Genomic DNA, 72,089 nt, shown 5'->3' on the forward strand with positions numbered 1-72,089 from the left:
GCGAAATAATTCCTGCCATAGAAATGGACGCACGTATACAGGAGTATCTGTAGAAGGTGGTACGGATTCTTAGATCTGCTTTTCCAGTAAACACCAGTGCTGCACAGAGTGAATCTCAACGCTTTGTCATGGATAGGAGGAAATGGTCTTTTACTTGTCCACATCTGAGAGACCGAGGGCTGGCTGCTGTGCTGAGATGGCGTTGAGTACAGTGTCCCTGCAGAGTTGCACTTTTGGTCATATACCAAATGAGTTCAAAAAGGACAGATGCTGGTGGAAAGGGGAACAGTTGTGTTGGAAAGGGGAAAAAAGTTTTTGTCCGTGGGTTTGTTGGTTAAGCAAAAGTAACATTTGCTGAAGAAACACCATCTGTTACAGTGGGACTGGCAGATTTGGATAAAGTGGTATATACTATGTTACCGCTATATAACGAAAATTAATAAGAAAAGAAAGAGAAAGGTATATATCCCCATCAGCAGTCAGTGTCCACCGTGCTCCCAGATGGAAAAGGAGAGGTTGGCAACTGGAAGGTTAGGTGGAGGATACATATCTGTGTGGCTATGAAACTAATAGTTGCCTGAACCGAGTTAGACGCCATTCGGATCTTGAGACTGGGAGCCCTGTTAGCGTCACAGGGTCCACATGCCCACCCAGCCCAGGAACTCCCTGTTAACATCACAGGGGCCATTCAGTACGCTGACCGTGTGCATTAGGGCCACACCTGTGGACAGTAGGCGCATCAGCAGGCCTGTTAATGCCACTGGGCTGCACAAGCAGGACTTGTAGGACAGGAGCTGGTCTTAACCATTCTGCGTTACCAACTGTGGTGGCGGCCTGCATCGACGCCCTATCCCTGCCTACCTCTGGCCTAAAGCCGCAATGGGTTCAACACATGGAGGTGTGCTCTTTCGGAGCATAATAGAACATCAGAGAGCAATAGAGAAGGGTGTTCAATTGCCGCGCCAACAGATCACTCATTCAGATGATGAAGACCAATGTCACTTTATTTTCATATAGGTCTACGTGTTTCTGGAGCACCTGCTCCCTTCCTCAGGACCGTCAGGTTAAAAATAACATCAAATCTAGCATAATAGAAGACTGCGCACCTCCTTGTTGGCTCCAGCCCGTTTTATAACCTTGATCCGCCCCAAACCAGGGTGGACCACAATGCACCTCCTGGAGACAAAAGCAGAGTGACACGTCATGAGTGGCATAACTAGCGTCCTATTTGGAACCGCAACTTCAATAATGACCTCATGGCTGCCACGACACAAACACCTCACCAGTCATCGTCTGACCATCAATAATGAGGTGACAAGTCATAGGGGCGGGCCTCTGCAAGCCATTTGGGAGTGGCCTGCCCACATCGTCAGGACACCTGATGCCCTGTGGTCTATATGGGCCCCCCCACATCAGGGGCAGGGCCAAAGAGTTCATTACCGGACCTAGTCTCTGATGCAGTAAGTGCCTGAGCATGCTCAGTTGCATGAAATACAGTCTCTGAAAAAAGACTATCAGCTTTAGCATGGTGTCTAGGCACAAAACAGGACTTAGACCCAGCACGGAGTGCAAGTACCTGTGCAAAGAGGCTTTACTCACTAAGTGTGGGAGCATGCGCTGTATCCCGAAATGAAGACTTAGCCTCAGGAATGGCACAGTCAGGCTGAGAATACTCACTAGGCGAAACACTGTAGTTAGGCTGCAGCTGGGGTAAATCGGCACACGCATGCGCACTAGCTGCCTCTCCACACTTACACGTGGAGGAGAAATTGCTCTTCGGGTGTGGACTTGGAGATGCTGTCTATGAACAGAAGGAAAAGCTAAAGAAAGCCTCACTTTCTATCCCTCCGAATTATCAAATGCAGCAATGAGTTTGCTATAACATTAGCGTAGCAAAATGTGCATGAGGGTGTCATGCAGAGGTGCTAGAAATAGCTTTGCACCAGTGGGACACTAATGGAAGTCCAACAGGCAGTTCTATGATGCCACTAAATGGCAGTATTTTTTGCTATCAATATAGCTTATTAAAAACAGAGCAGGAGGGTGTAATGCAGAGGTGCTGTAAATAGCTTGGCACCTGTGGGGCACAAATGGAGTCCGAGTCCAACAGCCACTTTTTGTATGCCACTAAGTTGCAGCATTTTTTGCTATTATTATAGCTTTTAAAAACAGAGCAGGAGGGTGTAATGCAGAGGTGCTGTAATTAGCTTGGCATCTGTGGGGCACAAATGGAGTCCAACAGCCACTTTTTGTATGCCACTAAGTTGCAGCAGTTTTTGCTAGTATAATAGCTTAGTAACAATGAGTTGGAGTGTGCAATGCAGGCAGACGTGCTGCAAATATCTTTGCACTAGTGGGACTATACAGAAGTCCAATAGCCACGTTTAGGATGCCACTAAGTTCACTCAGTGTTTGCTAGTATAATGGCTTAGTAACAATGAGTTGGAGTGTGCAAAGGGCAGGAGGGTACAGTGGCAGGGTTGTGGGGCTCTGGGTAGAGGAAAGGAAGCCTGGCTTTCTATCCCTCCTAATGGGGAAATGCAGCGAGGAAATCCCTGACCTTAGCTACACAGACGCTGTCATCTGGTGTAGCTGTTAAACTCTGTTTTCACGGACCTGTCACCTATGGCTCTGACCCTGCCGGTATGAGCCCTTAAAAGGACTGATAGAAAGTGCTATCCCTATGCTGTACAGCGCTGTGTATGGAGCATACACAGCAGTATCGGCGATAGGAGCGGCGTCAGTGATAACTGACACCAAGGACGCAGAAGGCAGATAATGGCGTGCTGGAGGAAAATGTCCGGTTTTATAATGCAGGGACATGTGACATGGACATCCTATCACACATGCCGTTGCTTCTCTGGCTAAAAGTCCACTTAGCTGTGTGTGTGTCTGGGATTGGCTGACATGCTGGCCCGCCCCACTACACGCGCGCGCTTAGGGAAGAAAGACAAGGAAGAAAAAAAAAAATGGCGATCGCCATTATCCATACAGCAGTGATCTGAAGGCGCTGTTCCCGCACACTATACACTGAAATGTCATAATAGTGTGAGTCACAGAGTGACTTACACTATTACAGCAGAAACCAAGCTAGGAATTAGCTTGTCTTTTTGCTGCTAGAACCGTTCTCGAACGTAACTAGAACTATCAAGCTTTAGCAAAAAGCTCGAGTTCTAGTTCGATCTAGAACAGCCCCCAAAATCACTCGAGCCGCGAACTGGAGAACCTCGAACCGCGCTCAACTCTAGTTCTGACCAGTGTCACTTTGTGTGAAATAACTCTGGAACGCTTCTACATATCCCAGTGATTCGGACAATGCATTTTTGTGACAGATTGTGCTTTATGTTAGTAATTAGAGTTGAGCGAGTACTTCACTATTCGTACTCTCTATACTCATAACGAGTATTGTCTAATACTCGCGGATTTGTTCCGAATAGCGTGTGCAATGCAAGTCAATGGGGAAAAACTCGCAATGTAACACGTAACCCGAATTCCGCACTGTAAACTACTCGCACAAATAATACAGCATTCGGGTTACTCATTACATTACGAATTTTTCCCCATTGACTTGCATTGCACACGCTATTCAGAATGAATATGCGGGTATTAGACAGTACTCGTTATGAGAATATTGAGTACGAATAGTTAGCTACTCGCTCAACTCTATAAGTAATAAGTTTAGGTCAATATATTTTGTGTTTATGAAAATATCAGACATTTTGAAAAATTGGCATAACCCTTTGTGGGGGTGTGCAGAGCCCTGTGTGGGGGTGTGCAGAGCCCTGTGTAGGGGGGCGGGCAGAGCCCTGTGTGGGGGGGGTGCAGAGTGCTATGCGAGGTGGTGCAGAGCTCTATGTGAGGGGTGCAGAGCCCTGTGGGTGCAGAGCCCTGTGTGGGCGGGTGCAGAGCCCTGTGTGGGCGGGTTGGTGCAGAACGATGTGTAGGGGGTTGCAGAATGATGTATGGGGAGGTGCAGAGCCCTGTGTTGGGGGGCGTGCAGAGCCCTGTGTTGGGGGGTGTGCAGAGCCCTGTGTTGGGGGGTGTGCAGAGCCCTGTGTTGGGGGATGTGCAGAGCCCTGTGTTGGGGGATGTGCAGAGCCCTGTGTACGGGGGTGTGCAGAGCCCTGTGTGGGGGGTCAGAGACCTGTGAGGGGGAGTGCAGAGCCCTGTGTGGGGGGGTGCAGAGCCCTGTGTGGGGGGTGCCGAGTGCTATTGTGAGGTGGTGCAGAGCTCTATGTGAGGGGTGCAGAGCCCTGGGGGGTGCAGAGCCCTGTGTAGGGGGGTGCAGAACGATGTGTGGGGAGGTGCAGAGCGATGTGTGGGGTGCAGAGCGTTATGTGGGGGGGGTGCAGAGCGCTATGTGGGGGGGGAGTGCAGAGCTCTATGTGAGGGGGTGCAGAGTGCAATGTGGGGGGTTGCAAAGTGATGTTTAGGGGGGTGCAGAGCGATGTGTGGGGCCAACAGAGTGCTATGTGTGCGGTGCAGAGTGCCATGTGGGGGGGTGCAGAGCCCTATGTGTGGGGTGCAGAACCCTATGTGGGGGGTGCAGAGCGCTATGTGGGGAGTGTAGAGCGCTATGTCGGGGGTGCAGAGCGCTATGTGGGAGGTCCAGAGCACTGTGTGGGGTGTGCAGAATCCTATGTGTGGCTGTTACTTCCAATTCTGTAGTGATGAGAGGTCAGTACTGGGCAGAATACTGACAGTCAATGAGTGTGCAGAGGGCGGGCAGAGGGCGGGTCTGGAAAGTGAGGCTGGGCGGTGCCAGCTCTGACTGTGAGGTTTGGCATAGGAAGATGTCATGTTAGGTTGAGCTGAATGTAAACAAAGAGCTGCAGAGAATAAAGGGATAATTCAAGAGGAACAAAAGTTAGAAAAACAAAAAAATATAATGTAGGGGTGTTTTATATGACAATACAGCACAGATTAGCTTAAACAAAATGTTTGCGTTTATGTCGGACAACTCCTTTCAAGGAAACCTGTCACATTATCTTCCCCTACTAAAAAGCCACCATTTTGGTAAAAGCTTTTGTTTTTTCATTGGATGGTTGCCTGACGACTGTTTTCAAGTCATTCATCCTCCCCCACAATATGGTCTAAAGTAATTTTTGCCTCTTTTTGAGTTGAGCGTATATTTGCATTTACAGAGGATATACAATCAGAAAAACTAAATATGCACCAAAAACCTATGTATTGTCTATTTGTGTTGCATACCTATTATGTTATATATCTAGTAAATTGTCTACAGAATCTGTTCAATCAAAAGGGTCTGCTTTACAATCTTTGTATCTGGATTTTAGCATTGTGGATAGAATTATCTATTTATTGTAATAGTTTCTGAATTTTTTGCAGATGACCAATACTTCAGCGCATGACGTGATGTTGAATCCTCAATAAATAATGACAGCCTAATGTTTATGACTCATTTCAGTTGGTTCTTTTTATCTACTTTTAGATCTCGAGTGTAGTATGATGCAGTTTTAGGTCAAATTTATGCAGAAATATGGAAAAGTCAGAAGCAGCGATGAGCAGAGCCGTGGAAGGTTGGTTCGGTGGATCCTGGACTTGACCTGAACCTGCATGGAAGTCACTAATTGGGCAGTTTGGGTCTCTTTCCACATGCAGTCACCCATACACTGATCACTTATGGGGCCTGGTGGGAGAGGTTTTTCCATTTTATTTATTTTAGGGGGGGTGCACACTACATCCGATCATCCTGTTGTTACCCCCAGTGTGAGCTGATCAATTACTGCAAGCGGCTCGCCCTGGCCTGAGCACCGAGCGTACCCGAGCACAGCGATGCTCATGTGAGTGGTTTGCATACGTAAAGCACCCGAACTCTGAACTTTTTTTTTTAAGTAAAATTTGTGTTTGATCCGAAAACCGAATTTTGGATTCGCTCATCCCTATTCAGAAGGATATAAAAAAATGTAACGCGCAACAGTAGACATGACCAAAATGAGGAAATTTTCAAAAAAAAGGAGGACTTATGCAATGCCGCATGTGATCAATTCTTATGAGTAGAAAAGGTCATAGATTGAACAGAGTTATGGAAAAGCAAACGCAAAGGTTTGAATAAAGGGCATAGAAGCACAATTGCCTGTGCGAAACATACGTTGTCCAGTAGTTACACCGTATCCCTCTCTCTATGTTCCATTTATCCTGGATGAAATAAAGAAATAGAAATCAAGCAACTGGGTGAGTGTCAACCTTTTTTCATACTCTGCTATGTGAATAAAGCCAGATACACACTGCATTCAGCAGGGCTTTAAAGAGTTATTCCCATTGAACCTTAATCCTCCCGGCAGCATTCTGGTTTCAGTCATGGATGCAGCACTGGTGTGGGTTTAGTCACCATTCTCTGCATGGAGAGTGGAGGCTCTAACTGCGTCCCCTCGCACTGACTGACAGCTTAGTCTAATGCAGAGCTGCTGTCAGTCAGTATTGGGGCATGGTTACAGCTGCAGCTCTCCATACACAGAGCGGTGACTGAAGTTATGCTGGCACCTCCCCTATGACTGACACTGGAATGCTGCTGGGGGTGGGTTGAACTTTTTTGTCCAGGCAGCAGGTTTCAAGGTGCAGGTGCTAGGCAGGTTTATGTTATTAACCTGCATATTAACCCTATATCTGCAGGTTAATACCGTAGAATTTTTCCTTTTAAAGGGCACCAGAGTTTTACTACCCCATCTAAGAGCAGCATGATGTAGGTACAGACTCTCTGATTCCAGCGATCATGCTTTGCTATGATTACGAAGCCATTTGGGTTCAAAACACATAGGCTATGTCTTTTCTTCATTTTTTTTTATTTTGATTCACCTATGTGATATTATTAATGATGAATAAAGTATATTTTTATCCTCTCTCTACATTTTGGAGCTGGATCTTCCGTTACCTGTTTGCCTCTATTGTCTTTGTTTCTTGTTGTCCAATGTGACCTGCCAATTACAGAACCTATCTCATTATGTGTGCCCATAACAAAACCAATATAAATTCGGTAATAATACAAGAAACCAATAGTTACCAACATCACCTTATCAAGAGTTAAGGATCCTGCCTTGAGAATCTTGCTAATGTAAACCGTGTCCACCACCTTTTATCTATGTTTCATACCACTCCTGATAGGAATGCAGAGCATTTGTACTAGGAAAGTGCCCATTATAATTGTTCCAAACCGTGATTGTTGCCCCCTCTGTACCCGCAGCACCATCTCGCCTTTCTTGATTGATTTGGATGACATCATCCACACAGGGAACAAGATGTACAATGTAAAGGTACAACAGTTTTATACATCAATCAAGGCAGCAGAGGTTGCAATTTCGGGCACAGAGGAGGCACCAAGCATGGTCTGGACATACTCATTGGACTGCCGATTAGGATATGGCATGGGACAATTCTAAAAATGCGGTTTCCTAGGTATGGGGGGCAGTTGGGCTCATATGAAGGGTTATAAAGAATGTTAAAAGGTGGTGGATATAGTTTTTATTGGGGAATCTGGTGACAGGTTCCCTTTAAGTGGCAACAAAACTTTGAGAAACAAAAGAAATGTAATTATATGCTCTCGCTGGTCTTCAAAGACGGCTTCTAAGATGGGTTTAGCCAGTTTAAACACCTCCAGGCTAATGAAATAATCTCCTTCAATCAAGACTAATTAGAACCATTTAATTAAACATATTAAACTAATGGAGATTGAAGCAGTCATTTGAAATTCTGAATATCCGTGCTATGAATACAAACACGCAAGCTGGAATACCATAGAGCGTAAACCATTGCAGCCCTGGTACACACAAGTCTATATAATATGACAGTTTAGTAGTGTAACCCGTGCACCCACCAGCACCCAGCTATGTATTTCATAGACCCCTGATGTTTCCTGGAAGGACACTCAAAAAAAATCAAGGAACTTACAATCCACAAATTCTAGATGGATCAATGCGATTATGGTCGTGTAAGATTGGATGCAGTCGCAAGACCAAAATTTCCACAGCTCTACTGAACCAAGAGTCCACGGGATTGTGACATGTCTGCAGGGCGGTTGTGTGTCTGCATCGTGAACGGGCGCACGTTTGTGTGTGATTTGGCCCAATTCTACTTGACGCCATGGACTAAGTCTGATGTTGTAGGCGGCCATTTCTCCATGTAGGAAAGCATTCACGTGAATTGAGAACTCATCCAAATTGGGATTTTTAACTCTTTTTAGCAGGAAGTTTGAAGATATTAAAAGTTATAGGTTGCTCTCTACTGTCTCCCATGATGAAAAATGCAGGAGATCTTATCAGAAAGCTTCCAAGAAGTTGCTAGTAAAGTCAAAGCTTTAGGAGATGCTTTGTCACAGAGTAAAGTAACACCACAGGGTAAAAGCTGGGTATCCCAAAATGGTTTTTATTTGCTGTGGGGTATGTCCATATGCTAAAAAAAACAAATTAAAAAAAAACAAAAAACTTTCTCAATGTTAATACTTTGTCTAAGGGTATGTACACTTGTTAAAGAGAACCAACCACCAGAATGTTGCTATATGAGGTGCAGGCAGAGCCATACTGGCACTAGGATGCTGATTCCAGACATACGTGTTAGGCCGGTGTCACACTTGCGATTGCCTCACGTGTATCTCGCGCGAGTTTCGCGGTGCATCTCTCGTCACAGACTCGCACTCTGCTCACAGGAACAGGTCGGTTGCATGCATCTCTATGCAGCTGAGATGCTCCTGTGATGAGAGTGAGAGTCTGTGACGGGTGATGCACCGCGAAAGTTGCGCGAGATACACGCGAGGCAATCGCAAGTGTGACACCGGCCTTATAGAATGATCGGATGCTTTGTTGATTAAATATTTTTAATCAAAGTTGCAGAAATGCCCTGCACTTTAATTGACTCGTGCAACATGGGTGGGTCTTTGTGTGTCGAATCCTCGTGTTTATTCCTCCTCCTCCGGCGTCCTCTATGGCGTGCCCCTTTTTCTTTATTTGAATATCACACAGTACCACCACTGCTGTTGTTGGCAGAGCGTTGGCGCCGGATAATGATGAGTGAGTTTTGAAATACTCAGATTCGCGATACTCGGAACATGTATTGTCTAATATTTGCGTATACGTTCCGAATAGCGTGTGCAATGCAAGTCAATGGGGAAAACTCGCAATGTAATGAGTAACCGGAATGCCGTACTATTTGCTACTCACTCGAATAGTACGGCATTTGGGTTAAGGCCGCTTTACACGCTGCGATATCGGTACCGATATCGCTAGCGTGGGTACCCGCCCCCATCTATTGTGCGACACTGGCAAATCGCTGCCCGTGCCGCACAACATCGCCCAGACCCATCACACTACTTACCTGCCCGGCGACGTTGCTGTGACCAGCGAACCACCTCCTTTCTAAGGGGGCGGTTTGTTCAGCGTCACAGCTGCGTCACTGAACCACCGCCCAATAGAAGTGGAGGGGCGGAGATGAGTGGGACGTAACATCCCGCCCACCTCCTTCCTTCCGCATAGCGGCCGGGAGGCAGGTAAGGAGAGCTTCCTCGTTCCTGCGGTGTCACACGGAGCGATGTGTGCTGCCGCAGGAACGAGGAACAACCTCGTTACTGCTGCAGTAACGATTTTTAAGAATGGACCCCCATGTCACCGATGAGCGATTTTGCACGTTTTTGCAACAATGCAAAATCGCTCATAGGTGTCACACGCAACAGCATCGCTAATGCGGCCGGATGTGCGTCACCAATTCCGTGACCCCAACGAGTTCGCATTAGCGATGTTGTAGCGTGTAAAGCCCCCTTTACTCATTACATTGCGAGTATTCCCCATCGACTTGCTCTGCACACACTATTCGGAATGCATACGCGAGTATTAGACAATACTCGTTATGAATATCGCAAATCCGAGTATTTTGAAACTCGCTCATCATTAGCGCCGGTGTATGTGTATGCAAGTACAGCGATCTCTGGCACCATTTTATTGAACACACTGTGGTGAAGATTATGAGAAGCATCAGCGCGTGCGCAAATTATTTATTCATTTATTTTTTTAACATCTACGCACGCGCCGATGCCTCTCAGCCTTCACCGCAGTGTGTTCAATAAAATGGCGCCGTAGATTGTGGTACACGCATACGCAGACTCCAGCACCATTTTAATGAAGACCTAATTACTGTGGCAATGTGCATGCGCTGCCAACAACAGCAATGGCGGCGCGATATTAAAATAAAGAAAAAGAGGCAAGCCCTGAGGAATGCCAGAACCTGACCCACAAAGACCCGCCCATGTTGTACACATCAAAGTGCAGTGAATTTCTGCAACTTTGATTAAAGATATTTAATCAACCAAGCATCCGATCCTTCTATAACAGGTATGCCTGGATTTAGCATCCTAGTGCCTGTATGGCACTGCCTTTACTTCATATAGCAAAATCCTGCTGGTTGGTCCTCTTTAAGTACTGTATTTGTTGAAGACATTTCTGCATAAAAAAACAAACATTTCTTTTAGCAGAAAAATAGCTGCATAAAAAAAAGCCCATTTCCGATACATTTTTTTCAATTCATTAGACTGGGTGAAAAACGCTGAAAAAACACTAAAAAGAATTGAGATGCCAAAGTCACCATGTAGTACAGTGTATGTGAAGAGAAGAAGAAGAAAAAAAAAAAAATCGCTCTCATTCTCACCCAGAAAAATGGGACAATTTTTTCTTGTTATTCTTGTATAATTTTTTGCTCAGCAGCTATTAATCTTTTACAGGACCAGTTACGGTTTCCCATCTTTTAGAACTAATGTAGCCATTAATATCGGATTCCATACTGATGGTCCATTTGGCACCTTTTTTTTTTCTCGCTCTGTTCCAATTTTGTAGACAAATCACAGAATGCGGAATACAGCTGAGAAAAAACGCACATCTGCACTGCCCTACTGAAGAACAATGGTCCCAAAGTAATCCCTTTTTTTATCGGATTGCACTCGTCGTATTGATACGCTCCGAGCTCGTGTGATCAATCCATATTGTGAATTTTTAATTCAAGCTCCAATTGCAGTTGAAATATTTTCATTTACATTTTTTCATCTGTAATGGTTTGTTGGTTTTGCAACATTTCCATTATTGGTGAATATTATCTACGGTAGTTCATGAAAAAGAGCCATTTTAGTTTTTGCCCCAAGATATTGCAATATCCTAAGCAGCATATCTGTACCAAAATCAGCAGCAGACATTCCTGTGGATTCTGGCACAACTGCTGTCGACATTTTTGGCTGCAATTCCTCCCAGTGTGAAGATTCACACATCTGGTATTTCAGTCCATGTGCACAAGGGATGGCACGGTGGCTCAGTGGTTAGCACGGCATGGTGGCTCAGTGGTTAGCACGGCAGTCTTGCAGAGCTGGGGTCCGGGGTTCAAATTCCACCAAGGACACCATCTGCAAGGAGTTTGTATGTTCTCCCCGTGTTTGTTGGTTTCTTCCAGGTTCTCCAGTTTCATCCCACACTCCAAAGAGATACTGATAAGGAATTTAGATTGTGAGCCCCAATGGGGACAGTGATGCTGAGGTATGTAAAGCGCTGTGGAATTAATGATGCTATATGTGAGTAAAATAAATATATATATACACTCAGACCTTTTAATAGTAAATGGCACCACTCACATGACAAAGTTCCATCTGCTGAACACCTTTACTGTAGAAGATGCAGTAACAGGAATCTGTCAACCATTTTTTTGCCACCTAATCTTAGAGCAGTAGCGTAGGGGCAGAAATCCTGATTCAAGCAATGTGTCACTTACTGGACTGCTAAGCGTAGTTTTGATAAAATCTCAGTTTAATCAGCAGTAGATTATCATTAGAGGACTACTTGGCGTGCTGCAGGTAGTCCAGCATATTTATGAACGCTGTATAACTGCTAGATCCGCAGCAGAGAAAACAGTGATTTTAACAGAATGACAGCAAACAGCTCAGTAAATGACATCACTGGAATCAGGGTCTCTGTCTCTACATCATGCTGCTCTAAGCTGGGGTAATAAAAACCTGGTGACAGATTCCCTTTATGCTTTGTTATGGGATAATTAATTTTATTTGCTTTTTACGAGGTTGTCTAAGGAAATTTAAAAGCTTCACACATGGGGCTTCTAAAATAAATTTATACTCACTATTGTACTCATTTTATACTCATTCTTTACGCTTTACCATTACAACTCCGCCTTGTGGATCCCTGCGGACCTCCTGTTTACAGCGGCTGCAGATGTCAAAGTCACCATTGCCTTGGATTTAACATCTGCCGCCAAGGTAAACATACGACCGGTGGGCGATACAGCTGGAATGGTGAGGAGAGAAAAAAAATCTATATGCATTGCTGTCTGTGTGCAGCTTTTAATCTTGGACAACGCCTTAGCTTGAATTGTGCAAATGTCATCTGAGCTACGGAGACTGACATCCGCAAGTGCATGGCTCCTTTTCTAATCAATAGGATCTGCGGAGTCCCTCAACTGAGCTACTTTTTGGTGAGAAGAAATTTTCACACTTTCAAAACACGGATCCGGTCACCTATAAAAATCCCATTTACCTGCAGATATTGGGAACTCCTGTTTGGAATGCTTTTGGAGCAGATGCTACAGGGAAAATGTAATTCTGTTCTCCCTGAAGCCGCTCCCTTCCAGTCATTGTACTTGTATAGCTCTTAGTCACGGAGCTATAATCATTCCACTCTCTGTGTGTTTGCAAAACAGGCTCTCAGACAAGGGGCACTGTGCAGTGTGTCGGGCTTACTGCGTGCTCACCACGTAGTGCTAAATGTGGGCTCACCATGAAGTGTGTCGGGTTTATTGGGCGCTCACCGCATAGTGTGTTGGGCACTCACCACGTAGTGTGTCGGGCTTATTGGGTGCTCACCGCATAGTGTGTTGGGCATTCACCACGTAGTGTGTCGGGCTTATTGGGCGCTCACCGTGTAGTGTCGTCGTGATGTGTCAGTCGTGAACGATCTAACACAAAGATCCGGCTTCCTACTGTGACTGACAGGAGCTGGATCACTAATGTGAGCCACTAAAATCTCTAAACGGCTCTTTTCGCCACTGAAACCCCACCCACCCGCGGCTAAATTCTGCCTACTTAACAATCTAACTGGTCACTTGTAAATGGGCGGGGTTTTGCCGAGGGTAGGCGGGGATTTGGCGGCGTTACTATAATCTTAAATATGTGTTCACCTGGGGTGAACTCATTTAATAAGGAGCCGAGAACGATCTGAAAGATCCGGCTCTTTTTGGTGAGCGGAGCCATGGGAACTGGATCACCAAAAAGAGCCGGACTGCCCATCACCAGTGTCGGGCTTACTGGGCGCTCACCACGTAGTGTGTCGGGCTTACTGGGCACTCACCATGTAGTGTGCCGGGCTTATGGGGCGCTCATCGCATAGTGTGTCGGGCTTACTGGGTGCTCACCGCGTAGTGCGAAATGTGGGCTCACCGCGTAGTGTGTTGGGCGCTCACCGCGTAGTGTGTTGGGCGCTCACCGCGTAGTGTGTTGGGCGCTCACCGCGTAGTGTGTTGGGCGCTCACCGCGTAGTGTGTTGGGCGCTCACCGCGTAGTGTGTTGGGCGCTCACCGCGTAGTGTGTTGGGCGCTCACCGCGTAGTGTGTTGGGTTTAATGGGCGCTCACCCAGTAGTGTTTCAGGCTTATTGGGCGCTCACCGGGTAGTGTGTTGGGCTTACTGGGTGCTCACCGCGTAGTGCTAAATGTGGGCTAACCACGTAGTGTGTCGGGCTTATTGGGCACTCACCGGGTAGTGTGTTGGGCTTACTGGGTGCTCACCGCGTAGTGCTAAATGTGGGCTAACCACGTAGTGTGTCAGGTTTATTGGGCGCTCACCGGGTAGTGTGTAGGGCTTACTGGGTGCTCAACGCGTAGTGCTAAATGTTGGCTAACCGCGTAGTATTTCGGGCTTATTGGGCGCTCATCAGGTAGTGTGTCGGGCTTACTGGGTGCTGACCGCGTAGTGCTATATGTGGGCTCACCATGTAGTGTGTCGAGTTTATTGGGCGTTCACCGCAGTGTGTCAGGCTTACCGCGTGCTCACCGCCTAGCGCGTCGGGCTTACCGCGCGCTCACCATCTAGCGTGTAGCATGCATATGGGGGTTGGGAGACATACCCATTTGTAGTAAGGTCTTGTTCAAACAAGGGTGTAATTCACTCTGTGTACACAACAAACTACAAATAATGGTCCTCATAGCAAATAAAAAAAAAAAAAAAAAAAACTTCACAAATCAAGTTTTATGGAACCAAATAGTGTATGAAAAAGAGCAGCTCCTTCATCGGTCAGTAAATAGAGACAATCACATCGGCATTCAGGGGACGTGGCTGGTCCGTTTTTAACTACGGACATTAGAACTAAGCAGAAGAGACTCCTTATGTCATAAGAATAACAAAAGTCAGGAAGGCATCACTAATGTGTACCTACAATGTGTGCGTATAAATATATATATATATATGTATATATATATATATTATATATATACACATATACACATATATATACACATACATACACAGTATATATACAGGGTAGTCCAAAAGTAGGTGGACAGTATGTGTAATAGGGTTATCAAACATGGTATAAAGCGAAACTGACTCAGTTGCCCTTAGCAACCAATCAGTTTCCACCTATCATTTTTCAAAGTCTGAAGAATGAAAAGTGGAATCTGATTGGTTGCTAAGGGCAACTGAGTCAGTTTCGCTTTATACCATGTGTGATAACCCTATTACACATACTGTCCACCTACTTTTGGTTTGGACCACCCTGTATATTAGTACAAAAGCAGTACCCCTCCACACCGCACCGGGGCATAATAGAAACCACTACTATACGGCTGTATCTAAAGGAACTTGTAGCCTCACACAACAATCCATTGTCAATGGAAACAGTTTTATTCTTTACAATTCGTCATCACATATGAAAATGTGGTCAAAAATATTTCATGAACTGGATATGGAACAACTGTGATGTAAAGCAGCCGAATCGTCATCACTGCACCCTCTACTTATGTTAGACAACACAAAAATTAGATTCCGGACTATGGATAAAGAAACACCAGGAGCCTTCAAAACGGAAACAGACCGAAACATGAACAAATCAAAAGTATATAAAAAGAACGTAACCATGGAGGATTAGACTGAAGACAGAGTCCTGAACAGAGTCCCGGGAGCCTACAGCGTCCATGCTGTTGGGCTATGTCCATTCAATGTTTTAGCCTATGGTCAGAGGGTCCGTCAGGGCAGAAATCTGAAGCCTTGAGAAAAGGGCGTCCGGGTGTTGCACTGGGGTGACCTGCGTCTTGGAATCTGCCTCAAATAGGCAAATACAGATCAACATTGTGCCAGTGACTCCGTCTGCATCATTGCAGTTGATGGCCCCATCAGAGCAAACATCCGATGGCCAATTTCCAGGGATTCAGGCGTAAGCCCTGACGAAACCACTGACCGAAGGCTAAACCGTGCTATGAACAGTCCTGGCATTACCAGTGTGCACAGCATCATCGGCCATTGCTTACAGAGATAAGGAAAATAAGTTCTATCAATTGGAAACTGAACAAATTTTAGGGAATTACTTTCTCCTTTGCCGATAAATATTGAAGCCACCGGATATACGACATGGGTCCATTATAGTGGAACTCTACGAGAGCCAGGACTGCAGGGTCAGGGTAGAGCTTTGTGCAGTCCCTCGAGAGGCTTAAACTAATCTCTCAACTTGCACCATAAATCAGCTGGAAACCCCCCCATCATCCAAAAAGATCCTCCGTGCCGAATACTCGTCCCAGGAACAGATGACAAGCCACAGTCCACCGTTTGATAACACTTTCGTCTGACTGGAGGTTGGAGGATAGCCCTTAAAAACTGAACATGAAACACAATGAATGGAGTCAATACTATGCCACTAGGACTGCAGCCAGGGGTGGCGGAGGCAGTGCGCTGCATTCGCCCGCTTCTCAGGGACTAACTCCAACATAGGCAGCAGGAAGTCCGCAAAGCCTGAGGCTTCCTCCTCAGACCACTCATATTTCTCCTTCAGGACATCGGCTAGACCCCACGGCTTCAGCTTCGATATATGTTTCAGGTCGCCTTTTTTGGTGAAGAATTCTTTGGAGTACTTGCCAGCAGCAATGAGCTTACGAGGAATGTGACCCAGGAGCTCGATGATCAGTGCAATGTGGTCTTCATCGCGGGAGTATTCCTCGCCAGAGTCAGGTTCAAATAAGTAATCTCCTGTGGCCAACTCAAACGCCATGCAGGCCGTGCTCCAGATATCTGCAGGGGTGCTGTATCCTGCCCCAAGCAGGACTTCCAGGGACCGATACTGCCTGGTCTGAATGTCCTCGGTGAAGTGTTTGTGCACCCAGCAGGCATTGCCCAGGTCAGCAACCTTCACTCGGATTTTGTCAGCATTTTGGGGCTCAAGGGGGTTGATGAGGAAGTCAGCAGCGGTCAATTTTTCATCAGCCATTAATGTAGCTTCATCTTTCAGTGCAGGTTCTTTCTGCTCCTTATCAGCTTCTTCCTGGTGGATCTCTTTGATGGTTTCTCCTTTCTGCTGATTGATCTCCTCCATGGCTTCTTCTTTCTGCGGAATAATCATCTCCAACTTTTCTTTCTGCTGCTTGATGTGCTTAAACTCTTCTTTCTGCTGATGGATCGCCTCCATGGCTTCTCCTTTCTGCTGATGGATCGCCTCCATGGCTTCTCCTTTCTGCTGATGGACCTCCTTCATATCTTCTCCTTTCTGTTGATGGATCTCCTCCATGGCTTCTCCTTTCTGCTGATGGACCTCCTTCATATCTTCTCCTTTCTGTTGATGGACCTCCTCCATGGCTTCTTTCTGCTGATGGACCTCCGCAGGGTCACTCTGCCTGGGTGTTGGGCATGAATCACCGTCCAGGGAAGTTGGACTATAAGCATTAGAATCCTCATGGTCTTGGGTCTGAGCACCATCTTCTTCTTCTACTTCCATGCCTGCGATCTCTTGCACCCGCTTCTCCAGCAGCTCGGCTTGGCGCTTCTGTTTCTTCTTGAGCTTTCTCTTCTTGTTCTTTGTCAGTTTGGTGGAGGCTTTGGGTGGTGGAGCCGTACTCACCACAGATCCGGAGGGCGGAGGGGCCCCGGAGCGGAGCCATTGTGTGGCGTCACAGGCCAGCCTGCGGATGTAGGCGTCGTCCACACACAGCAGGATGTTCTCCGGCTTCAGGTCGGTGTGGATGATCTTGCACTTGGAGTGCATGTAGTCCAGGCCCTGCAGCACTTGCCGGACGATGCTCCGCACACACTGTAGGGGCATGCCCTGGTAGTTGGACTTGATGATCCACTTCAGGAGGTGGTGGCCCAGCACCTCGAACACCATGCACACGTGGGAGCCATTGGCCCCGGAGATCTTGAAGTCGTCCAGTAGCTGGACCACCCTGTCCCGGCCGCTGTTGGCGGGGTCCGTGTCTCTGACGGATCTCAGCAGGCGGATCTCGTCTTGCGCAGTCTCCGTGTAGTGCTCCGCGCTCTTCACCACCTTCAGAGCCACAAACTGCTTCACCTGCAGGTCCCAGCACAGCCACACTGTGGAGAAGTGGCCCCAGCCCAGCTTCCGGATCACGTGATAGCGATTATTGAACAGGTCGCCAATCTGCACCCGATGGTAGCCCCCCTTACAGTAATCGTAGGGGTCCTCCTGCTCCTCGTCATCACTGCCCAGGATCTCCTCCTCCTCGTCCTCCGCGGGGTCCTCTGCGGGCGGATCTGGCGCACAGCTGCGCTGCTGGCCGCCATCGGCCGCTTTCCGGAGAGGTTTCTTTGCTTTTGCCCGTTTCTTACGAGCCTGCAGCGCCAGCACCTTCCGCTCCATGTTCTCCGCCGGTCAGCGAAACAGACATGCGCGAAGACCTCTGCCCTCTGTAACTTTTTCTCCCCTCCCGCCTAACTCCCGCGCAGCTCTCAGAACACGCCCACTGCCAGTGACGTCATTAGCGTAATCCCACCTCCGCTATCAGTCACCGACCATACTCGCTCACTCCCCGCCCACTTCAATAAGAGCTGCCCTCAGGACACACCCGCTGCCATGTACTCAGCCAATCCAGGAGAGGTCAGACCCCCAGATCACGCCCATCACTTGTTGACTCTCCGCCCACGTCTTTATGAGGATACGCCCCTCTACTCAGCGTCACTGGACTGAAGCTCCGCCTACCGCTTGACAGCGCGAGATCCTGCTTCCGAATGCGATTGGTGGGTGAAATCCTCCACTGTGTCACGTGCGTAGTAGGCGTGTCTCTTTCTGAAACACCGGAAGCAGTTCGCAGTAGCAACCAATCAACTACTACGGAAATTCCTTGTAACCGGAAGCTAATGGCTGCGGCCGTGGGAAGCATGGACCGGAGGGTGACTGTCTGTGGCGGGGACGGGGAGGAGAGCTGTGAATGTACGGGCGCCTTCACACGTGCGAGTAAAAAACGCAGGTGTTTCACGGTCTGTGGTAAAGATGTGTGTGTTCTACATCTTCCAACCCTGTGCTATCAGTGTGACATGCAGATAGCACACGGACAGCATGAGCTACTATACTTACCTGTGTCCGACGCTGCTGTTGCTTCCGGGTCCGCGGTGAGTGCAATAAATATGCAGTGAGCATAATATGACGAGGGGGGGCAACAGCGGAGACAGCAGCGCTGGAGACAGGTAAAGATAACGTGTCACGTAAAAATAAAGATATCTCTGGTACATGTCGCACGGATCACATCAGTGTGTGGTCCATGTGACATCCGTGCTGCCAGCAGAAAAACTGACATGTCGCCGTGTTCTCCATACAGACCCATGGTCCTTGTGAAAACACTGATGTGTGCGCAAACCCATTGATTTTAATGGGTCTACGTGTCTCTGGCATGTGTGACACCTGACAGACAAATCAATGGGTTTGCGCACACATCTGTGTTTTCACAAGGACCATGTGTCTGTGTGTGCCACACGGCGACATTTCCATTTTCAGCCGGCAGCATGGATGTCACATGGACCACACACTGATGTGATCCGTGTGACAAATTATTATTATTATTATTATTATTATTTATTTATAGAGCACCATTGATTCCATGGTGCTGTACATGAGAAGGGGGTTACATACAAAATACATGTACAAGTTACAGTAGACAGACTAGTACAGAGGGAAGAGGGCCCTGCCCTTGCGGGCTTACATTCTATAGGATTATGGGGAGGAGACAGTAGGTGGGGTGTAGGTGGGGCAGCAGCTCCGCACGGTGGTGGGGCGGCAGCTCCGCACGGTGGTGGGGCGGCAGCTCCGCACGGTGGTGGGGCGGCAGCTCCGCACGGTGGTGGGGCGGCAGCTCCGCACGGTGGTGGGGCAGTGAGGTCATTCAAGGTTATAGGCATTTCTGAACAGATGAGTCTTTAGGTTCCGTTTGAAGTTTGCAAGTGTAGTAGATAATCTGACGTGTTGAGGCAGTGAGTTCCAGAAGACTGGGGATGTTCGGGAGAAGTCTTGGAGACGGTTGCACGAGGAGCGAATGAGAGAGGAGGATAGAAGGAGATCTTGGGAGGACCGGAGATTACGTTTTGGAGTGTAGCGAGAGATTAGTTCAGAGATATATGGAGGAGACAATTTGTGGATGGCTTTGTAAGTCAGTATTAGTAGTTTGAATTGGATACGATGGAAGATTGCCTGAGATAACACGTGTCACATAAAAATAAATAATTTTTATCCTTACCTGTCTCTGGGGCTGCTGTCTCTGCCTCTGTTGTTTCCGGGCCTGTTCATTACACTCATTGCATATTCACTGCACTCATCATGGACCCGGAAGTAGCAGCAGCGCTTGGGACAGGTAAGTATACCAGCTCATGCTGTCCGTGTGCTATCTGGACACATACACGGATTCATACACACCTACACCATGGACCATGAAACACATGTTATTACGCGGATGTGTGAGAGGCCCAAGTGTGTATCCTACAACTAGCAGTGCTAGCCCCTCCCACTCTGGATTGATTGACAGCTTTTTTTCTGTATGTAAATTGGACACAAAAATCTGTCAGTCATGCTGAGCTGGGAGTGTGGAGAGGAGCTGACAGCGGACACTTCTCTCCCTGCTGGGCTGGTTCCTAAAAAATCATATTGACTTAAATTTCCCACTAAGGCCTCCTTCACACATCCGTGTATCCGGTACATATGACATCCGTTTTCACATGTACTGGAGACACTGACACATGTAGACACATTAAAATCAATGGGCCTGCACACACCTGTGTGTTTTCACATGGACCATGTGTCTGTGTGGAACGTCTGTGTCTCCGGGTGCCCCACACGTAGACAAGTCAGTTTTTTCTCCGGCATCATGGGTGTCAAACGTACTGCTTACTGATTTGATCCGTGTGACATCAGTGTGACACGTACCGGATAAAACGCGTGTCTGGAAAATAAAATTCTTTCTATACCCACCTGTCTCCACCGCTGATGTCTCCAGCGCTGCTGTCACTTGCTTCCGACCCCCAGTCATTACGTTCATTGCATATGCACTGCACTGAGGATCGGAAGCTGCAGCAGCGCTGGACACAGCAGCACCATGGACAGGTAACTATAGAAGTTCATGATGTCCGTGTGCTATGTGGATAGCACACTGACGGCACAAGCTGAACGCACACATGCGCACTTACACCACGGACCGTGCAAAACTTGTGTGTGTGAAAGAGGCCTAACATGAAGTTCAATCCTTTATGCTACTGTTGTCCATTAAAACTTGTGCACTGTTTGCCTTCTCTACCCTCTGTGTTGTGCTGTCTGTTGCTGGCTACAGAAGGAGTTAACTGTGATCCACAAGTGAGCTCATTCTGATGTCCAGTGGGAGAGTTGTAAGGCTACTTTCACACATCAGTTTTTTTCCATCAGGTACAATCCAGAAAAAAACGGGTTAAACGGATCCGGTACTGCATCCGTTTTATCCCTATAGATTTGCATTGTTACCGGATTGTACCTGATGGCTTTGCGTTGCATCCGTTTTTTTCCGGATGCGGCAAAATTAATCAAAGCGGCGGCCAGAGGCAACGTGTCTTACAATGTTTTTTTGTCCGGCAAAAAAACCGCATTGCGCCGGATCCGGCACGATACGGCGTGTTTTACAATGAAAGCCTATGGACGCCGGATCCGGCGCAATGCGGTAAAAAATGGGTGCGGCTACCGGATCCGTTTTTGTAAACTGCGCATGCACCAAATTAATTAAAAAAAGCTGATTCTTCAAAAAAAACGGACAAACCGGATGCAAACCGTATCCACCGGATCCGGTTTTGTACGCATCCGGCATAACGGATCCGTTAAAAACCGGATCCGGTGGATACGGTTTTACAATTTTTTGCCGGATCCTTTGGATCAGGAAAAAAAAGGATTGTGCCTGAATGCAGAAAACTGATGTGTGAAAGTAGCCTTAGGCTACTTTCACACATCCGGTTTGAGCCCTGCGGCTCAATCCGGCTGTGAAAACTATGCAACGGATGCGGCGAAAACACCGCATCCTTTGCATAAGTTTTTACATGCGGCCCGTCCGTTTTTTTCCGGTTGCGGCATGCTACTGAGCATGCGCAGTGGAAAAAACCGCATGCGGCGACCGGATGCGTTTTTTTCCGCATCGCGCTGCATCCGGCCTCCATAGGTATGCATTGAAAAATGCGCCGCAGCGGCCGGCTGCGGCGCGATGCGGTGTTTTTTGCCGGAGCAAAAAACGTTGCAGGGGACGTTCGATCCGGCCGCCGCATCGGCTAAATCTGCCGCATGCGGCCAAAACCGGACCGAACGCAAGCCCCTGTGGCACAATACGGCACTAATGTAAGTCTATGCAAAAAAAAAACGCCACCGGCGTTACAAAAGCCGGTGGCGGTTTTTCTGCAGAACGCCATATTGTGCCGCAGAGCAAAAATCCGGATGTGTGAAAGCACCCTTACTCTTGTCTTTTACGAGCTCCTTTTTCCTCATTTTTGACCAAATCAAAGTAGAATGTCCGACATAGCCTGTAAAAGCCAAAAGGTGCAACTTTTTAATTAACTCAAATTAAACCCAAAGGAATTTTAGCCCTAAATGCAGGCAAAAAAACCAAACCCCAATTGTTTACATCTTGTTGCCTGCATTACCGGCAGTTATTTTGCAGCAGAGGATGAACATGCAAAGGGCTTACAAGCTCTTTCCAGTATAGTTTGTCAGCGTTCCTCTGGCCGAATTGATTTTTATAAAAAAAATTCATTTTATCCAGCATTCACGTTGGACATAATCTGAATGAGCCATTACCACCGCAGAGGTCGGCTCCTTCACCAGTGCCAGGACTCCATCTGCTACAGTCGCCATTGCAGTACCTTTGTCATGTAGAGACGCACATGCCCTCCCGACCAATGCAGTGGAGAATTGTCACAGACACCAATAAGCAATGTCCTCCTCTCTTATCAGTGCTTGGTGTGAAGTGATGGTCGGCCATGGCTCTTTCCGCCTCGGCAGCATTCCGAAAGTTGCATGGAATATTTGCAGTTTATAAACCTCCGGGGATAAGATGGAAGTTTGTAAGAGACACAATCGAGATGAAACTGCTGCAAGGTGATTCTGCATTCATGAAGAATGATACATTGAGGTTTGGAGCTTGTACAGGTGTAATGTTTAGTTTCTTAATATTAGGACTGAACTCCCTGAAGAATCATCCACCTCCTCAGCAGCAGATCCTCTTCCTACCAGAAAGCAATGAGAACAGCAGTGGGGTGGAAGTCGCCAATGTTGTGTCCTCCGTGCCCAGCCTGGCTGATCATATACTGGGTCAGTGCCAAACGCTCAGAATTCCTCTCTTTTTGTTCTCTAGGATGACTGCTATGATGAATAAATAATCTATGGAATATTTCTCTTATTTGGTTTAACAGTTAAAGGGCCCAGCTTCACTTTCCTGAAGATCGGTGTGGGGCACAAGCTGGACACACAGTCATCAGGAGTCTTTGGTGAGCTTCACATCATTCGCGCAGTGCTCCTCAGATTGAGGCGGCCCCTATTTGTTGGTGACACAGTAACTTCAAAGGGATCCTGTCCTAACACCAGGTTTTTCCATTATGAGCTACTGCCACCAACAGTGAGCCCTTATATACAGCATTCTGGAATACTTTATATAAGTACCCAGGCCACTCTGTATAATATAAATAAGACCTTTATTATACTCTAGTTTTGGGAATTTATGTATATAAGAGCTCATTAGTGGTACTAGTAATCCGAAACACACGGGGCACGATTTATCAAGGTGAGCACCAATCTCCACAATTCTCACTCCAGTCAGGTATTGGAGTGAAATTTCTGGCAAAGGGAATGCCACAGCTCATCATGAATTAGACGAGCTGCTGTGTTGCGCCCAACTGTGCCCATTTACTCAGAGCTGGGAGAAACCGTTGTAAAAAAACTGTGATTTTGTTGATCTGTTTTTGCACACAGACTGCAAAATGGCATGCATGTTTGACTAGCCCCACAGACTATAATGGGGGTGTTCTCTGTCCATGAAAATCAAAAAGCCTAAGGGCTCGTGCGCACGTTGCGTAATTCCATGTATTTACGCTGCGTATTGCACTGCAGCGTAAATGCATGCGTCCTGTGTCCCCCTGCACAATCTATGTAGATTGTGCATGAGACGTGCGCACGATGCTTTTATGAACGCAGCGATTTGGGTGCTAAAATTTTAACCCAAATCCGTGTGTTCATAAATTGAGCATGTCAATTATTCCGTGCGCTATGGATGCAGCTCCCACTCTGTCTATGGTGGGGGCAGCAGCCATAGCACATAAAATTGGCTTTTTTTTCTTTTTCGCTCCTAATTGGGAGACCCAGACAATTGGGTGTATAGCTATTGCCTCTGGAGGCCACACAAAGTATTACACTTAAAAGTGTAAGGCCCCTCCCCTTCTGGCTATACACCCCCAGTGGGATCACTGGCTCACCAGTTTTGTGCTTTGTGCGAAGGAGGCAACACATCCACGCATAGCTCCACTTTTTAGTCAGCAGCAGCTGCTGACTATGTCGGATGGAAGAAAAGAGGGCCCATACTAAGGGCTCCCAGCATGCTCCCTTCTCACCCCACTGTATGTCGGAGGTGTTTGTAAGGTTGAGGTACCCATTGCGGGTACGGCGGCAGGAGCCCACATGCTGATTCCTTCCCCATCCCTTTTTACAGGGCTCTGGGTGAAGTGGGATTTACCGGTCTCCAGGCACTGAGACCGTGCTCCATCTACAGCCCCTGGAGAAGATGCTGGATGGAGCGGAGTACATCAGGGACATGGCCCTGCTTCCTCAAGGTACTCTGTGTCCCCGTGCATTTGGCGCTCACACCGCAGCATGCTGGGTGTTGTAGTGCGCCGGGGGACATCAGCGCTGCGGCGCCTGTGCCATGGCCTCATTCAGCTTCGCTGAAGCAGGCTCACTTATGGGAATTGGTCGCGCCGGCCGCTGGGACTGCGGCGCGGCTGGCACTTGTAGTGCGCCGGGGACTTCAGCGCGGCCTGCGCTTTTACGGCGGCCGCGCTGATAACTAGAGTCCCCGGCTTTTGCGGCCTGCTTCCGTTCGTTCCCGCCCCCAGACCTGCCAGTCAGGAGAGGGGCGGGACGCTGGCCACTTCTAGGAATCGGTCGCGCCAGCCGCTGGGACTGCGGCGCGGCTGGCACTTGTGGTGCGCCGGGGACTTCAGCGCGGCCCGCGCTTTTACGGCGGCCGCGCTGTTAACTCGAGTCCCCGGCTTCTGGGCCTAGTCTCCCTTCGTTACCGCCCACAGCCCTGACAGTCAGGGTAGGGGCGTGACGCTGCATAGCACAGCAGCGCTGAGAGCTGGAGTATGTTTTGCATACTCCACCCCTCTCACTGTGTGCACTGTGAATCCGGATTCCCGCACTTTCTCAGGCACGCCCACGGCTTCCTTCTCTACAAGGACGCCGGCAGCCATTAGTGTCAGTTTCTGTACGATACAGAGACAAGTGTGGAAGACCCTGGCATTCGGATAGTCACACAATCGCTGCAACAGGCGTTAAGCAGCACCTGTGGTGCTAACCCCACTAGTGCAGAAGTGCACTTATAGATATGCTTGTACTATATACATTGCACTGTTTGGTCGCACGTTGTATATACCCTCCTGGATTATGCGGAGGAGTTATCAGCATATTCTCTGTGTAAAACAAAGGTGCAGAACCACATGTTTTTCTATACAGCTGGTACAGCATGTACGGCTATACGGCCGGCAGGTTACATAGACTCCCATTGTATGCACTAATGGCCAGGGGATGAGGACGGTGTCTGCAGTATTTACTGACAGTTTTTCTGAGACTATGGCTATGATACTAGAAGCCTAGCAGTCCGGACATGTCTCTCACAATATGGGCACTGTTGAATCATTGATCCATGGCCCCCCTCAGTGTGAACAACTAACAGCTCCGGGAATGTCACATTCAGAGAGGCAGTCCAGGAACACCACGCTTATCCAGATATGCGCTTCTCCAAACGGCTTGGGATACACGTTATCCCTGTCCCCTGACTTGGTCAGGGACTGGACCCAGTGTCCCAAGCGGCATCCTCCAATCTCCAGGCTTGTAGCTAGATCCATAGTTGCAGTGGGAGATGGAACTGCTGTTGGCTCCGGCATTCTCTCCCTTGGGGCACTCCAAGCTATTTCAGCTTGTCTTACACAGATTGACACGGTTACACGTACATCTGTGCCGCAGGTGGCATCCTTAACCTCTCAAATGTCTGCATTTGTTTCTTACGCGATTCAGGTTGTCCTGGACTCTGCGAACCGTGCGGCGGTAGCCTCCGCTACTCCGTGTTTTTAAGCAGAGCCTGGTCTGCTCGTTAAGTGAATGGAAGGCAGATTCTGCTTCCAAAAAAGGTTGCCTAACCAGTTGCCTTTTTCTGCTGACCGACTGTTTGGTGAATGTAACCATTAAACAGTCCAGGGGTAAGGATTCATCCTTTCCTCAGCCCGGACACAACAAACCCCAACAGAGCAAGAGGCAGTCGGGGTTTTCGGCCTTTTCGAGGCTCGGGCAGGTCCCATTTTTCCTCGTCCAATGTGGACTCAAAAGGATCAGAGGAGCTCAGATTCTTAGCGGGCTCAGTCACGCCCAAAAAAGCGACAGTCTGAAAACCCGCTTCCAAGGCGGCTTCCTCATGACTTGCGGCCTCGGTCGGTAGCAGGCTCTCCCGCCTTGGCGATATTTAGCTGCCATAGGTCAATGACCATTGAGTGTGAGACATTCTGTCTCACGGGTACAGGATAGAGCTCACTTCTCGTCCTCCAACTCGATTCTTCAGAATTTCTCCACCTCCCGGCCGAGCCGCTGCTCTTCTGCAAACAGGGTGCACTCTATAGGCAGAAAGAGTGATGACCCCCGTTCCTCTTCAGGAACAAGGTCACGGTTTTTACCCCAAATTCTTTGCGGTACCTATAACAACGGGCCGTTCCGTCCCGTTCTGGATCTAAAAATGCTCAGCAAGCTCGTGGACACCAGGCGGTTCCGGATGGAATCCCTCCGCCATGTCATCGCCTCAAGGTCCCAAGGATATTTCCTAGCATCATTAGGCATCAAGGATGCTTATCCACACGTGCCGATTGATCCAGAGCACTAGCGTTTCTACGCTTCGTTATAGGAGACGAACACCTTCTGTTCGTAGCTCTACCTTCCGGCTAGCGACAGTCCCACTGGTCTTCGCCAAGGTCAGGGCAGCAGTAGTCACAGTCCTGCACTCTCAGGGTCACTCTGTGATCCCGTATTTAGACGATCTACTTGTCAAGGCACTCTCTTAGGAAACATGCCAACACTGCCCGAACGTTGCGCTGGAGACTCTCTAAAGTTTTGGGTGGATCATCAACTTTTTAAAGTCAGATCCGACCCCGACCCTATCGATAACATATCTAGGCATAGAGTTTCTTACTCTCTCAGCGATAGTGAAGCTTCCGCTAGACAAACAGCATTCACTACGGGCTGCAAGCTCTTCTTTAAGAACCAGTCGCACACATTGAGACGCCTCATGCACTTCCTACGTAAGATGGTAGCAATGGAGGCAGTTCCTTTCGCGCAGTTTTACTGCGTCCACTACAATGGGACATTCTCCGCCAATGGGACGAGGAGTCGACGTCCCTCAACAGAGTCGTCGTTCTTTCTCAGGCGGCCAAGGAATCTCTACGGTGGTGGCTTCTTCCCACCTCTTGGTCAAAAAGAAGGTCCTTCCTATCCCCATCCTGGGCGATAGTTACGACAGACGCGAGTCTATCAGGGTGGGGAGCAGTTTTTCTCCACTACAGCGCTCAGGGTACGTGGACTCAGCAAGAGTCCACCCTTCAGATCAATGTTCTTGAACACAGAGCAGTGTATCTTGCCCTACAAACCTTCCAACAGCGGCTGGAAAGCAAGCATATCCGACTTCAGTCGGACAGCTCCACAGCGGTGGCATACATCAACCACCAAGGAAGAACGCGCAACCGGCAAGCCTTCCAGGAAGTCCGGCAGGTTCTGATGTGGGTGGAAGACACGGCATCCACCATATCCACAATTCACATCCCAAGTGTGGAAACTAGGAAGCTGACTTCCTAAGTCGCTGAGGTGTGGCCGAAAGAGTATGGTCTCCTCACCCGGACGGGTTTCAGGAGATCTGGCGCCGCTGACAGAGGCCGGACGTCGATCTAATGGCGTCACGGCACAACAACAATGTGCCAGCTTCATGGCACGGTTTCACAATCATCGAGCTCTGGCGGCAAACGCCTTAGTTCAGCATTGGTCGCAGTTCCAGCTACCTTAGGTGCCACCTCTGGCATTGTTGCCCAGAGTACTGCGCTAGATCAAGACCGACTGCGGCCGCGCCATCCTCGTCGCTACAGATTGGCCGAGGATGTTGTGGTACTCGGTTCTGTGGTGCCTCACGGTAGGCTAACCGGGGGCACTACCAGACCAATCAGACTGGCTGTCTCAAGGGCCATTCTTCCATTTGAATTCTACGGCCCTCAACCGGATGGTGTGGCATTGAGTCCTGGAACCTAGTGTCGTCAGGATTACCTCAGGACGTGGTTGCCACCATGAGACAGGCTAGCATACCAACGTCCGCCAAGATTGACCACAGGACGTGGAAGATATTCTTATCTCGGTGCTCGGCGCAGGGTGTTTCTCCCTGGCCGGTTGCATCGTCTATGTTTCCTTCCTTCCTGCAATCTAGGTAGGAAAATGGGTTGTCGCTCAGTTCCCTTTAGGGACAAGTCTCAGCGCTATCTGTATTTTTTCAGAAACGACGACTTCCTCAGGTACGCACGTTCCTACGGGGAGTTTGTCTTCTCAGCACTCCGTACAAGCGGCCGTTAGAGCCCTGAGATCTGAACAAGGTTCTAATTGCTCTCCAGATGCCGCCTTTCGAGCCTTTGAAGGATGTCTCCCTTCCCGCTTTTCACGGGAAGTGGCCTTCTAGTAACGGTCTCGTCTCTTAGGAGAGTTTCCGAGCTAGCAACGCTCTCATACAAACTCCCTTCCTGGTCCTTCACCAGGACAGGGTAGTTCTGCGTCCGGTTCCGGAATTTCTCCCTAAGGTGGTATCCCACTTTCATATCAATCAGGATATCACCTCACCTTCTTTGTGTCCTCGTCCAGTCCATCAATTTCAGAAATGGCGCTCCTGCGCCACCCGGATGCACTCTTTGTCCTTGTCGCTGGTCGGCGTAAACAGTCGCAAGCTTCCAAATCCACCCTTGCTCGGGGGATCGAGGAACCAATTCTTGAAACCTACAGTTCTACTGGGCTTCTGGTTCTCTCAAGGCCGAAGGCCCATTCTACCAGAGCCGTGGGTGCATCCTGGACATTACGGCACCAGGCTACGGCTCAGCAGGTGTGTCAGGCACCTACCTGATTGGGTCTGCATACTTTTACCAAGCATTTTCAGGTGCATACCTACGCTTCGGCAGACGCCAGCCTAGGTAGATAAGTCCTTCAGGCGGCAATTGCCCACCTGTAGGAAAGGGCTGTTTGACGGCCCTATCACGAGGTATTCTTTTACCCACCCAGGGACTGCTTTTGGACGTCCCAATTGTCTGGGTCTCCCAATTAGGAGCGAAAAAGAAGAAGGGAATTTTGTTTACTTACCGTAAATTCCTTTTCTTCTAGCTCCAATTGGGAGACCCAGCACCCGCCCTGTTTTCTCTGGGTTTTTCTGTTTTTTCGGGTACACATGTTGTTCATGTGGTATGGTTCAGTTCTCCGATGTTTCCTCGGATTGAATTGGTCTTTAAACCAGTTATTGGCTTTCCTCCTTCTTGCTTTGGCACTAAAACTGGTGAGCCAGTGATCCCACTGGGGGTGTATAGCCAGAAGGGGAGGGGCCTTACACTTTTAAGTGTAATACTTTGTGTGGCCTCCAGAGGCAATAGCTATACACCCAATTGTCTGGGTCTCCCAATTGGAGCTAGAAGAAAAGGAATTTACGGTAAGTAAACAAAATTCCCTTCTTTGTACAGAAAAACTACATCCATCATGCAGTCTTTCTGCAGCGATTTGAAGCACACATGTGCTGTCAAATCGCTGCAGAATATTCAGCAGGTACGTGCGCATGAGCCCTGAGACGGGCAAGTGCTGCAGTCTCCTACCCCATTGGGTAGATGTCAGCTGGAGACGTTAATAGCATCAACACTATTTTTTGGTTTAAGTCCTAAAATGTAGAGAAATAGAACTAAGTCAAAGAAAAGAGTCAACAAAATTAGGCTGTTGGTTTTTTTTTTGTTGTATTTTTTTAATTGAGGAAAATGATGCAATTGCACTCTTCTGCGAGTGTCACTGAAGATGGGTAGCCATGTTCTCTTTGGAGATTAGTGGTTTCTCTTCTTTGCAGTCCTGCCATGCACACATTGCGGATGGTGGTTTTCTGAGTAGAAATGAGCAGATCCGAACTTTAACGTTCGGTATTCGTACACAGACTTTATGAAAACAAAATAAATAAAAATCAGTGCTCGGGTGCTTTATAGATGCAAACCACTGAATCGTGCATCGCTGTGCTCTGGTATGCTCGATGCTCAGAACAGTGCGAACTGCTTGCAGTGGTTGAATGTTTCTCAAGGAGGGTAGTAAAATCAGCGTTAGGCCAGTTTAAGATGTCCGTATTTATTCAGGTACAAGCCACATGCATGGGTATGGTGATACGTGTGTCACACGTATGACATCTGTGTTTGGATATGTGTGACACGTACCAGAGAAAACACGTGTCTTTGAAATAAAAATATTTTCCATATTCACCTGTGTCCAGCGTTTTGTTTCTTTGGCTCTGCTGTCTCCTGCTTCTGACCCCCGCTAATTATGCTCATTGAATATTCACTACACCTCAGACCTGGCATCAGGAGCATCGCCAAGGACAGCATTGCTGGGAACAGGTGAGTATCCAGCAAGCATTGTGTGTGCAGTGAAATCCAGAAGGTCATTGGCGTTCCCAATGAAGTCTGATGACCTTCTGATGACACCCCTGGGTTCATCAGAGTTCATTGGGAACTCTGATGACCTTTTGGACGTCACTGCACACACACTGCTTGCTGGATACTCACCTGTCCCCAGCGATGCTGTCCTTGGTGATGCCCCTGATGCCAGGTCCTCAGTGCAGTGAATATTCCATGGGCATAATTCGTGGGGGTCAGAAGCCGGAGGCAGCAGAGCCAAAGACAGCAGCGCTGGACACAGGTGAATATAGACATTTTTTTTATTTCAAAGACACGTGTTTTCTCCGGTACGTGTCACACTGATCACATCAGTGTGCGATCCATATGACACCCGTGATGCCGGAGAAAAAACGGACATGTCTCTGTGAGTGCGGGGCCACATGGTCTATGTGAAAACACAGATGTGTGTGTAACTCTAGAGCAGGGGTGGGCAATTTTCCCATGGGGCCGCATGAGAAATTGGGATTGGTTTAGAGGGCTGGACTAATTTAATTACCTCAGTTCTACCCAATGTACTACATCACTACACCCCCTCCATATACTACACCTGTAATAAACTACACCACTACACCCCTATATACTACACCTGTATTATACTACACTCCCTCCATATTCCTGTAATATACTACACCCCCATATACACCTGTATTATACTACACCACTATATAATACACCTCCGATATACTACATCATTACACCCCTATATACTACACCTGTAATATACTACATCACTACACCCCATATACTACACCTGTAATATAGTACACCTCCATATAGCACACCCGTAATATCCTACATCACTACACCACTATATAGCACACCTGTAATATACTACACCTCCATATAGTACACCTGTAATATACTACATCACTACACCTGTAATATACTACATCTGTAATATACTACACCTCCATATAGCACACCTGTAATATACTACATCACTACACCACTATATAGCACACCTGTAATATACTACACCTCCATATAGCACACCTGTAATATACTACACCTCCATATAGCACACCTGTAATATACTACATCACTACACCCCTATATAGCACACCTGTAATATACTACACCTCCATATAGCACACCTGTAATATACTACACCTCCATATAGCACACCTGTAATATACTACATCACTACACCCCTATATAGCACACCTGTAATATACTACACCTCCATATAGCACACCTGTAATATACTACATCACTACACCACTATATAGCACACCTGTAATATACTACACCTCCATATAGCACACCTGTAATATACTACACCTCCATATAGCACACCTGTAATATACTACACCTCCATAGAGCACACCTGTAATATACACCTCCATATAGCACACCTGTAATATACTACACCTCCATATAGCACACCTGTAATATACTACATCACTACACCCCTATATAGCACACCTGTAATATACTACACCTCCATATAGCACACCTGTAATATACTACACCTCCATAGAGCACACCTGTAATATACACCTCCATATAGCACACCTGTAATATACTACACCTCCATATAGCACACCTGTAATATACTACATCACTATACCCCCATATACTACACCACTATATACACCTCCATATAGCACACCTGTAATATACTACACCCCCATATGTCACACACCCTGCTCCCCATACAGCCTGCACCCCCATATCACACACACTACACCTCATACAGCCTGCACCCCCATATCACACACACTACACCCCCATATGTCACACACCATGCCCACATATCTCACCCTGCCTGTACCCCAACCTACCCCTCTCAAACACTCTGCACCCCTTCACATCCTTCTGTCAGTCTGCAGCCCTCATATGCCACTCACCCTGCAACTCCATCTTTCCACATATGCCACTCACCCTGCAACTCCATCTTCCCACATATGCCACTCACCCTGCAACTCCATCTTCCCTCATATGCCACTCACCCTGCAACTCCATCTTCCCACATTTGCCACTCACCCTGCAACTCCATCTTCCCACATATGCCACTCACCCTGCAACTCCATCTTCCCACATATGCCACTCACCCTGCAGCTCCATCTTCTCACATATGCACTCACCCTGCAACTCCATCTTCCCTCATATGCCACTCACCCTGCAACTCCATCTTCTCACATATGCCACTCACCCTGCAACTCCATCTTCTCACATATGCCACTCACCCTGCAACTCCATCTTCTCACATATGCCACTCACCCTGCAACTCCATCTTCCCTCATATGCCACTCACCCTGCAACTCCATCTTCCCTCATATGCCACTCACCCTGCAGCTCCATCTTCCCACATATGCCACTCACCCTGCAACTCCATCTTCTCACATATGCCACTCACCCTGCAACTCCATCTTCCCTCATATGCCCCTCACCCTGCAACTCCATCTTCCCTCATATACCACTCACCCTGCAACTCCATCTTCCCTCATATACCACTCACCCTGCAACTCCATCTTCCCTCATATGCACTCACCCTGCAACCCCCCTCCCCCTCATGTGCCCTCTTTTCTCATTACCAGTCATCATGTGTCCACATCTCCGTCAGGATTCAGTATCTTTGCTTTCTGCCCGGCATCCTGTGTCTCCTCCCACACAGTCACATGGGCGTGACATCATCGCAGGTCCTGCAACATGAATTATTCCGTCTGCTGTGCTGCTCCTTCTCCTGCAGGGCGGTCGGGAACTTTTGAAATGACACACGCAGCGCAGTACTGACAACGTCAGAGCGCGCGCGTGTGTCACTGACAATTAGTGCCGGCAGGGAACAGAGGAAAGACTCCTGCGTTCCGCTGCCTGCACTGACTGTGCGGACCTGCACAGGATCTCTCCCTGCTCGGCACGCTGCAGCCCGGCTCCACTGCACCGGCTGAAGACGGGCGGGCCGGTCACAGAGAGCAGGCGGGCCGGATGTGGCCCGCGGGCTGCCCCTTGCCCAGGTCTGCTCTAGAGCATAACATGGGTACGTGTGGCATCCGTGTTAAAAACAGATGTCACACGTACCTGACCCACTGAAGTCTGAAACTAGCCTTATTGGATGTAGTGTTCACCAAACCCTTCCCCCGGAAGTCTTCTGTTTATGGTTGTATGTGTGCACAGAGCCGAACTGCCCAATCAGTAACTTCCAATGAAGTTCGGATCCATAACTGAACTTTATCTAAAGTCCAGCTGAACCCACAGAACCCAAACTTCCACGGTCCGCTCATCTCTATTCCTGAGCTTTACCTAATATAAGAGAAGCCTTTATTTGTATAGAGATCACCTTGGGTCCCCTGTCACTTTGCAGACTGTTATACACTTCGCTCTGGGAGTGATCTTTGTTGGTCAACCACTCCTGGAGAGGGTAATAATGGTCTTGAATTTCCTCCATTTGCACATAATCTGTCTGACTTTGTATTGATGGGAGTCCAAACTCTTTGGAGATGGTTTTTGTAACCTTTTCCAGCCCGATGCTCATCACTAATTTTTCTTCTGAGGGCTTTAGAAATCTCCCTTGTTCGTGTCATGATTCACATTAACAAACAAGTGTTGTTAAAATCAGAGTTTAATCCCTGTTTTCTTTGTCGCTCCATTGGGAGACCCAGACAATTGGGTGTATAGCTATTGCCTCTGGAGGCCACACAAAGTATTACACTTAAAAGTGTAAGGCCCCTCCCCTTCTGGCTATACACCCCCAGTGGGATCACTGGCTCACCAGTTTTGTGCTTTGTGCGAAGGAGGCAACACATCCACGCATAGCTCCACTTTTTAGTCAGCAGCAGCTGCTGACTATGTCGGATGGAAGAAAAGAGGACACATATAGTGTCCCCAGCATGCTCCCTTCTCACCCCACTGTATGTCGGAGGTGTTTGTAAGGTTGAGGTACCCATTGCGGGTACGGCGGCAGGAGCCCACATGCTGATTCCTTCCCCATCCCTTTTTACAGGGCTCTGGGTGAAGTGGGATTTACCGGTCTCCAGGCACTGAGACCGTGCTCCATCTACAGCCCCTGGAGAAGATGCTGGATGGAGCGGAGTACATCAGGGACATGGCCCTGCTTCCTCAAGGTACTCTGTGTCCCCGTGCATTTGGCGCTCACACCGCAGCATGCTGGGTGTTGTAGTGCGCCGGGGGACATCAGCGCTGCGGCGCCTGTGCCATGGCCTCATTCAGCTTTGCTGAAGCAGGCTCACTTATGGGAATTGGTCGCGCCGGCCGCTGGGACTGCGGCGCGGCTGGCACTTGTAGTGCGCCGGGGACTTCAGCGCGGCCTGCGCTTTTACGGCGGCCGCGCTGATAACTAGAGTCCCCGGCTTTTGCGGCCTGCTTCCGTTCGTTCCCGCCCCCAGACCTGCCAGTCAGGAGAGGGGCGGGACGCTGGCCACTTCCAGGAATCGGTCGCGCCGGCCGCTGGCAGCGGCGCGGCTGGCACTTGTGGTGCGCCGGGGACTTCAGCGCGGCCCGCGCTTTTACGGCGGCCGCGCTGATAACTAGAGTCCCCGGCTTTTGCGGCCTGCTTCCGTTCGTTCCCGCCCCCAGACCTGCCAGTCAGGAGAGGGGCGGGACGCTGGCCACTTCTATGAATCGGTCGCGCCGGCCGCTGGAACTGCGGCGCGGCTGGCACTTGTGGTGCGCCGGGGACTTCAGCGCGGCCCGCGCTTTTACGGCGGCCGCGCTGTTAACTCGAGTCCCCGGCTTCTGGGCCTAGTCTCCCTTCGTTACCGCCCACAGCCCTGACAGTCAGGGTAGGGGCGTGACGCTGCATAGAGCAGAGCTGAGAGCTGGAGTATGTTTTGCATACTCCACCCCTCTCACTGTGTGCACTGTGAATCCGGATTCCCGCACTTTCTCAGGCACGCCCACGGCTTCCTTCTCTACAAGGACACCGGCAGCCATTAGTGTCAGTTTCTGTACGATACAGAGACAAGTGTGGAAGACCCTGGCATTCTGATAGTCACACAATCGCTGTAACAGGCGTTAAGCAGCACCTGTGGTGCTAACCCCACTAGTGCAGAAGTGCACTTATAGATATGCTTGTGCTATATACATTGCACTGTTTGGTCGCACGTTGTATATACCCTCCTGGATTATGCGGAGGAGTTATCAGCATATTCTCTGTGTAAAACAAAGGTGCAGAACCACATGTTTTTCTATACAGCTGGTACAGCATGTACGGCTATACGGCCGGCAGGTACATAGACTCCCATTGTATGCACTAATGGCCAGGGGATGAGGACGGTGTCTGCAGTCCCAGCGGCCGGCGCGACCAATTCCCAGGTATGTCACAATTCCAGTATATGTGAAAAATGTACAAAATTTGTTTATTAAGGAGACATAATAACACTCGTTAAACATCTTCATTCGCATGTAATCCAACGGAGAATTCCTAGTATCCAATTTCCATATCAGCATTATGTACACAGGAAACCAAATGGAAAAGGTGGCCTAAAGATGTTATAAAAAAGTAGTTAAAAACAATTTAAAACAAAGGAGAAACTAGACTTTATAAAAAAGGAACAAAACTCATATGCTCATTGAGACCATGGGGCTGGACAGTACGCAGACGCCAGATCCACCGTGTCTCCAATTGACCCAATCTCTGGCTAACCCGACCACCCCGTATATCTATATCCAGCATATCAATTCCACGAATCATAAATTTCCCAGAATCAGATCCGTGGAATAATTTGAAATGCTTGGGAATTGTTTTGAGGGTGTTTACATCACTAACATCACGAGCAGCCTCAATTCCCAAAATATGTTCGCGCACGCGAACCTTTAATTGGCGTGTCGTGAGACCAATATAGATTTTCGGGCAGGGACAAATACCATAATATATCACACACTTAGACTGACAAGTGATTCTCTTCAGGATTTTAAAGGTCTTTGTAGCTGAAGAGTCACTAAATGAGTCAGTGCGTGATACATTAGGACAAGCAACACATTTGTCGCAAGGAAAGCTCCCGCCCTTAATTGGTGGATTTTTGAAAAACAATTGTTGTGGGGGATTGGGATCATGGAGACTACGGACAAGGAAATCCTTGAGGTTCTTGGCTCTGCGCACTGTAATTTGTGGTTGATGAGGTAGAATCCTAGCCAGAATAGAATCGGCTTGTAAGATGGGCCAAGACTTCATCAACACTTGTCGAATAGCATTATGTTCGGAACAGTAATCAGTAATGAATCTGACTGATGTCACATTCTTGCTGGGTTTCATGGAATACAGCAAATCGTTTCTAACCGAATATTTTGCACGATGGTATGCGTGTTTAATAGTACGTCTGCTGTATCCCCTCTCAGCAAAACGCTTGGTTAACTCAACAGACTGTTTCTCAAAATCACTGTCATTAGAGCACAACCTGCGAATACGCAGGAATTGTCCGACAGGTACGGACTTGATCATATATGGCGGATGAAAAGAGGATGCATGAAGTAATGTGTTGGTGGCTGTGGCTTTCCGATATAAATCGGTCTGTAAAAAATCCTCAGAGTCCCTATATACCAAAACATCAAGAAACGCCACGGAATCCGGAGAATATTGATGAGTAAGATAAATGTTGCGACCGTTGGAGTTCATCTCTTGAATAAACAACAAAAGAAAATCAGAAGTCCCCTGCCAGATTAAGAAAATATCGTCGATGTACCGTGTCCACAGGAGGACACGGCCCATCGACGAGGAACAATCTGGCAGGGGGAGGTCCCTCTCCCACAGCCCCAGGAACAGATTAGCGTACGCGGGCGCAAAAGAAGCGCCCATCGCTGTACCCTGGAGCTGCAGGTAGAAAGACCCCTTAAAAACAAAAAAATTATGTGTTAGAGAGAACTCCAACAGTCGCAACAACAACTCAACAAATTGTGGAGACAGTTGCGTTGTATTGAGATAAAATTTCACTGCCTCGATTCCGTCGGCATGTCGGATGCTGGTATACAGTGACTCTACATCACAGCATACCAACAATGAATCACTGCCAATATATAGACCATCAATCCGTTTGAGAAACTCTCCAGTATCCTGAATATAGGAAGGAAGATTCCTTACAAGAGGCTGGAGATGATAGTCAAGCCATCTGTTGATGTTTTCCAAGAAATTACCGTTCCCGGAAATAATGGGACGACCAGGGGGCACAGATGCATTTTTATGCAACTTCGGTAACAAATAAAGAGTTGCAATCCTAGGTTCAGGTGTAATTAGCGCCGATGCCAACTCGGGAGAGATAACACCGTCATTTTGGGCATGTAATAAAATACACTTGAGTTCATCAATGTATTTAGAGAGGGGATTGAATGTTAACTTCTGATAGCATGTTTTATCACGCAATTGGCGAAATGCCTCCCTCTCATAAGCAGATATAGGCCAAATGACGATGTTACCCCCCTTGTCGGCCGGCTTTATAGTCACGTCTGATATCTGCTGCAACTCCTTAAGGCGTATGCGTTCAGCCCTAGAAAGATTATCATTCCTGATCGTGCTAGGCAATTTTTCGAATTCTTTAGTCACCACCTGCACAAATAAATCAATATTTGTGCAGGAGGAGAGGGGAATGGATTTTTTTGAACAAGGTTTGATACAAGCTGGTATCTTACCTCCCTCTCCCGCTTTATGTTCCAATTCTAATTCGGACAATGTGGCTAGGGCCGCTTGTTCTTTTTCTGCGGGAAATAACAGGCGAGATGTTTCATCACAAAAATGTCGTTTAAACAATAATGCTCTAGCAAAATTATGAAGATCTTTAATGGCAGAAAAGGTCTGAAATCCAGCCACAGGGGAGAATGACAAACCTTTGGCCAACAGGGACAAATCAGCTTCACTAAATGTATGTGAACTAAGGTTAATCACCTTGTTATCATTAGTTTGATTAAATCCCTTAGATTTCTTATTCCATTGATTTTGGTATCGTGGACGGCCACCGGTCCCATATGTGGTTCCAGATCTTGTGCTAGAGTCAGAAGTATCGGATAATTCACTCAAAGATTGAATATTAGATTGAGCTGATGGACGTCTACCTCCATCTTGATCCGTTCGAGATTTGCGCCAAAAATACATTTTATTATCAGCAGCATCTTTTTGATCACGCTTGAATTTTTTTAGATGAACATCTCTGATTTGCTTGACCAATGATTCTACCTTTTTCTTAGCCTCAGAGTCGTATTTCTCAGCACGGTCAGGAGGACACTCAGCGCGGAAGGCAACCTGCTTCTGATCAATCATAAGATCAATCTTGGCAATGTTATTAGTGTTAAATTCAATAAGGAGCCGCATAAGATTAGCAGAACAGACATTGCAGAAGTCCTCCCATTTAGAGATGAAATCTTGGTCATCAACCACAAATGATGGCGTTACTCGAATCCTAAGACCCCTTGGTATGAGTTTATTGTTCACATATTTCTCCAAAAGTAATCTACTCCACCACAAACGAGTACGTTTGCTGATCAAGGTGACGATTTCGGAGAAAAGAAGATCCGTATTAGGTTCACTACAAATTATATCCGTTTGAGACTGCCCAAACACCTGTTCGGCTTGATCAAGCCATGAAGTTTCCATGGCTTTGTAGTCCATTACGAAGACACCACAATCTGTGCAAAACACAGCAAAAAACAGTAAAGTAAGAAATGGCATACATAAATTCTGCATAACGATAGTGAATAATCAGTATAATATATTATGCAGAATAGGGACCACGGATTAAGACCAAATCGCTAATACAATGGAACAAAAAAAGGAGGAACAAGAGTTACCTTGGTACAGGTCCATATTTGTACTTGGAGTAGTTCATGTGATCTCCAATAAACTGCAATACTGTGCTCTCTATATGTGCATGTATGGATGAGCGAGTCCCAATAAATCAGTAAGGGATATCTGATGAATTTTTTACCCTATGCAGATTGTATTGTAACTTTGATGGTGCATATGTATTCACAATCTTGACTTTTTTATAATGCTTTGCACAATTGGTGCATGTTGACTGTAGTGATGTATACCGGGTCTGACTCCCCCCACCTGTCCGCACTTTTATTCACAATAAAAATAAATAGACCTAATTGATCGCCTCTTGTTCCTCCTTTTTTTGTTCCATTGTATTAGCGATTTGGTCTTAATCCGTGGTCCCTATTCTGCATAATATATTATACTGATTATTCACTATCGTTATGCAGAATTTATGTATGCCATTTCTTACTTTACTAGATCCATAGTTGCAGTGGGAGATGGAACTGCAAACTCAAAGATGCCACTGACAGACAGATGGATCTCTGGTCGAAAGCCATCTATGAGGCTGTCGGCGCACCGTTGGCTCCGGCATTCTCTCCCTTGGGGCACTCCAAGCTATTTCAGCTTGTCTTACACAGATTGACACGGTTGCACGTACATCTGTGCCTCAGGTGGCATCCTTAACCTCTCAAATGTCTGCATTTGTTTCTTACGCGATTCAGGTTGTCCTGGACTCTGCGAACCGTGCGGCGGTAGCCTCCGCTACTCCGTGTTTTTAAGCAGAGCCTGGTCTGCTCGTTAAGTGAATGGAAGGCAGATTCTGCTTCCAAAAAAGGTTGCCTAACCAGTTGCCTTTTTCTGCTGACCGACTGTTTGGTGAGCGTTGGATGTAACCATCAAACAGTCCAGGGGTAAGGATTCATCCTTTCCTCAGCCCGGACACAACAAACCCCGACAGAGCAAGAGGCAGTCGGGGTTTTCGGCCTTTTCGAGGCTCGGGCAGGTCCCATTTTTCCTCGTCCAATGTGGACTCAAAAGGATCAGAGGAGCTAAGATTCTTAGCGGGCTCAGTCTCGCCCAAAAAAAGCGACAGTCTGAAAACCCGCTTCCAAGGCGGCTTCCTCATGACTTGCGGCCTCGGTCGGTAGCAGGCTCTCCCGCCTTGGCGATATTTAGCTGCCATAGGTCAATGACCATTGAGTGTGAGACATTCTGTCTCACGGGTACAGGATAGAGCTCACTTCTCGTCCTCCAACTCGATTCTTCAGAATTTCTCCACCTCCCGGCCGGGCCGCTGCTCTTCTGCAAACAGGGTGCACTCTATAGGCAGAAAGAGTGATGACCCCCGTTCCTCTTCAGGAACAAGGTCACGGTTTTTACCCCAAATTCTTTGCGGTACCTATAACAACGGGCCGTTCCGTCCCGTTCTGGATCTAAAAATGCTCAGCAAGCTCGTGGACACCAGGCGGTTCCGGATGGAATCCCTCCGCCATGTCATCGCCTCAAGGTCCCAAGGATATTTCCTAGCATCATTAGGCATCAAGGATGCTTATCCACACGTGCCGATTGATCCAGAGCACTAGCGTTTCTACGCTTCGTTATAGGAGACGAACACCCTCTGTTCGTAGCTCTACCTTCCGGCTAGCGACAGTCCAACTGGTCTTCGCCAAGGTCAGGGCAGCAGTAGTCACAGTCCTGCACTCTCAGGGTCACTCTGTGGTCCCGTATTTAGACGATCTACTTGTCAAGGCACTCTCTTAGGAAACATGCCAACACTGCCCGAACGTTGCGCTGGAGACTCTCTAGAGTTTTGGGTGGATCATCAACTTTTTAAAGTCAGATCCGACCCCGACCCTATCGATAACATATCTAGGCATAGAGTTTCTTACTCTCTCAGCGATAGTGAAGCTGCCGCTAGACAAACAGCAGTCACTACGGGCTGCAAGCTCTTCTTTAAGAACCAGTCGCACACATTGAGACGCCTCATGCACTTCCTACGTAAGATGGTAGCAATGGAGGCAGTTCCTTTCGCGCAGTTTTACTGCGTCCACTACAATGGGACATTCTCCGCCAATGGGACGAGGAGTCGACGTCCCTCAACAGAGTCGTCGTTCTTTCTCAGGCGGCCAAGGAATCTCTACGGTGGTGGCTTCTTCTCACCTCTTTGTCAAAAAGAAGGTCCTTCCTATCCCCGTCCTGGGCGATAGTTACGACAGACGCGAGTCTATCAGGGTGGGGAGCAGTTTTTCTCCACTACAGCGCTCAGGGTACGTGGACTCAGCAAGAGTCCACTCTTCAGATCAATGTTCTTGAACACAGAGCAGTGTATCTTGCCCTACAATCCTTCCAACAGCGGCTGGAAAGCAAGCATATCCGACTTCAGTCGGACAGCTCCACAGCGGTGGCATACATCAACCACCAAGGAAGAACGCGCAACCGGCAAGCCTTCCAGGAAGTCCGGCAGGTTCTGATGTGGGTGGAAGACACGGCATCCACCATATCCACAATTCACATCCCAAGTGTGGAAACTAGGAAGCTGACTTCCTAAGTCGCTGAGGTGTGGCCGAAAGAGTATGGTCTCCTCACCCGGACGGGTTTCAGGAGATCTGGCGCCGCTGACAGAGGCCGGACGTCGATCTAATGGCGTCACGGCACAACAACAATGTGCCAGCTTCATGGCACGGTTTCACAATCATCGAGCTCTGGCGGCAAACGCCTTAGTTCAGCATTGGTCGCAGTTCCAGCTACCTTAGGTGCCACCTCTGGCATTGTTGCCCAGAGTACTGCGCTAGATCAAGACCGACTGCGGCCGCGCCATCCTCGTCGCTACAAATTGGCCGAGGATGTTGTGGTACTCGGTTCTGTGGTGCCTCACGGTAGGCTAACCGGGGGCACTACCAGACCAATCAGACTGGCTGTCTCAAGGGCCATTCTTCCATTTGAATTCTACGGCCCTCAACCGGATGGTGTGGCATTGAGTCCTGGAACCTAGTGTCGTCAGGATTACCTCAGGACGTGGTTGCCACCATGAGACAGGCTAGCATACCAACGTCCGCCAAAGATTGACCACAGGACGTGGAAGATGTTCTTATCTCGGTGCTCGGCGCAGGGTGTTTCTCCCTGGCCGGTTGCATCGTCTATGTTTCCTTCCTTCCTGCAATCTAGGTAGGAAAATGGGTTGTCGCTCAGTTCCCTTTAGGGACAAGTCTCAGCGCTATCTGTATTTTTTCAGAAACGACGACTTCGTCAGGTACGCACGTTCCTACAGGGAGTTTGTCTTCTCAGCACTCCGTACAAGCGGCCGTTAGAGCCCTGAGATCTGAACAAGGTTCTAATTGCTCTCCAGATGCCGCCTTTCGAGCCTTTGAAGGATGTCTCCCTTCCCGTTTTTCACGGGAAGTGGCCTTCTAGTAACGGTCTCGTCTCTTAGGAGAGTTTCCGAGCTAGCAACGCTCTCATACAAACTCCCTTCCTGGTCCTTCACCAGGACAGGGTAGTTCTGCGTCCGGTTCCGGAATTTCTCCCTAAGGTGGTATCCCATTTTCATATCAATCAGGATATCACCTCACCTTCTTTGTGTCCTCGTCCAGTCCATCAATTTCAGAAAGATTTGCATCTGTTGGTTCTGGTGAGAGCACTCAGGTTCTACTTCCCGCATGGCGCTCCTGCGCCACCCGGATGCACTCTTTGTCCTTGTCGCTGGTCGGCGTAAACAGTCGCAAGCTTCCAGATCCACCCTTGCTCGGGGGCTCGAGGAACCAATTCTTGAAACCTACAGTTCTACTGGGCTTCTGGTTCTCTCAAGGCCGAAGGCCCATTCTACCAGAGCCGTGGGTGCATCCTGGGCATTACGGCACCAGGCTACGGCTCAGCAGGTGTGTCAGGCACCCACCTGGTCGAGTCTACTTACTTTTACCAAGCATTATCAGATGCATACCTACGCTTCGGCAGACGCCAGCCTAGGTAGATAAGTCATTCAGGCGGCGGTTGGCCACCTGTAGGAGAGGGCCGTTTGACGGTCCTATCATGAGGTATTCTTTTACCCACCCAGGGATTGCTTTTGGACATCCCAATTGTCTGGGTCTCCCAATGGAGCGACAAAGAAGAAGGGAATTTTGTTTACTTACCGTAAATTCCTTTTCTTCTAGCTCCAATTGGGAGACCCAGCACCCGCCCTGTTTTCTCGGGGTTTTTTCTGTTTTTTCGGGTACACATGTTGTTCATGTGGTATGGTTCAGTTCTCCGATGTTTCCTCGGATTGAATTGGTCTTTAAACCAGTTATTGGCTTTCCTCCTTCTTGCTTTGGCACTAAAACTGGTGAGCCAGTGATCCCACTGGGGGTGTATAGCCAGAAGGGGAGGGGCCTTACACTTTTAAGTGTAATACTTTGTGTGGCCTCCAGAGGCAATAGCTATACACCCAATTGTCTGGGTCTCCCAATTGGAGCTAGAAGAAAAGGAATTTACGGTAAGTAAACAAAATTCCCTTCTTTTTTTTTAAAGAAAACTGGTCACCCACTCACACCTGATTGTCACCCTACTGTTTGAAAAGACCAGACTCTAATTTCATTTTCAGATTGTCCACTAATCCTAAAGGCTCAAATACTTTCGATATTATAACATTTTAATGTTCTAATACTTTTTACGTATTTGATTTGGTTTTCTTTATCTACTTTTAGGATTTATCAAAAACCGATGTCATTTTAGGTAACATTTTTGCAGAAATATAGAGAATACTAAAGGGTTTCAAAACTTTCAAGCACCACTATATATATACTGTACATCTGACCACTGCAAGTGGCTGATTGTTGGGCGTATCGGACCCCGCTGATCTGATATCCTCACTTTCCTAAGGAGAAATATGTGTGTGTCCCGGATAACCCATAAACCTTAATAATGCACATCTATTATTCATTTTTTTCATATTTTTTTTTTTCAGTGCTTGGAGTTGGGAGCGGTAACAAACTTCTTACTGACATGTATGAAAACCATTATACCAAGGTAAGATGAGTGTTTTGGTTATTTGTAGTTCTCTGACGTGCTGCTCGATTTTAGAAGTGTATGTATTCTATATGTGCAATATTTTTTTATAATGTATTTTATTCACTGATCTTCTGCAATTTTCTTTTATATTTAAGGACTATACTGTGTCTGGAATGTTTGGTAAAGCCACAGATGACTTTATGGATGTTGGAAAAGTCATTGAGAAGACAACGTACAGTGAGTGTACCGCGTACAGGGGCTTTCTGAGACTTAGAATGGGGCTAAAACGATTTTTGTGCAAGTTCCACTTTACTCCAGTTTCAATTTCCCAACCGATTCAGATCCTGTTCTTGTATATGTGGCTTGTTTCTCCCTCTAATGTATACCTGTGTATGGGCTGGCCTTAGTGCTGCTTCTCAATAGCTCATGCAGAGCGATAGAGAACACAACCTAGCAGAGCTCATGCTTCATACTGCCAAATGGAGTTCAGGGCAGTAATCTGACGCTGTAACTCTCCTCAAAGCGGGAAATTCAATGTGTTATGTGCCCACAAGGTTGAGATTATAAGAGATTGTTATAAAAAGGAGACAGCTGCACTCTGCAGTGCTAAGATATGTGGAACAATGAATATGGGAATTTAGACGTGCATTACTGCTATGGAAAAAACATGTAAAAATTGAGATACTTAGCACACAAAATAGGCCAGATTATGTGAACCCAACAGCCAGCGACAAGGCGACCTAATTTTTGTGGGTTTCCTATCAAACTAATGCCCCTCTTTGGGTTAAAAAAAAAGCCCTACAATGTATCGACAGAAACCTGCAAATGGAGAATTAAACTCGCCTGACACTGAAGAGCAGGAGTGCGCAATCAGAAGTCCTAACCCTGTAATCTAAGAAAAAAATAATGGCACATCCTCCATTAATTCTCCATTTGCAGGTTCCTGTCTGCCCATAAATTGCAGGGGTTTTTTAACCCAAAGAGAGGCATTAGTTTGATAGGGACCCAACAAAAAAAGGTCGCTTTGCCTCTGACTGTTGGGCTCACATAAAACTGGCCATTTTTCTGTGCCAAGTATCTCAATTGTTACATGTTTGTTCATAGCAGTAATGCACGTCTATATTCCCATATTCATTGATCCACATATCTTAGCACTGCAGAGTGCAGCTGTCTCCTTTTTGTTACTATGTTTCATGTTCAGTTTGCACCTGTTCACATTATAAAGGAAGGATGCGTCATCAGTCTTTTTCTTACATTATTTGAGATTTATAACACATTTAAGACTGCAAAAAATTCAGTCTTCCATTGGTTTTTATGTGCAAGTCCAGCAGTGGAATATAAACTATCCTGCTAGAGATAAGCTAGTCCATTCATAGAACCCTGGTCCAATAGACAGGTCAGGATTTTGCATTTGTGGACAGGAGCCACGTGGACCGTCTCATATCTGCATTCTCAGCTCTTTTTGTGATTAGCTGGCCTGGCACAATGTGTATCTATGTGTCTTATGTTGCACTAGGCCGGCTAATCAAACAAGGAGCAGTGGAGGCGGTTCACATGGCTCCTGTCAATCAACTACAGAATACTGACCTGATCGCTGGACGAGGCTCCTGTGAAGTCATATGCTCTATTGTCTGTGGAAAAACACAGACCTAATTTCACTCAAGTCGTTATTTCTTTGTCGCTCCATTGGGAGACCCAGACAATTGGGGTGTATAGCTTCTGCCTCCGGAGGCCACACAAAGTATTACACTTTAAAAAGTGTAACCCCTTCCCTCTGCCTATACACCCTCCCGTGCATCACGGGCTCCTCAGTTTTATGCTTTGTGTTGAAGGAGGCACACATTCACTCAAGCTCCCATTTTAGTCAGCAGCAGCTGCTGATTGTATCGGATGGAAGAAAAGAGGGCCTCTAACAGGGCTCCCGGCATGCTCCCTTCTCACCCCACTAAGTCGGCGGTGCTGTTAAGGTTGAGGTACCCATTGCGGGTACAAAGGCTGGAGCCACATGCCGTTTTTCCTTCCCCATCCCTTAGAGGCTCTGGGAGAAGTGGGATCCTAACCGGTCACCATTCACTGGGACCGGGCTCCCTCCGCAGCCCCTGGGGGAATCTGACGGACAGGAGACTGAGTATCATCAGGGACAGGCCCTGCATCTATAAGGTACTCTGTGTCCCCTTGGGGACGGCGCATGGAGTGCCTGTGTTACAGACGCTGCAGCGGCTGCTGTTTTTTTGTGACGACCGGGACTACCGCGCCGACCGCGCCTGTTTGCCGGCCGCGTTATTAAATTTAGTCCCCGGCTTCTGCGGCCTAGTACCATAACTCCCGCCCCCGGGCCTGCCAGTCAGGGGTAAGGGCGGGACGGTCGACTGGACGTCGGCAGTGAGGGCTGGAGCATACTTAGGTGTTCTCCTCCCCCCTCACTGATCACTGTGGGGCACCAGATTCCCGCACTTTATTAGTCACGCCCACGGCTCCCCCCTCCACTTCTGCCGGTGGAGGATTTCAGAACGAGCTCTACAGCTCTGGGAGGCCCAGGCAGGGAATCTGGTGGACACACAACCGCTTTGGGCGGTCGGTAAGCCACACCGGTTACCCGGTGCTGGCCCCCCTTGGGTGCCGAAGTGTATATATATATATATATATATATATATATATATATATATATATATATATATATATGTATGTATAATATATATATATATATATGTATGTATAATATATATATATGTATATATATATATATATATATATATATATATATATAAATTTGTATACATTTTCTCTGTTCGGCCGCATTGTTTTGCTTTTGGCTATATACCCTCAGTGATCACTCTCAGAGGAGACTACAGCATGTCGTCCGCAAAGAGCAAGGGTGCCAAGGCACAGGCTTATTTTGCAACCTGTACCTCTTGTGCGGCTATGTTACCTGCAGGTTCCACCTACCCTCACTGTGTGCAATGCTCGGCCCCTGTGGCACTCACTCAGCCGGAGCCTCGGGCACTGGTGGGACCCTCGGCTCAGGTAGAACCGCCGGCTTCCACTGTCCAGGTGGCAGGGACAGAGTTTGCAGTTTTTGCTGAGAAACTCTCTGAGTCGCTTTCACAATCCATGGCTCAGTCTATGGACAGATGGTCTGCTAAGATACTAGAAGCCTTGCAGTCCAGATCGGTCACACAGGCCCCGGGCACTGTGAGTTCATCGCCCCCAGGCCCCTCTCGGTCGGTGCAGCAGAGTGCTCCTGGGGTGGCACCTAGGTCCCACGGGGAGGACTCCGACACGGACCGCAGTCCCAGACCGGCTAAGCGGGCTCGCTGGGAACCTTCCCCGGCTTCATCACGCTGTTCGGGGTCGCAGCATGAGGACTCTCTGGAGGATGAGGCGGAGGTCGCAGCTCAGGGCTCTGATCCTGACGTTGCGCTCAATCTTGATACACCTGAAGGGGACGCCATAGTAAATGACCTTATAGCGTCCATCAACCAGGTGCTAGATCTTTCTCCCCCAACTCCACCTATAGAGGAGTCGGCTTCACAGCAGGAGAAACACCAGTTTAGGTTTCCCAAACGTACACGGAGTGCGTTTTTCGATCACTCTAACTTCAGAGATGCTGTCCAGAAGCACAGAGCATTTCCGGACAAGCGCTTTACTAAGCGCCTTAATGACACACGTTACCCCTTCCCCCCTGACGTAGTTAAGGGTTGGGCTCAGTGTCCCAAGGTGGATCCTCCAGTCTCTAGACTGGCGGCTAGATCCGTAGTATCAGTGGCAGATGGTTCATCGCTCAAGGATGCCACTGACAGGCAAATAGAGCTCCTGATGAAATCCATCTATGAAGCCATAGGCGCGTCGTTTGCTCCGGCCTTTGCAGCCGTGTGGGCACTCCAAGCTATCTCAGCTTGTCTGTCTGAGATTAATGCAGTCACACGTACCTCTGCTCCGCAAGTTGTGTCTTTGACTTCTCAGGCGTCGGCCTTTTCGTCCTACGCCATGAACGCCGTCCTGGACTCAGCGAGCCGTACAGCGGTAGCGTCCGCCAATTCGGTGGCAGTCCGCAGGGCCATGTGGCTACGCGAATGGAAGGCAGACTCTGCTTCCAAGAAGTTCTTAACCGGTTTGCCATTTTCTGGCGACCGTTTGTTTGGCGAGCAATTGGATGAAATTATTAAACAATCCAAGGGTAAGGACTCGTCCTTACCCCAGTCCAAACCAAACAAACCTCAGCAACGAAAAATTCAATCGAGGTTTCGGTCCTTTCGGCCCTCAGCCAGGTCCCAATCCTCCACGTCCAACAGGTCAGAGAAGGGCCAGAGGAACTCTTCTGCATGGAGGTCTAAGTCACGTCCTCCAAAGACAGCTGGCGGAACCGCCTCCAAGGCGGCTTCCTCATGACTTTCGGCCTCCCCAAACCGCATCCTCGGTCGGTGGCAGGCTCTCCCGCTTTTGCGACGCCTGGTGGCCACATGTCCAAGACCGATGGGTGAGAGACATTCTGTCGCACGGTTACAGGATAGAGCTCAGCTCTCGTCCTCCGACTCGTTTCTTCAGAACATCTCCGCCCCCCGAGCGAGCCGATGCACTTTTTCAGGCGGTGAACACTCTGAAGGCAGAAGGAGTTGTGATTCCCGTTCCCATTCAAGAACGTGGTCGCGGTTTTTACTCCAACTTGTTCGTGGTGCCAAAAAAGGACGGATCATTCCGCCCCGTTCTGGACCTCAAACTGCTCAACAGACACGTGAGAACCAGACGGTTCCGGATGGAATCTCTCCGTTCTGTCATCGCCTCGATGTCCCAAGGAGACTTCCTAGCCTCAATCGACATCAAGGATGCTTATCTCCATGTGCCGATTGCACCAGAGCATCAACGCTTCCTGCGTTTCGCCATCGGGGACGAACACCTTCAGTTTGCGGCACTGCCTTTCGGCCTGGCGACAGCCCCACGGGTCTTCACCAAGATCATGGCATCCGTGGTGGCGGTCCTACACTCTCAGGGCCACTCGGTGATCCCTTACTTAGACGATCTCCTAGTCAAGGCACCCTCCCGGGTGGCATGTCAACACAGCCTGACCATTGCTCTGGAGACTCTCCAGAGGTTCGGGTGGATCATCAATTTCCCAAAGTCAAAATTGACACCGACCCAATCACTGACTTACCTCGGGATGGAGTTTCATACTCTCTCAGCGATAGTGAAGCTTCCGCTGGACAAATAGCGTTCGCTACAGACAGGGGTGCACTCTCTCCTTCGGACCCAGTCACACCCCTTGAGGCGCCTCATGCACTTCCTAGGGAAGATGGTGGCAGCAATGGAGGCAGTTCCCTTTGCGCAGTTTCATCTGCGTCCACTTCAATGGGACATTCTCCGCAAATGGGACAGGAGGTCGACGTCCCTAGACAGGAACGTCTCTCTTTCACTGGCAGCCAAAACCTCTCTTCAGTGGTGGCTTCTTCCCACTTCCTTGTCGAAGGGAAAATCATTCCTGCCCCCATCCTGGGCTGTGGTCACGACGGACGCGAGTCTGTCAGGGTGGGAAGCGGTCTTCCTCCACCACAGGGCTCAGGGAACCTGGACTCCGACAGAGTCCTCCCTTCAGATCAATGTTCTGGAGATAAGGGCAGTGTATCTAGCCCTAAAGGCGTTCCATCGGTGGCTGGAGGGCAGACAGATCCGCATACAGTCGGACAACGCCACGGCGGTCGCGTACATCAACCACCAGGGCGGCACACGCAGTCGTCAGGCCTTCCAAGAAGTTCGGCGAATTCTGCTGTGGGCGGAAGCCACAGCCTCCACCATCTCCGCAGTTCACATCCCGGGCGTAGAAAACTGGGAAGCAGACTTTCTCAGTCGCCAGGGCATGGACGCAGGGGAATGGTCTCTTCACCCGGACGTGTTTCAAGAGATCTGTCGCCGCTGGGGAACGCCGGACGTCGACCTCATGGCGTCTCGGCACAACAACAAAGTCCCGGCATTCATGGCACGGTCTCAAGATCACAGAGCTCTGGCGGCGGACGCATTAGTTCAGGATTGGTCGCAGTTTCGACTGCCTTATGTATTTCCTCCTCTGGCACTGCTGCCCAGAGTGTTGCGCAAGATCAGGTCCGACTGCCGCCACGCCATCCTCGTCGCTCCAGACTGGCCGAGGAGGTCGTGGTACCCGGATCTGTGGCACCTCACGGTGGGTCAACCGTGGGCACTCCCAGACCGCCCAGACTTGCTGTCTCAAGGGCCATTTTTCCATCTGAATTCTGCGGCCCTCAACCTGACTGTGTGGCCATTGAGTCCTGGCTCCTAGCGTCCTCAGGGTTATCTCAAGATGTCATTGCCACTATGAGACAAGCCAGGAAACCAACGTCCGCCAAGATCTATCACAGGGCTTGGAGGATCTTCTTATCCTGGTGCTCTGATCGGGGTTTTACCCCCTGGCCGTTTGCCTTACCCACTTTTCTTTCTTTCCTTCAATCCGGAATGGATAAGGGTTTGTCTCTCGGCTCTCTCAAGGGACAAGTATCGGCGCTTTCCGTGTTTTTTCAAAAGCGTCTAGCCAGGCTTCCGCAGGTCCGCACGTTCCTGCAGGGAGTTTGCCACATAGTCCCACCTTACAAGCGTCCGCTGGAACCCTGGGATCTTAACAGGGTGCTAACGGCTCTTCAGAAACCACCTTTTGAGCCGATGCGGGATGTCTCTCTATCACGCCTATCGCAGAAGGTGGCCTTCCTAGTGGCAGTCACATCACTTCGGAGAGTGTCTGAGCTAGCAGCGCTGTCATGCAAAGCCCTCTTCCTGGTGTTTCACCAGGATAAGGTGGTTCTGCGTCCGGTCCCGGAATTTCTCCCTAAGGTGGTATCCCCTTTTCATCTCAATCAGGATATCTCCTTACCTTCCTTTTGCCCTCATCCAGTTCACCAATGTGAAAAGGATTTGCACTTGTTAGATCTCGTGAGAGCACTCCGGTTCTACATTTCTCGCACGGCGCCCCTGCGCCGTTCGGATGCGCTCTTTGTCCTTGTCGCTGGCCAGCGTAAGGGGTCACAGGCTTCCAAGTCAACCTTGGCTCGGTGGATCAAGGAACCGATTCTTGAAGCCTACCGTTCTTCTGGGCTTCCGATTCCTTCAGGGCTGAAAGCCCATTCTACCAGAGCCGTGGCGCATCCTGGGCATTGCGGCACCAGGCTACGGCTCAGCAGGTGTGTCAGGCGGCTACCTGGTCGAGTCTGCACACTTTCACGAAACACTATCAGGTGCATGCCTATGCTTCGGCAGATGCCAGCCTAGGTAGGCGAGTCCTTCAGGCGGCGGTCGCCCACCTGTAAGAGGGGGCCGTTTTTCGGCTCTTTTTATCGAGGTATTCTTTACCCACCCAGGGACTGCTTTTGGACGTCCCAATTGTCTGGGTCTCCCAATGGAGCGACAAAGAAGAAGGGAATTTTGTTTACTTACCGTAAATTCCTTTTCTTCTAGCTCCTATTGGGAGACCCAGCACCCACCCCTGTTCCCTTCGGGCTGTTGTTCTTTTGTGTACACATGTTGTTCATGTTGAATTGTTCTTTTGGTTCATGGTTTCAGTTCTCCGAACATCCTTCGGATTGAATTTACCTTAGACCAATTTATAAGTTTCCTACTTCCTGCTTTTGCACCAAAACTGAGGAGCCCGTGATGCACGGGGGGGTGTATAGGCAGAGGGGAGGGGTTTACACTTTTAAGTGTAATACTTTGTGTGGCCTCCGGAGGCAGAAGCTATACACCCAATTGTCTGGGTCTCCCAATAGGAGCTAGAAGAAAAGGAATTTACGGTAAGTAAACAAAATTCCCTTCTTTGCTTTAAGACACCTTTTGCCTTTTTCACAGACAAATGTAACATGATGTGCGGTCTATGTCACTTTCACATCGCATTTATTCACAGACCATGGCCTTTTTCAAATGCATCTCCTTGTGATGGATTGCTAGAGGATATTGATTATATTCTACAATATTGTATATATTTCTGTTTTCACATATGATTTAAATTCAGTGGAAATAGCAATGACTTTTTTTTTTTTTTTCCTGTCCCTACAGAACACATTACAAAAGACAGATTGGATCGGGTTTTGGCCATGATTCAGGGGAGTAACCAAAAGGCGTTGCTGATGTACGTGAGCTTACAAATCATTTTGTACATATTTTTGATAATTCTAAGAATGTGATATTTTCTTCATAATGTAATCTGATTGATTAGCGATGCCTTTGTATTCTTGCATTTACCATTCCCAGTCTGTTACCCGGCAGTTCTAGGGTTAGGATTTGTCCTCTTGTGTGCACTTACACAGCATTGCTATGGATGATTTAGTGTGGTTGTGAGTGCTACATATTTTCTTTCCTTCTCATCGATCATCTTATCCATAGCATGAAATGCTACATGTCACTAGAGCTGATCGGTCTCTCAAAAAAACAGGACCGGCGGGTCCCTACTTTTCTTAGAAAAAAACGTAACCGATACGGAATCTGGTACCAATATGGGGACCAGAATCCAGGGATTAAAAATGTTGGTGGAAGGGAATTAGAGCGCATGCAGTGTACTCACCCATGCTCCGTGTCATGGCGGCAATCTGCTTCTGGGTCACGCATTTACTCCTGGAGCTGTGTGGGTCTAAGTAAAGGTAGATGCTAGAATGTATGGGGTCCTTCCATGTATGACGTAATTTGTCATGTGATGGGGGGCAGGTTCAAACTGCGGCCCGTGATGTGTCCTGCCCCGCTCAGGATGAGCCACGCTGGCGATGTTTCCTCCTCTGCTCTGCCTGCTCCTTCTGGTGCATGAATCGTGCATCGGGAGGCCCAGGATGAGACGCACCGGTAGTGTTTCCCCCAATCGGAAATAGCAAAGAAAAAGGTATACCAAAAAGGGATCACAACACCGTAAAATGAGTAGAAAATGATTCTTTATTGCAACAAAAGTATATCACACATCCCCACACTTAGAGTGAGGCACACAAACACATGATTAAAAACACTTAAAAAGCCAGAGGCATGATAAACCAACCTGCCAGGAAACAATATATTGTTCCTCTGTTTAATTGGTAGTGTTTCCCCCTCTGCTCAGCCTGGGTCTCCCGGTGCATGAACCGTGCACTGGGAGGCCCAGGATGAGCCGCACCGGTAGTGTTTCCCCCTCTGCTCAGCCTGGGTCTCCCGGTGCATGAATCGTGCACTGGGAGGCCCAGGATGAGTTGCACCGGTAGTGTTTCCCCCTCTGCTCAGCCTGGGTCTCCCGGTGCATGAATCGAGCACTGGGAGGCACAGGATGAGCTGCGGCAGCAGTGTTTCCCCCTCTGCTCAGCCTGGGTCTCCCGGTGCATGAATCGTGCACTGGGAGGCCCAGGATGAGCCGCACCGGTAGTGTTTCCCCCTCTGCTCAGCCTGGGTCTCCCGGTGCATGAATCGTGCACTGGGAGGCACAGGATGAGCTGCGGCAGCAGTGTTTCCCCCTCTGCTCAGCCTGGGTCTCCCGGTGCATGAATCGTGCACTGGGAGGCCCAGGATGAGCCGCACCGGTAGTGTTTCCCCCTCTGCTCGGCCTGGGTCTCCCGGTGCATGAATCGTGCACTGGGAGGCACAGGATGAGCTGCGGCAGCAGTGTTTCCCCTTCTGCTCAGCCCTGGTCTCCCGGTGCATGAATTGTGCAGTGGGGAGCCCAGGATGAGCCGCGCTGGCGATGATCTGCAGACAGCGTCTGTGAGCGGAAGCAGTCAGACACTGTCGCAAAGGCTGGGGGCACGTCTCACTGCACCAATCACAGACGCCAGGCCGGCTGGTGGGCGGAGAAAGCTGTGCATATCAAATGAGCGGCACAGGGATTCATCAGGAGCAGCGTGGAGCCTGGGTAAGTATGAAGCTTTTTCTTATTTTCTTTATTTCTCCTTTTTATATATTTTTTTTTTTTAATTTTCTCGAGTGCCGGATCAAACACCCGGAAGTCTGGGCCTGGGTCCGCCACTCGGGCAACGTTGAAACGCGCGGATCCGGACTTTGACAGTCCGGATCCGCTAAACCCTACACATCATATAAAGGAGCACTCTATTTTTCAATTTTTTAGCAGTCCTGATGTGGTATAGGCTGATGGTGTAAATAACGTTACATGCGGACACTATTTGTTGAAGACACCTCTTTCTTTTGCAACGTTTGTGTAATGCAGAAGTGTAGAATTGGTCTAAGAAAGCAGATTATGTCCTACACCACATTGTGTTCCTGCAAAGACGGTCTTTATAAATGTTAGGAAATGTTTCCTAGTCTTGTAAAAAAAAAAAAAAAAAATCATAATGTTTTATCTGGTTCTGTTCTAGGCACAGTCAGGTGGACTTACAGAGTCAGGAGGCATATGAGATGGCAGCACAAGGCCAGCTCCGGCCTATGGTCAAATCGCCACCTCTCGTGCTCGGAGTGCGGTGTATTGAGTTTTCCCCACCTAACTTCACTTTAGGTAGGATACTTCTTAATGGTGTTGTAAGTGAAGTAGGACAAAAAGGCTCAAGTCTGATACATAGTCCTACATGACATTTTCTATATGCAAAACAGTAAGGGGTACTTTGCACGTTGCGACACCGCTACTGCGATGTCGTCGGGGTCAAATCCAAAGTGACGCACATCCGGCGCCAGTAACGATGTCGCAACGTGTAAAGCTTAGGTGCACCGATAAACGATCGCAAAAGCTTCGTAAATCGGTGATCTGTGTAGTGACGGTCATTTTCATAATTTCGCTGCAGCGACAGGTACGATGTTGTTCCTCGTTCCTGTGGCAGCATACATCGCTGTGTGTGAAGCCGCAGGAGCGAGGAACTTCTCCTTACCTGCCTCCACCGCCTATGCGGAAGGAAGGAGGTGGGCGGGATGTGTACGTCCCGCTCATCTCCGCCCCTCCGCTTCTATTGGCCGCCTGCCGTGTGACGCCGCACGACCCGCCCCCTTAAGAAGGAGGCGGGTCGGCGGCCAGAGCGACGTCGCAGGGCAGGTAAGTGCGTGTGAAGCTGCCGTAGCGATAATGTTAGCTACGGCAGCTATCACAAGATATCGCATGTGCGACGGGGGCGGGGACTATCGCGCTCGGCATCCCTAGCATCAGCTAGCGACGTCGCAGCGTACAAAGTACCCCTAAGAGCTCAGTGTGTACACTGTCTGTGCGGAGATCAGATAGCACATGAATCTGTTCTTTCTTAGGGCTGCTCAAATGAGTTTCACATGGAACGAGGGTGACCTTTTGAAGTTATCTCCTATGAGAAACGGGTTAACATTAGAACTGTTAGGGGTGCGACCCCTGTGTACCCCACCAATGCAGAGAATTGGGGGTCCAAAGATCTCTGTCTGAATGGAACCGAAGTCAATCATGGGCCATTCTGCTCCAGTAATACTCATAAATGGAAAAAGCAGAACATCGTATTCGGCTAACTCTGACAGTCCCATAGAGAATGAATGAAGCAGAGACGCACATGCTTAACCTCTTTATCATTCAGGTGGGGCTCCTTGGAGACCCTTCCTCGTGATGAATGGGAGTGATTCCCAGCAGTCTGTAAGTAAATGCCTATTCTGTTGGTAGTGAATTACTTCAAAACTTGGCACTAACCCTTTAGGAGCCACATCTAAGTCCCTATAAAGTAGTGGGCTGTAGCTTATTAATTTTATTATTATTATTATTTATAGAGCACCATTGATTCCATGGTGCTGTACATGAGAAGGGGGTTACATACAGAGTACATATATAAATTACAAGTTATCATCAATATATTTCCCATATACAGACAGCAGTGTCTATATACAGTTAGGTCCAGAAATATTTGGACAGTGACACAATTTTGGCGAGTTGGGCTCTGCATGCCACCACATTGGATTTGAAATGAAACCTCTACAACAGAATTCAAGTGCAGATTGTAACGTTTAATTTGAAGGTTTGAACAAAAATATCTGATAGAAATTGTAGGAATTGTACACATTTCTTTACAAACACTCCACATTTTAGGAGGTCAAAAGTAATTGGACAAATAAACCAAACCCAAACAAAATATTTTTATTTTCAATATTTTGTTGCGAATCCTTTGGAGGCAATCACTGCCTTAAGTCTGGAACCCATGGACATCACCAAACGCTGGGTTTCCTCCTTCTTAATGCTTTGCCAGGCCTTTACAGCCGCAGCCTTCAGGTCTTGCTTGTTTGTGGGTCTTTCCGTCTTAAGTCTGGATTTGAGCAAGTGAAATGCATGCTCAATTGGGTTAAGATCTGGTGATTGACTTGGCCATTGCAGAATGTTCCACTTTTTTGCACTCATGAACTCCTGGGTAGCTTTGGCTGTATGCTTGGGGTCATTGTCCATCTGTACTATGAAGCGCCGTCCGATCAACTTTGCGGCATTTGGCTGAATCTGGGCCGAAAGTATATCCCAGTACACTTCAGAATTCATCCGGCTACTCTTGTCTGCTGTTATGTCATCAATAAACACAAGTGACCCAGTGCCATTGAAAGCCATGCATGCCCATGCCATCACGTTGCCTCCACCATGTTTTACAGAGGATGTGGTGTGCCTTGGATCATGTGCCGTTCCTTTTCTTCTCCAAACTTTTTTCTTCCCATCATTCTGGTACAGGTTGATCTTTGTCTCATCTGTCCATAGAATACTTTTCCAGAACTGAGCTGGCTTCATGAGGTGTTTTTCAGCAAATTTAACTCTGGCCTGTCTATTTTTTGAATTGATGAATGGTTTGCATCTAGATATGAACCCTTTGTATTTACTTTCATGGAGTCTTCTCTTTACTGTTGACTTAGAGACAGATACACCTACTTCACTGAGAGTGTTCTGGACTTCAGTTGATGTTGTGAACGGGTTCTTCTTCACCAATGAAATATGCGGCGATCATCCACCACTGTTGTCATCCGTGGACGCCCAGGCCTTTTTGAGTTCCCAAGCTCACCAGTCAATTCCTTTTTTCTCAGAATGTACCCGACAGTTGATTTTGCTACTCCAAGTATGTCTGCTATCTCTCTGATGGATTTTTTCTTTTTTTTCAGCCTCAGGATGTTCTGCTTCACCTCAATTGAGAGTTCCTTAGACTGTATGTTGTCTGGTCACAGCAACAGCTTCCAAATGCAAAACCACACACCTGTAATCAACCCCAGACCTTTTAACTACTTCATTGATTACAGGTTAACGAGGGAGACGCCTTCAGAGTTAATTGCAGCCCTTAGAGTCCCTTGTCCAATTACTTTTGGTCCCTTGAAAAAGAGGAGGCTATGCATTACAGAGCTATGATTCCTAAACCCTTTCTCCGATTTGGATGTGAAAACTCTCATATTGCAGCTGGGAGTGTGCACTTTCAGCCCATATTATATATATAATGGTATTTCTGAACATGTTTTTGTAAACAGCTAAAATAACAAAACTTGTGTCACTGTCCAAATATTTCTGGCCCTGACTGTATACAGTATACACACAGGTGAATATTAGGGAAGCAATGTCTGCCTACTTATCATCTGTCTTCTGATCCAAGTCACTCACAAGTTGGAAAATTCTTTGGCGTTCAGGTGGTAAATTTTCTATACTGTCCAGGTATTGTTTACTGCACATCACAGGAAAAGGACAATTTTTCACAATTAGATGAGTGACTGTGTTTATACAGTATTGTTATAAGTAGCTCAATATAATTAAATAATAATAATGTAGCCTATAAGAACAGTATTACTGACATGGGCACTGCCAGTGTTCACCAAACATCTATATTTGTGTTTTGTTCAGAGATCCAGTGCATGCATGAGACTCAGCAGTATCTTCGGAAATTAATCCACGAGATTGGCTTAGAGCTAAGGTCCACTGCCGTCTGCACGAAGGTGCGCCGCACACGGGACGGTCCGTTCACCTTAAACTGGGCTTTAACACATGGACACTGGGATCTGAACAGCATCACGCGTGCCATTGATGAGTGCAAACCTATAGCTGCAGAATTGCAGAAACCCAATGGCAGCGTCATCCGGGAGAAACAGGATGAAGATTCCCCGAGGAACGAAGAAAGGAACTTCCAGTGACATCTCCTGTACATGGCTGACAGTGCTCTCTGATTACCAACCGTTCATATGGCTATATGCACCGAAGTGTTCTAGATGCCGGAAAACACACACTTGGGTTTTTTTCAGTTGTTTTCTTTTTAGAGCCTTTCCTGGCAAATTTCCAGCTGTTTTTGAGGCTCTTGTAGACTTGTATGTAGAAAAAATACGAATGGCCTTTCTAAAGAGAAAGAGGATATGAACTCTAGTGCCACCTATTAAAAGTCAATTTTGACCCTTGCCCACATGACTTGGGATAGAAGCCAAACACGACTCATCGGTGCACTACAAGAAATCTGATTTGGCTGTATGAGATTTATCCTAAGACATGTGGTAAGGTTCGTTAAGAGTTAATATTGACTACATCCAATAGGTGGCACTATTGTGCTAGTCCTCTTCCTCTCTGAAGTGGCTATTTTCATATTTAATTACCCAGAGGAGCATAACATGGCCTATAAGTCTCCTTACACTGACAAGGAGAGATGTTACTCCTTAGACCTCATGTATAAAATAATGAGCAAGCTGCCTAAAAAATGGTCAGGTCATTTAATCACTTTTTTGAGATCAATTAGATTGAACATATTCGATAGCGCTTTCCAGGTTGGTTACGGAGCATTCCTGTTTGATAACGATGTAGTGTGCACATACCTTAGGGGTACTTTTCACACTGCGACATCGCTAGCGATCTCGTTAGCGATGTGAAATTCTAGATCTCAAGTGCGATCTTTCGAGATCGCACATGCGTAAAATGACCTATGTGCGATCTCGAAAGATCGCACTTGCGATCTAGAATTTCACATCGCTAGCGATGTCGCAGTGTGAAAAGTACCTCTTAGAGTGCTCTTTGGAAAGTTGAAAAACGTCATCTCCATGTTCCTGACCTCTGCCTAGTCCCCGGCATTTCCTGGTTGAACAGGACGGCTTATTGCTTGGTTTTTGTTTTGTTTTTTTTGTAATTTAATTAATAAATATGAATCTATTCCAACATTCTGTTTGTTGCCTTCAAACGTCCCTTGTTTCTTCTAATCAGTGGAACACAGACACACTTTAGGCTGGATTTACCGTATTTTTCGCTTTATAAGACGCACCGGAATATAAGACGCACCCCAAACTTAGACATAAAAAAGGTAAAAAAAAGAAAAATGGGGTCCGTCTTATACTCCGGTGTTCTCTTACCGGAGGGGGGCAGCAGTGGTGGTGAAGCGGGGTCACAGGAGGCACAGGTTGTGCTGGCAGGCGCGGCAGGTCAGTGGCAGCGGGGTCCGTGGTTGCAGGTGCCGTGGTTGCAGGCGCGTCCGCGGTGGCAGGATCCGTGGGGTCCGTGGTGGCGGCAGCAGCCGTGGCGTGTGAGCCGTGCAGCAGGCCGGTGCAGTGAGTGTCCGCGGTCCCGGTTCAGTGGTGGCAGCGGCGGCGGCAACTGCTCAGTGGTGGCAGCGGCAGGGACTGCTCAGTGGTGGCGTGTGTCCGCGGTCCCGATTCAGTGGTGGCAGCGGCGGCGGCAACTGCTCAGTGGTGGCAGCGGCAGGGACTGCTCAGTGGTGGCGTGTGTCCGCGGTCCCGGTTCAGTGGTGGCAGCGGCGGCTCAGTGGTGGGAGCGGCGGCAACTGCTCAGTGGTGGCAGCGGCAGGGACTGCTCAGTGGTGGCGTGTGTCCGCGGTCCCGGTTCAGTGGTGGCAGCGGCGGCGGCTCAGTAGTGGGAGCGGCGGCGACGGCTCAGTGGTGGAGTGTGTCCGCGGTCCCGATTCAAGTAATGGCGCCGCATGCGCAGATGGAGCTCTCATCCAAGGGCTCCATCTGCGCACGCGCTGACTCCCGGAGCAGCGCGTGCGCAGATGGAGCTCTCATCCAAGAGCTCCACCGGCGCCATCATTTGAAAGTGGGACTGCGGACAACTGGTAAGCTGCACAGCCGCCCGCCCCGCATGCACAGCTGCCCGCCCACTCTGCGTACAAGCCGCCGGGTACCTGTGCTTGCGTGCGGTGGCAGCCGGGTACCCATGGCTGTGTGCGGGCGGCAGATGGGTGACTGTGTGAGGGCGGCAGCCGAGTACCTGCACGGGCACCCGACTGCCGCTCGCACACAGCACCCGGCTGCCGCCCGCACACAGCCATGGGTACCCGTCTGCCACCGCATGCAAGCACAGGTACCTGGCTGCCGACCCCACACAGCACCCGCTGCCGCCCGTACACAGCCACGGGTACCCGGCTGCCGCTGCATGCAAGTACAGGTACCCGGGCGCTTGCATGCAGCCACAGGCACCCGCCCGATCGCCCCCCCCCCCCCGCTACCGCTTTATAAGACGCACCCCCCATTTTCCTCCCAAAATTTGGGGAGGAAAAGTGCGTCTTATAAAGCGAAAAATACGGTACTTACAATGTTTTATTGAATTTCTGTTTTGTTTTTGTTTTTTTTTTTTTTTTAATGACAACAGCTACATGTTAACCCTTCCTTCCAATAGCCATACTTTTCTCATTAATAGCCATATGAGGGCTTGTGTTCTGCAGGTTTAAGTTACCATACAGTGAAGGACATTTATAGTTGCATTAGTGTCAAATTTTCTTTGCGCAAATCGCGACACTTCATTGTTGTAAATTCATCGATGCTTTTAGTCAGTGTATTACACAATGTATTCATTTTTTAGATATCTCAAAACTTAAAAACAATAAGGCCCCTTTCATACGTCAGTGATTCTGGTACGTTTTGTGCTTTTTTTAAAACGTACCAGAATCACTGACATACGCAGACCCATTATAATCAATGGGTCTGCTCACACATCAGTGATTTTTCACTGAACGTGTCTCCATGCAGCGTGCACGCGTGGCCGTGATTCTGCACAGAGACAAGTCAGTTTTTATCTGGCATCACCCACGGACCACACTATGGTGTGATCAGTGAAACACTTACCAGAAAATCACGGACATAAATATTAAATATTTTCAACTTACCTTGCCTGCAATTCGCTCTGGATCCTCCGCTCTCGGCAGCTCCTGCCTGGCTCATGAATATTCATGAGAGCAGGAAAACCCGACCAGGAAGTAGGTGCAGAGAGCGGTGGGCGGACGCTGCAGAGCTGGAGACTTCAGCACCATGGACAGCAGCAGTGAAGGCAGGCGAGTAATGTCCATATGCAATCACGGATCACTGATTGCACATGGACAACCCACAGTTGCCGTGAATCCCGGAACACGGAGGGACATGTGCGTGTTTTACACGTCAGTGAAGAACGTCTGTGTTTTTCACTGACGTGTGAAACGGCCCTAAGAGAGAGAGGCAATGATGACCTTTAGGCCGTGTGCGCATGTTGCGTTTTTTCATACGTTTCCGCAGCGTTTTCAACTGCAGCGTTTTAATGCAAAAATGCATGCGTTTTGATTCCCAAGCAAAGTCTATGGGAAATAGGGCTTTCTTGTGCGCACAATGCTTTTAAAAACGCAGTGTTTTAGTTGCAGAAAATTAGTCAAAATCTCTGCGTTTGAAGAAGCAGCATGTCAATTGTTTTTGCCATTTTGGCTGCGTTTTGCTAACATGAAAGTCAATGAGAACTTTCAAAACGCATCCTAAATCAAAATGCTAGCGTTTTACATGCATTTTTGATGCAAAACGCATGCTTTTTTGACAATATAGTGAGGTCATGATGTGTCCCTTTTCACACACACACATATAGTCCGACTAGAAAATAATAGAAAAACAATATATATATTTTTTTTTAATCAGATCTTTTTTATTAAACAGGTAGAAATCAATACAGAGAGAATATATCACTTCTGAAAAACAATAATTTAACGTTATTTTATACATAAATATTAGATCACATTCATCTTTTTACTAAAATTAGCTATTTTGTTTATGTAATATGGATTTTTGTTTACCAATATATTGACACAATGTAGCACTGGTAATATAAAATATAACTTTTAATAATTTTACTAAAATGTAACGAACAGCGACACCCAAAGAAATACCACAAAGTGTTTAGCACTAAAAAAAAGTCCAAATTGTCCACCAATCAGAGCCTATTCCTTCTCACTATACCCTCCAGACCAGTATTACATGCACTCTATAATGCCAAAAAGCAATATTAAAGCGACGTTGTGCAGTAATCAAGTAATCCCTCCTTCAAAATTGCACCAATACCCAAAGAGTATCACTCTTTTAAGGTGTCTATGTGCATTCGAAATGTAAACAAATGACTATATTAAAAATTCATTCCAGACATTTGCATAAAAATGGGGGGGGAGGGGTTCAGGAGGGAAGTGTTTGGACAGGACAAAGTGCTAAAGTGATAGATAAATAATTACAGTCATCGGTAGCGGTGGGATCTGTGCTTACCAACTGTCCCACCACATACCTGTTAGACTGGTATTACCTTCCTTTTGAGGGGGGGGGCGGAATTTTCACACACCACACATTAACCCAGGTAATAACCAGTAGCACTCATCGTCCTCCTTCCCGACGCGTTTCCTCAGTATCGATTCATCAGGGGAGTTGGAGGTTATAATGTCAGAGGCATGTTGAGCTGCCAGATGAAGATCCTGTGAACTGTTCGTTACATTTTAATAAAATTATTAACAGTTATATTTCTGTTTTGTTTATGATTTAAAACATGATATTTGTTATAATTTTTTTCCTTTTTTTTTCATAGTGTTTGAATGTTGAAACTTTATTTAGTAGTGTATTTGTATTAAACGCATCTGACTTTAAGCAATGAAAAAGCATGTTAAACGCGGTCAAAATGCGGTAAAAATGCAGGAAAAACGCAAGCGTATTTTTAGCATTTTTGTGGTCAAAACCAAATTTGACAGACAAATTCTGCCAATGTGTTCATTTCTGCAAGGTACTGGACGCAACGTGCGCACATAGCCTTAAGGCCGCATTACATGCTACGACATCGCTAAATTGATCTCGTTGGGGTCACGGAATTTGTGACGCACATCCGGCCGCTGTAGCGATGTCGTTGTGTGTGACCCCCTATGAGCAATTTTGCATCGTCGCTAAAACGTTCAAAATCGCTCATCGATGACCTCCCCCCCCCTAATCTCAATTATTGTTGTTGGTGCTTGGACGATGTAGTTTGTCGTTCCTGAGGCAGCACACATTGTTACGTGTGACACCGCAGGAACGAGGAACCTCACCTTACCTGCGGCCGCCCACAATGAGGAAGGAAGGAGGTGGGCGGGATGTTACGTCCCGCTCATCTCCGCCCCTCTGCTTCTATTGGTCGCCCACTTAGTGACGTCGCTGTGACGCCGCACGACCCGCCCCCTTAGAAAGGAGGCGGTTCGCCGGTCACAGTGACGTCGCTAGGCAGGTAACTAGTGTGAGGGGTCCGCGCGATTTTGTGCGCCACAGGCAGCAATTTGCCCGTGTCGCACAAATGATGGGGGTGGGTACGCACGCTAACGATATTGCAGCGTGTAAAGCGGCCTTAAGTCATGAAATGTGACAGGTGTATGAATGTTGGGGTTTTTTTTGTTTTTTTATTTAAATTTTCCCTGTTTGTATAATACACTGCAGTTCTTTAGTCCACATCCTGAGCTTCCAAGGTCTCTGCGCCCTCAGCTACCTCACCATCCATTTTGTCGTATATACTGATGTGTTGTGGGACAAATGGGCCTCCTGAGTCAGGATCATTCAGATGTCAGTTTTTCTGGCACCAGTTCTAGCTGCGATTTTCAGAGATCGCACCTGTACCTGTTATAGTCTATACAGCCATTCATTTGTCTGATTTTGTACGGATCACCGGATCTGCAAAAATGCCCAGTTTTGATCAGTCTCTGATAAAATGCGGTAATGTAAGCCTATGAGTCCGTGAGGGAAAAAAAATGAGACCGCACTCGGATGCCGTGTGTGTGCGCGGTACATTTTTCATCAACTATTTGATAGGAGAATCTTTAAACTTTATTTTTTCTTCCATCCAAAAAAAACCTGGTGAAACTGATTGTAAAAACTGACCAGATTCTGAATAAAAAACACAATGAAACGCAGCCCTTATTGCCATATAAGAAAAAATCACTGATGTCTGAATGAGGCCTTAAAGAAACAGAAATTAATGTGCTTGCAACAGATCTCCACACCGAAGAAATTAACTAACTTTTCAGAAATATTTTCAAGAAATCTGTCATGTCACCCTTAATGCCACAGGCCCTGTGCACACATTGAGTATTTGAGAAGGTTTTTTTTACCTCCGTATTTGTAAGACAATCAGAGGAAAAGTGTAACACGAGCACCCCGTCTGTATTTTTCCCCCACTCCTGGTTTTGGCTTAGGCCACTTTCACTGCGTTCCTCTCCCTGTTCAGTCGTCCCATCCGGCTTCCGTTCAAACCCCCTGAAAAACAGGATTCAGACGTATACGCCGATGCGGCCACTGACAGAGCAGACGGAGTCACCGTAATAGATTGCATCTGGGTGTTTGCCACCAGTAAGCATATACCCCTGAAAATGGTGAATGACCGAGCACACGGTGACTCAGTTTGCACCATTATAGTCAGACGCCCCATTGGTGCATACATCCAAAACCCGTTTAGTGGGGGGTTTGGACAGAAGCCTGGATGAGACCACTGTGTGCACACATTGCTTTATTATGTGCTTCTTTTCTGCACACAAAGCATGTTTTGGCAGGAAAAAAGCAGCTAAAAAAATGCCCTTTTTTGGTGTTTGCATGTTTTTTCACTTGCATTTTTTTTAGTCAAGGCAATTGTGGGGGTTCAGGCGCTGTACCCCCTCGATCGCTGCGAAGTCTCCGGCTGATCTTACAGCCGTGAACTAGTTCTCACTGCCAGGAGCGGTCACCGCACCGCTTCCAGTATTTTAAACCCCTGAATGCTGCGATCGCAGCATTCAGAAGGCAGGGATAGAAATCGCTTACCTCTCACTGGCGATCGGGTCCCTGTAATGTGATCACAGGGACCTGATCGCTGCCATAGTAACCTTGGGTCATCTCCATGACAACCCAGGGTTACTGAGCTATGGAGAGCCTCACACACCATGCTGTATGCACGGTGTGTGAAGAAGGTGCTGCGATATCTCCAGTAGTGATAAAGCATTGCAGGGGATTATAGAAACGCAGGAAATAGGCACAGAAACAATAGACATGCTGCTTCTTTTTTCAGCAAGGAAAAAAAGTCGCGTGTGCAGGATTCTCATAAAAAATAGAGGATAACCTCGGCACTCTAAACTTCCCTTTAGGGAGGTTTAGAGTGCCGAGGTTATCCTCTATTTTTTGTCTATTATGACCTCTGAGCACCTATACACCAGTGTAGCAGAGCTTCCTCTTCTGCAGGATTCTCATAGACTTTGCTGGGATGCTTTTTCTTGCTTTTGATTAAAATAAGCAAGGAAAAACACATGAAAAGAAATGCAAACAAAAAAACAAAAACACCATGTGTGCACAAAGCCTTACAAATACTGATGTAAATTACTGACCAAATATTCAATGTGTGAATGTGACCTAAGCGACATCCACCTGGGACAGATAAATTGATGGTACATATGACGGATTTCCTTGCTCACTGTATTCCTTTAGGGTGAGCTCCCACAATGAGTTTCCAAAGCTGTGTATTTTCTCTGTGCAAAAGACGCAGCACCTTACAGCTGTAGCACAGTGGATGGGATGTAAAGAAATCTCATGCCCAATTTTTATTTTTTTCCACCTCCAAAAAACTGTGCACCCTGACCACCCCCCGCCTATGGCTGCATCCACGAGGGATGTCCTGGGTTTCCGCCAGTCTGTAAAAATTAATCACTTTTTTGCCCTATCCGTAAGATTTCTTGAGGCATCTGTGATTTTTTTGGAAACTGAAGAAACGTCTACAAATAATTTTGACTAATTTATCATCATTTCACAGATTATGTACACTGCAGCGGATGTCTGCATATCAGAATTATGGGCCGTAGACATGGATCCCCTGTAATCATTATTTATTATGTTTTTTTCAAGGGAAAAAAAAGCCTCTAAATGCTGCTGTGGATTCTGCAGATTTCACATTTTCTAACAAACTCCATGGGGCTTTTTATGGCGAATATTCCAAATCCAAATGATAAAGTGAAAATAATAAGTGAAAGGGAAAGGAAAAGAAACGCACAGCTGCTCCACGTTCAGCCACCAGGAGGCGCTAGTGCCACCCATAACTTAATGGCGTTACAGTTGGCTTTCAGTTTCGGTTCTCTCTCTATACAGCGAAGTCAAAAGGTCTAGTTCGGTTTTTGCCCGTTATAGAGAAGCCTTTTATGAAGAACTTATATCTGCGCCTTCAGAATATATTATATCGCACACGTTCCCAACCAGCCGGCTAGTTAGCGGAGCACCTATGGAACTATGGGGTTTGTAGTTGCCTATTGGTCATAGATCACAGCCGTTTAAAGCCGCAGAACTGCAACTCCCATAATTCCCACTGCGTGACGTAACGCTTGATCACGTGTCTTCATCAGTTAGCCAATGAGATGCAGTAGTTAGGAAAGGGCAGGGGCGGGGCGCGCTCGTCAGTAATCATTGCTGCAGGGTAATGTGCGGTGTGAGGCAGGTGAATGAGCAGCTGCGGGATAGAAATCACTGAATGACGGGCGGGCGTGTGCGCATGCGCGCCGCCTCCTCCATCACACATGCGCTGTCTGGGAGGAAAAGTGGGAGTTTATTTCATACTTCACGTGATTTATGTCTGCAGTGCTGGAGGCAGAGGAGGCTGCAGTGCTGGAGGCAGAGGAGGCTGCAGTCTGCAGAAGGAAGTTACCTGGGGCGAGAACTCCTCTACTTCAATGGCGGAGACACTTCCCATCCCTTATAGCTGAGCAGTAGTAATATAACCCCCAGGGGTGGAGGTCAGGACGACCTTAAAGGGGAGGTCCCATCTTTGTGAGTTATATTGTAAAGGGTTAATAAAAAAAACATTAACTTTGCAATTAAACTTATTAAAAATCCTTTCCTTTCTCAAAACTAGGGATTTTTAGTTTTATAGTTTACTGCCTGTTGCCTTAGTAACCGGCCACCTTTTCAATCTTGTCAGCGGTGGCCAAGTGTCCTAGGTGAACAGTGCAGCGCTTACAAGCTCTTTGACACTTGTAATTGCTGGCTGGGTCCAACCTGCTTGTCTCTCCTGTTAAGGCAAAGCTTCCTCTGCTAGTGCTCCGAGCTGTCAACCTGCAGGAGCGCACCGCCCCCGGGAGGCAGAGATGCGATGCGCTCCGGAAGATGAGCACGCCCCTCTAAAGCTGTACAATAAAATGGTTGGTCAAGATACAAAAAACAAAACCCACAGCCGCATTCTTTCAAAAACACAGCGCCACCCCTGTATACAGGTCATGGACGTTACTGCAGCTCCGCAGCTGAGCTGCAGAACCAGACCGAACTGTGGACAGATGGTGACGTTTTTCCTTGTTTTTTTTTTTTTTAGGAAGATAGCCATGTTGTTTGTACTCCTGGGCAGCCCTATTTACTTTGTTATGTAGCATCACAATACTGCGATTGTGTTGTGTGGCCAAAGTGCCCATATAGCCTAAAGTGGAGCTCCTGGCTCATGGGACATTAGGTTTAAAGGGAACCTGTCACCAGTTTTGTCCCTTATAAGATGTGGCCACCACCAGTGACCCCTTATATACGGCATTCTAGAACACTGTATATAAGAACCAAAGTTGATCTGTATAACAAAAAACACCTTTTATTATACTCACCTGCGGGGCGGGGCGGGGCGGTCTGATGGGTTTCTCTGGTCTCTGTCCGGTGCCTCCTCTCTTCTTGCAATCACCGTCCTCCTTCACAGCTCCATGTGGATGACGCGTCCTACATTATCCACACAGAGGCCTCCATTGTGCTCCGGCGCACTTCTCTCTGCCCTGCTCGGGGCAGACCACAGTGTTGTAGTGCGCATGCGCAGGTGGTCTCTGACCTTTCGTCTGTGCTTTACAGTACTTTTCTCTGCACACCAGCAGTACAGTGGAGTGTGCAGGAACGCAATGAAGGCCAATGTGCTGATGACGTAGGATGCGTCATCCACATGGAGCTGGGAAGGAGGACGATGATGGAAGGAAGATGGGAGGCGCAAGAAGAAGACCTGCAACGCCCATCAGACCGGACCACCCCGCAGATGAGTATAATAAAAGATGTTTTTTATGTTATACAGAGCGGCCTGGGCTTTGATATACAGTATTCTGGAATGCTGTATATAAGAGCTCACTGGTGGTGGCTCATATGGGCCAAATTTGGTGACAGGTTCCCTTTAAAGACTGTGCACTGGGTGTTAGGCCGGGGCCACACGGGGGACTACTGCGATCCTTGCATGACACTCGGAGGGATTTATCTCCCTCTCTCCTCCGTTGCCGGCTATTGCCATTCTCATGCTGCACTCGCGGTACATCGGTATACTGCGAGTGCAGTGCGATTTTTCTCTCGCCCCATAGACTTGAATGGGTGCAAGAGAAACCAGGATCGCATTACACCCGCAGCATGCTGCGATTGTTTTCTCGGAACGATTAGGGCTGAGAGAATAATCGCTCATGTGCGCTGACACACAGGCTAATATTGGTCCGAGGGGAATGCGATGTTTTATTGCACTCCACTCGCTCCCATTTTCATGCCATGTGTCTTAGGCCTTACAAGCATAAAGGCTACTACAGCATTACACACTACATGGACAAAAGTGTTGGGATGTCTTTTTTTCATTAAATCCATTATCATTCAGTCTCATTGCCCCCAGTATATAATATACACCATGTCATCTGCCTTTATTACCATTGCTGAACAACTGGAGAGAAGGGGTTAATCCACTCTGCCGTGGGAATGGAGACCGAGAAGAACAGATTTTTTTATAGTGATTTATTGTCAATGCATTTCAGAGTAAAAACAACTCCTTCAGGACACTCACAAACTGTGTTTGTCCTGAAGGGGTTGTTTTTACTCTGAAATGCGTTGACAATAAATCACTATCCAGGATCTGTTCTTCTTGGTCTCCATTCCAACAGCAGCGTGGATTAACCCCTTCTCTCCAGTGGACCAGCATTTATTTCACTGTGGAGCTGTTGCAGCCGTTTCATGTTTCTTCACCAGTTGTGACTTTCAAAACTTTTTCAGGTGAGCACACTTCCTGATTTTTACACTTTTTGCACCATAAATAAGACCCTATTTTGTTCTTTTTGTCTCCCCAATTGTTCTACATTCTGTTTACTACCATTAGGGACTGAATGGCTCTTTCTAAGGAGCTCACCAATACCAGCGCGGTCCAATAACAGGAGCAACAAATCAGTTCATTAAAATCCTTCCCTCCTTGAATTCTTCCCTCCTTGAATTCCATGATCCACCGTGAGTCTTATTATTAAAAAGTGTAAGCGTTTAGGAAGCACAGCAACTTTGTCATGAAGTGGAGACCATGTAAGATGACAGAGCGGGGTCACCGAATGGTGAGGGACTAAAGGCATAAAAGTCACCAACTTTCTGCTGACTCCATAACTGCAGAGTCCAAACCTCCACTGGAATTAATATCAGCGCAAAGCATGGATATCCATGACCAAGTTGTATTCCCAGGACTTACACCACCAAGCACAAAGCCAAGTGTTGGGTGAAGTAGTGTAAAGCCGCTGTGTCGCCCTGGGCAAGCCAGGGGACACAGGTCACACACCACCACACCCTACATCCCAGGTAGGAACATCTAAGCTAACCAAAAATCCTTGTTGCCTTCCTCCAGAGACTGATGATTCACACCAGGGGGTGGGCCAGGCGGTTGGCTCCGCCCACCGAGGAGTTCACAGCTCTGGAGGCGGGAGAAACCAGGCAGATAGAGAGAGTCTAGTCAGGGAGGAGGAAGTGGAAGGAGTGGAGGAGTAGACCAGACAGGGCTAAAGTAAACAGCTAAGTGAAAGTGAAGGAAGAAAAGTAGTAAAGGAGGAAAGCAAGAGTGGTGACAGAACAGAAAGAGTGTGCAAAGCCTGAAGAGTCCAGCTGTGTGCAGGGCAGGTCAGCAAGGTCAGCAACGGCGGTGACTGTCTGAAGGGGGACCGTTTGGAAGTTCCTGGAAGGACCCCGTAGGCTGTGTGCCCGGCGGTCTGGAGCAGTGTTCCGAAGGACAGTCAGCACCAGGGCAGGGGCCTCTCGGACCCCGGCAAGGCTTGGAGTCGCCATAATTTGCCGAATCCGTCAGTGAAGGGGACGTAGATCCCCCAACAACCAAGTCCCGATTGAAGGCAACAGCCCAGCCAGTGTAAGAGAGACACCGCCAAGGCACCAGTTTCTTAGGGCCAGCGCCTGCGGGCAAAGAGTAGAGCTCCTCCGGTCCAGCTTGAAGCCGGGGAGCGGGTTACCGGTGGGGACCCATCGCAACCAACAAGTACACCAAGGTGCTAGGAAAAGGGACATCACCGTCACCTACCGGGAGAGCAAGTGCAGCCGTCCGTGGGACCGTCTTACCAGCCGTTTGGTTTACCGTAAAAACTGTGTCAACGTCTCAGGCTGAGTGAGTACCACAGTGCCGCAAGGCACAGCGCTGCCCCCCGCGTCCCTGCGCCCACCAGGCCCTGCACCCCCCAAGCCATCACCGGGCCCCGGGATCACCAACCCCTACCCACGGAGGGGCAACACAACACCTGGCTGCTCCGCATCACCATCCCCGGGATCCCCATCCAGAGCAGCAGTGGTGCAATCACCACAACCGTGGGTGGCGTCACGGACAATAAACAATCCCCACACCCAACCAATCCCTTTCACTCACGGGCGAGGAGTGCCGCTCGAGAAACCCCCGGGATCCGGCCCACAGCTCGAGCCACCACTGAGCAGCAACCGCTGGACCCGAGCAGAAGGGGTGAGCGTAGTGTGCTGACACCCTCCTCCCCGCCCGCGACACCGCCACCACTGGAGCAGTGGTAATGTGGCACCCCTGAGGCTCTGGTCGCCACAGGGTACTGCACCTCAATTAAGGTCCGATATCCATCTCAGGTAAGGGGGGGTTAATCACCGGTGTTCCACATTCACACTCTGCATACAGCTTAGAAGCCTTCACACAGGGTGTGATGGCTCTGGGTAGGCAGGGGGGCGGCCATCACAATGCATGGGACTTCCCTGGTCATTGAAGCCTGCCACCTAGGGGGCGGGTTCCACTGGGGGTAGAAGGAGGCGCAACACACACACAACTCAGACAAGTCGGGACCATCATTCTGACAAGACACCTCTGGAACTCTTGGACTTTACTAGGCCTAGGGCTTGGAGCGGGAGCTCAGCCCGGTTACCTAACTGCTGAGGGGAACATCCTAGGACACCGGTGGTGTCCCCCATACTTGCTTGGGATTGACCGGAGCCCACGACTGCAAAGACTAGCACCTGGGTGCAGCTCTAAATCAGTGAGTAAAAGAACCTGGAATCGCAGTTGCCGACTCAGACTCTGATTAACGCTCCCAAGGGACTGTGAAACCCCCATTATCCACCCGGGGCCTGCTCCGCCTGTGGGGAACGACACCATCCAGGCTGCCGTAACACCTGCCCCGGCGAGGAATTCTGCAGTGGCGGCTACTCCCTGGCTGCATACCACAGGTGGCGTCACAACAAACTTTCCCCATTCACCCTGCTTTCCCTTCATATACTACACGCCTCGTGGCAATGAAACCGGGCAAGGCCACCTGTGACATCTTCTACTCGACCCGCAACGGCCCGGCAACGAGTAGGTTCAAAACCTGCCCCGTGCCACACGCTGCACCAGCAAAATGAATAAGAATCCTGAAGTCTCATGCACACATTGTGTATTTTTGCTTGCAGATTTAAATCTCCAGCATGTCAATTTTCTTAGCGTTTTTGCTGCAGATTTCACCCATACTGACGCGAGGGAAAAAACTGCACCAAAAAAGCTCATATTTTACGCTGCTTTTTACCTGCCAAGACATGCAGAAACGTCTGCACCAAATCCATAATGTGCACATACTTTAAGGTGGTAAAATCT

At 48.1% G+C, this 72,089-nt stretch overlaps 2 protein-coding genes across 3 annotated transcripts; one reads left to right on the top strand and one right to left on the bottom strand.

Moving 5' to 3' along the window:
• Positions 1-14,865: 14,865 nt before the first annotated feature.
• LOC142245122 (SRSF protein kinase 1-like) lies at positions 14,866-17,902 on the bottom strand. The gene has a single exon (XM_075317474.1). The coding sequence runs from the start codon at positions 17,840-17,842 to the stop codon at positions 15,893-15,895; it is 1,950 nt and encodes a 649-aa protein (XP_075173589.1). The 5' UTR covers positions 17,843-17,902; the 3' UTR covers positions 14,866-15,892.
• A 383-nt stretch (positions 17,903-18,285) lies between these two features.
• Positions 18,286-59,167, top strand: TRUB2 (TruB pseudouridine synthase family member 2). 2 transcript variants are annotated; one of them, XM_075318931.1, is made up of 9 exons: positions 18,286-18,372; positions 22,427-22,570; positions 22,649-22,783; positions 22,885-22,959; positions 44,088-44,149; positions 44,287-44,368; positions 52,178-52,250; positions 54,442-54,578; positions 57,876-59,167. In XM_075318931.1, the coding sequence occupies exons 2-9, from the start codon at positions 22,453-22,455 to the stop codon at positions 58,160-58,162; spliced, it is 969 nt and encodes a 322-aa protein (XP_075175046.1). In that variant the 5' UTR covers positions 18,286-18,372; positions 22,427-22,452; the 3' UTR covers positions 58,163-59,167. The 2 variants fall into 2 exon arrangements, with proteins under 2 accessions (XP_075175046.1, XP_075175047.1); XM_075318932.1 differs by having other exon boundaries at positions 18,321-18,412.
• Positions 59,168-72,089: the final 12,922 nt, after the last annotated feature.

Source organism: Anomaloglossus baeobatrachus, chromosome 7 (assembly GCF_048569485.1).
Source record: "Anomaloglossus baeobatrachus isolate aAnoBae1 chromosome 7, aAnoBae1.hap1, whole genome shotgun sequence".
Classification (NCBI taxonomy): Eukaryota; Metazoa; Chordata; class Amphibia; order Anura; family Aromobatidae; genus Anomaloglossus; species Anomaloglossus baeobatrachus.

Bases quoted from the DNA above. Each gene is read 5' to 3' on its own strand.
- LOC142245122 (XM_075317474.1), bottom strand. From the start codon at position 17,842: ATGGAGCGGAAGGTGCTGGCGCTGCAGGCTCGTAAGAAACGGGCAAAA.
- TRUB2 (XM_075318931.1), top strand. From the start codon at position 22,453: ATGGCTCTTTCCGCCTCGGCAGCATTCCGAAAGTTGCATGGAATATTT. The intron at 22,784-22,884 runs GTCAGTGCCAAA...TTGGTTTAACAG, and splicing joins CCTGGCTGATCATATACTGG to TTAAAGGGCCCAGCTTCACT. The intron at 22,960-44,087 runs GTGAGCTTCACA...TTTTTTTTTCAG, and splicing joins ACAGTCATCAGGAGTCTTTG to TGCTTGGAGTTGGGAGCGGT.